The 70,454-nt window shown below is 35.8% G+C and overlaps 4 protein-coding genes across 4 annotated transcripts in view; 2 read left to right on the top strand and 2 right to left on the bottom strand.

Moving 5' to 3' along the window:
• The first annotated feature begins 14,419 nt into the window (after positions 1-14,419).
• On the top strand, positions 14,420-38,930 carry LOC124542189 (gelsolin-like). The gene is made up of 11 exons (XM_047120132.1): positions 14,420-14,476; positions 23,154-23,225; positions 26,317-26,391; positions 31,083-31,272; positions 32,374-32,489; positions 33,506-33,683; positions 34,899-34,999; positions 35,644-35,760; positions 37,003-37,068; positions 38,231-38,293; positions 38,752-38,930. The coding sequence occupies exons 1-11, from the start codon at positions 14,432-14,434 to the stop codon at positions 38,821-38,823; spliced, it is 1,095 nt and encodes a 364-aa protein (XP_046976088.1). The 5' UTR covers positions 14,420-14,431; the 3' UTR covers positions 38,824-38,930.
• A 2,124-nt stretch (positions 38,931-41,054) lies between these two features.
• LOC124542246 (villin-1-like) lies at positions 41,055-44,096 on the bottom strand. The gene is made up of 4 exons (XM_047120194.1): positions 43,984-44,096; positions 43,084-43,194; positions 42,173-42,289; positions 41,055-41,204 (listed from the first exon to the last, which is right to left on the bottom strand). Exons 1-4 carry the CDS (start codon positions 44,017-44,019, stop codon positions 41,136-41,138), a joined length of 333 nt encoding a protein of 110 aa, XP_046976150.1. The 5' UTR covers positions 44,020-44,096; the 3' UTR covers positions 41,055-41,135.
• Positions 44,097-44,632: 536 nt separating this feature from the next.
• Positions 44,633-63,199, bottom strand: LOC124542097 (gelsolin-like). The gene is made up of 13 exons (XM_047120030.1): positions 63,084-63,199; positions 56,571-56,682; positions 54,789-54,869; positions 53,797-53,871; positions 52,791-52,986; positions 51,565-51,680; positions 50,467-50,644; positions 48,964-49,064; positions 47,905-48,021; positions 47,325-47,393; positions 46,458-46,520; positions 44,847-44,955; positions 44,633-44,664 (listed from the first exon to the last, which is right to left on the bottom strand). Exons 2-13 carry the CDS (start codon positions 56,679-56,681, stop codon positions 44,633-44,635), a joined length of 1,248 nt encoding a protein of 415 aa, XP_046975986.1. The 5' UTR covers position 56,682; positions 63,084-63,199.
• A 5,135-nt stretch (positions 63,200-68,334) lies between these two features.
• Positions 68,335-70,454, top strand: part of LOC124542334 (L-dopachrome tautomerase yellow-f-like) — a 12,230-nt gene continuing 10,110 nt past the window's right edge. The window contains exons 1-2 of the mRNA XM_047120306.1: positions 68,335-68,598; positions 69,585-69,743. Coding sequence (XP_046976262.1) covers positions 68,472-68,598; positions 69,585-69,743 — 286 coding nt within the window. The 5' untranslated portion in view covers positions 68,335-68,471. The remainder of the gene's footprint in view (positions 68,599-69,584; positions 69,744-70,454) is intronic.

The following is a 70,454-nucleotide window of genomic DNA, read 5'->3' as shown; positions in this document are numbered from 1 at the left end:
AATAAATGTTTCATGTCGTTTGCTGTCACTACGTCAAACAAATCTCTTGTTTTATTTTATTACACTATTTCATTTCAATAAAATTATAAAGTACATTTCAAACAGAAAATATACGTAATTTTCAATAACCTAATTTTACCAAGGAGTATTTTATCGGATATGATTATTCCAGTAGTGTACACAGATATTTAACATCATATCAATGAATATTAGATTGATATTCTGTATAAATATATATTATCTGTGCAGTTACATCTGTCATGTCGAGATCACACATAGCAAAAGCGCGGGCAAATAAGATATATCAAAATGCTAAGCTGATATTTAAATATAATTTATATTTAATCTAATTAGTAAATAGACCTTACCATTACACTTCTTATTGATTTATACGCACGGTATTGTGTAAAAAACTAAATGTTAAGTCGACGAGCATAGGGGCCGCCTGATGGTAAGTGGTCACCACGTCAATGGCGTCGTAAGAAACACTAACCAACCATAACATGACATAATGCGCCAACCTTGGAATATAGATGTTATGTCCCTTGTGCCTGTAGTTACACTGACTCTTCAAACCGGAACACAAAAACACTGAGTACTGTTGTTTGGCGTCAGAATATCTGATGATTGGAATACCCAGACGAGCTCTACCACCGAGAGCCGTGCCCCAAATTGGATAACACGAAGAAAATCTGTTAAGCTGAATATATAACGAGTAGGTGGTACCCAAACGAGCTCATAAAAATTCTAGTAACAAGTAAACAAAGTAAAAGAATCTGTGTAGATCATGAGTCGACAATAAATGCTATTCCTAGATAAGAACAGTGCATAAAATGTAAGTGTTCTTTCATTGCTAGCAATATCAGCGTCAAAGATTTTATTACTGCAAAGTCGTTAATATATTTCGAGATTTTTCTTTGTGTTTCTCAATGGAATTTATGCGAAAATGTATTTAAGATCATGTCAGTTTTAATGTGTTATCTCTACAGAGTTGCGAACAGAGTCGCTTTCCGTTTTTTTCGTTTGGATCTTTTATACTAATCGACGCATTTTGATGCGGTTTTCTTCAATAGGCGCCCAGGTTTCTGATACTAGATAATCTAAAAAAAGTACAGTAAAGTAACAGCCTGTATTACCCACTGCTGGGCTAAGGCCTCCTGTGGCAGAATTTCTATGAAATTAGTCATATGCAGGTTTCCTCACGATATTTTCCTTCACCGCCGAGCACGAGATGAATTATAAACACAAATTAAGCACATACATATATACAGTGGTGCTTGCCTGGGTTTGAACCCGCAATCATCGGTTAAGATGCACGCGTTCCAACCACTGGGCCATCTCAGATCCGTATAATCTAAAAAATGTTTTTATATACAATATTCAAAAAGGAGGAGGTTGACAATTTTTTTTGTTAATGATTATATTATTTCTTAAAAATATTGTAATATTTTCTTTAAGTATTCTCGTGTTTTTGATCGATATATTGCAGTGTTTTGTTGGCTGACACCGGCTCCATAACAATAACTATAACTTCGTTATATAATCGTAAATTGTACGTATATTCATTTCATTTTACTTAGGAGGACTCAAAAAAATGTTTTGAATAAAATTATATTTATTACTTTTTAGCGCTCAGTAATTTGTTTTAAAATTGTGTTTTGTTTGAAGTCGGTTTTTCTTTTTGTTAAAATTTTTATTTATCGTCATTAAACAATATACAACTCTGCATTTAAAATCTGTGATATCTTCAAAAAATATTCATTAAAATTACATGCTGTGGAGAGTCATATTGATCTATATAAAATGCACAACAATGTATTTAAGATACTTAATTGGGTAAGATTTAATATTGTATTACTTAAAATCGCTTCGAAAATAAGCCATTATTTCTGGTAAAAAGTAAAGGCTGAAAAAATGGCTATCGTGTGTTATCCCTAAGAGATATACCATCGCAAACTTTTTGGTAGAACTTTTAAAGCTGTACAATACTGTAGTACATTATTTTGATATATCTCGTAGGGTTAAGCCAGCGTTTGCAAATGCAATGCAAGCGCAAAAAATGTGTTTATTTACGCAATAACTTTAGAACCTATAAAATAATCTGTGTTTCTCTACTGTATTGTCCATGTATTATATAAAAAAAAACTCTATCTATTAAAAAACCGCATCAAAATCCGTTGTAAAACTTTTAAGATCTAAGCATACATAGGGACAGACAGCGGTAAGCGACTTTGTTTTATACTGTGTTATGATTCAACACGTACGTCGTATACTGAGGATAGCCGCGCTCGTTACAGATATAGTACCAGGTAAATGACACAATGTTTGTTCTACTATCGGGAAAACAAGATCTATATGAGATCACAACATTATAAATTATTTGGCAAGATCACAAGCGCGTTGTACGGAAAAATCGTATTTATAAACATTTCTTAAAATTATTTGGCAACGCGTACCAATCCGTCTTATGTCAAATTTAATAGTGACTTTATTTTTATATTAAACTAGCTGACCCGGCAAACTTCGTACTGCCATAGTCGAAATGCTTAACTTAGTCCAAATGTGATGGGCATAGAAACCATCGCACGTAGCGAATATATAATTGATTTTTTTAAAGATTTGTTAAATAAATATTTCTGATACATATTCCATTACAAACTTTAATATAATAAAAAAAGTATTGCGTTATAATACATTCAAAGTGGGCATAAAATTGTCCTGAATCATATGTGTTGTGCCAAATGATGTCATGTGGAAACAACTGTTATATTTTTGAATGTTGGCTAAGAAATGCATAGAATCATTTCCCATCCCAGAAACTAAAGAGCGTAAGGGATCTGGTGGTGGGACACACACACACACACACTATAACTAAAGTTTAAAAAAATAGAGCAAGTAACTTGAAATATCACTGTTACGTAGCGGTAACCGTCAACTCACAAAGATATAATAATATGTAGGGGGATAATAGGATGCACTCTTTGTCATAAGAGGAATCGATAGACGATAAAGGATCGATCTGTTTATTGGTTGTCAAATGTCAAATATTATGGTTACGTTCATAAATGTAATATGTGACAAAACTTTAATCAATCAATCAGCCCATTTTCGTCCACTACTGGATATAGGCTTTTCCATTGCACGCCACTGTGATCGTTCTTAGGCTACTCGTATCCAGCTCCTGCCAGCCGTCTTGCGTAAGTCGTCGCTTCACCGTGCCCGAGGATGTCCTACACTACGTTTGCCGAGGCGCGGTCTTCACTCTAGAACAATTTTTCTCCAACGGTTATCGGTTTTGCGACAAATATGGCCAGCGCACTGCCACTTCAGCTTACTAATCTGGTGAGCTATGTCGATGACTTTGGTTTTCTGACAAAACTTAAGATTTATCAAACAATCTATGTACATAAAAATGATCTAATAAACAGTAAACAATTGAAGTTAGTTAAAATTAAGGTTATTTAGGTACCTCCTATGAATTAATATGTAGTTATAAAGATATAACTATTCTTTCAATTTGATTTCTGAATAACGGGGGCAACATCAAATGTTTGACAATGTAGGGATTACCCATGTTACAAAAACATGATTATGGAGCTGATAATGACATCAATACCGAACATGTTTAAGAGGCTCTAAACATCGATGTTAATTGATAACATCGGCGTTTTTTTCCAACTGAAAGAAATTCGAGAAATAGATGTAACGAACTCATATGTAGCTCACCGCATGGACCATGTATTATATTTTTAATGACAACATGAAATACCTCTGGATTAAGAATTTGATCGGGAATTTCAGCTATGATAACATTAAAGATTTGATCCGGAGTTATATTATGTATCAGCCAAATTAATACATATGCAATGTGCATGTGGAAATCTTCTTTTTTGCCATTCAATGGAGTACATATTGTAACGCACCTCTCCAAATACACATAATTCTACAATTAAATCCATAAGTGCTTTCAATTTTTGCCGAAAAACACGAGCTCTTATGTCATGTCGACTGTTCTTCAAATAAATTGTTTTTAATATCATCTTACTGAGGATTACATATAACAGATCCAGTCGACCATTTTTTGTACATAATAAATTGCGTCTTGTGCATATTCGTTCATATGCCACGGGCAACCAATAAACGAAGATGGCAATATAGTCAATCGCCCGATATCATTTACATTAGCATCATTCGCTATCGCATCTTGCAAATGAATATATTCTTCGGACCTTAATTTAAATTGGTTGAAACGATTAAAATTAAGACGTTCAGTTTCTATTTTGGCATACATACCAACGATGTACTGATGATATAGTTTACCACATCTCGAGATATAATTTTGTGCTTGTGGACGAACCATCAGTCGATATGAATAAAAATTAATGGCACAAACTTTTTTCTGTATATTTAAACATGAAAATAAACGATGTACTTTTAAATGTTTTTTTGGAATTAATAAATTAAAATAAGACATTTTATCAATTGAAACTGGTGGATGAGTGTACTCATTTTCAATTAATACTTACTTTTAATTTGACAGTACAATTTTCCGTCTAAAAAATCTCCATTAACAAAATGACCCGCCATTTATTGAATTCATTTATTACAAAAAATGTAATAAATGAAGAACCACTCGACCGATTTTGTGCAAACTTCACATAAACCATCTACTAAATAGTCCAAACAAACCCTGATAATTTGGTTTGGATAGGTGAGCCCGTTCTTGAGTTATAAAGTGACATAGAAAAATGCCACTTATTTTTATATATATAGATTCGAAAAATAGATGTAATGATGTTTTAAATAATGCAAAATCTATTTTAAAACGTCAATGTTTTATTGTCTAACATCGATAATCATAGAAAATCAATGATAATTCTCTATTAAATCTATTTCTAAGGAAAAACAAAGTCGTTGTTTTTATTATATTGCTAGCATTTTTATCATACTTACTTACCTTCTAAACCTTCCCTGGACTTCCACAAATAATTCAAGACCAAAATTAGCCAAATCGGTCCAGCCGTTCTCGAGTTTTAGCGTGACTAACGAACAGCAATTCATTTTTATATATATAGATTATAGTTTTTATAATTTATGTGAGCTGAGATGGCCCAGTGGTTAGAACGCGTGCATCTTAACCGATGATTGCTTCAAACCCAGGCAAGCACCGCTATATATATGTGCTTAATTTGTGTTTGTGATTCATCTCGTGTTCGTTGAAGGAAAACATCGTGAGAAAACCTGCATGTGTATAATTTCATCGAAATTCTGCCACATGTGCATTCCACCAACCCGCATTGGAACAGCGTGGTGGAATATGTTCCACACCTTATTCTCAATGGGAGAGGAGGCCTTAGCCTAGCAGTGGGGAATTTACAGGTTACTTTACTTTTGGTACATACCATAAAATTGGAATATCTGTTTGTATTAATAAAATAACCGCTTTAAGTAAAAGCATATGTATGTACAGTAATAAAATATTTTAGATGTTTTCAAAACAAAATACTCTTTATTGTACACCAGTAAATGATGATGTACAAGAGGCGGGCTCATCGCTTACACAGCGATCTCTTCCAGGCAACCTTAAGGTAGAGGACAACAGATATAGAAAGAGGTAGAGGTGTACAGAGCAGATATAGACATAATAAATAAATACAGTGTAATATTAATGTATTTAAAAAAATATATAATAATGTACAGTATCTTATATCTTACTTAATTTTTCAAAATAAAACCGTTAACGGATTTCACAATATTTTATTTTCACGGTACAAATCGATATTAACAAACGTATGCTTGACAGCTATCAAGAATGCAGTGTTGTCGTTTTGCAAAAGTGATTTCCATACCAGTATCAACTTCAAGAATTTATTAACTAGTAACACCGAGGCATAGTTCTTGATCGTATCGATGGCGTTGCTCATTGCTCGACATATATAATTATTAAGTACAGCAACTAAGTGCAAGATAGTATTGTCTCAAGGAATGTTTCTAATGTGATGTCGTAAATAAATATTTTTTGTGCGCTTACAATGCAAACACTATTTGATCTCTACGTGATACATCAAAATAATGTACTATACAGTTTTTCATTCAATAAAACGGACTTCAAATATGTCTAGTATGTTATATGTCTGTTTTTTGGGGATAACCCAAAATAAATTCTTGCCGGTTCTTCTCGGTAGAAACTACATTTCGAACCAAACTAAAGAATCAAAATAAAAGTCAAAATCAAGTGGGCTTTTACAAGCACTTTTGATTTTGAACAATTAAGTGAAGCTACCACCGGTTCGGAAAGTAGATTCTATCGAGAAGGTTTTTCTCGGCAAGAAACTCAGTAGTTACTCTTTTTCAACATTTGAAAAATACTTGTAACGGAAGTCAAAAGGTATTAACTCCACGCTTTTTTATCATCTATAAAATCTTGTATCGAATAATAAGCCTTTTTACCGATGTATTTTTATAAACGATTTGAATTTACGAAACGGCAACGTTAAAAAATGCCTGATGATCGATGGTAGCTTCATTTAATATAAATGTAATTGTAAAATGACGATTCGAAAGTGCTTTTAAAAAGCTTGGATAAAGTATATTTTGATTTTAATTGTTTGATTACCGACGAAAGCTCTCAAAACAGTGAGACAGAACTCAATCAATCAAAATATACTTTATTCAAGTAGGCTTTTACATATGTATGGGTCGTTAGGACTAATCTTCATGACCTATTTGCCGGAGTCCTCATACAATAACGTAAATATACGGGAACCTTCCAATTTAGACAGAATAACAGAAGCGATTTACAAATCTGCCACTAGTAGGCTAGTAGGCTATTCAATTTCTGCCGCCCTTACTTTTATTTGCAACATTTATGATATGTGTTCTATCGTCCTCATTACATCGGCTTTTCCCGTTATTAGTATGATTACAAACTAGGTGATATTTCTGTCAGTTACTAGATTATTCTTCCAACCCGCTATGTAGTGACGAGTATACGGATTACGGACGTATTGTGTATACATATAATTAAAAGCTTTTTTTAAATTTCTGTAAGACAAATTTGGGTTTATTTACCGCCTCTCTAAATCTGCCGCCCTAGGCTCCAGCCTACTTAGCCTATTGGTAAACCACTGCTGAATAAGGATCTTCCAGGCAAGTGTTCCTTTTATTCGCTATTTATCTAGGATTCGTCCGTATTCAGAACATCTGGTGCAACCCAGCCAGAATACCTACTAACGAAATAGTGGTAAGAATAGGCATCCAAGCGATTCCCGGAGTTCCCAGGGCAAAGAGAACCGCCCTTACACCTGGCAACGCTTACAGCATATGAAGAAGGTACGCAAAGCGCCAAGCGTACCATCTAAGGCTGTATCACTTTCCATAAGTTGTGACAACAAACTGGCTGAGTAAAAAAAAACCATCATTAGTGTTATCAGATATGTATTATGACAGATTAAGAGATGTTAACATAGTTTTTATCAGAAATGATTATCTCCTTATCTTGTAAACAAATATCTGATATCAGCGGTTTTTTCAGCGCTCGTAATATGATAAAAACTATGATATTGTCCAGTATACTACAGTTTCATTATGATAATAATGATACTCTTGTATAAATACGTAGAATAAAACTAAGTCGTTTAGCGCTGTGTATCTCTATTAATTATTAGATCTTTAAATTTACGCTACTGATTTTGATGCGTTTTTTTTTTAAATATATTATTAGTTATTACACCGCCAAATAACAGTACTCAGTATTGTTGTGTTCCGGTATGAAGGGTGAGCCAGTGTAACTACAGGCACAAGGGACATTGCATCCTAGCTGCCAAGGTTGGTGGCGCATTGACGATTTAAGGAATGGTTAATATTTCTTACAGCGTCATTCTCTATGGGTGATGGTGACCACTTACCGTTGTGGTGAAAAAAACTAATACCGCCTTATCTTATTTTACTGATCAGTAATATACATTCAAAAGATACCAATTCCCAACACTATTTTACGAAACCAGCTTTTGAGTTAAGAAAACAAAAAACAAGTGACGACCTCTTTGGTCAAAGTGTGTACACCGGTTTTCATGGGTACGCCACTCCGAGGTCCCGGGTTCGTCCGGCCGAGACGATGTAGATTACCATTAGTTGTCTACGTCGTCTCGGGTCTGGGTGTTTGTGTCGTCGTTACTTCTGATCTTCCACGACACAAGTGCTTTAGCTGATAGCATTGGGATCAGAGTAATGTATGTGATGTTGTCTCATATTTATATGTTCCAAAATAGCGACTCTACTTGGCTTCGCACGTTCACTTTATCTTGTTTCTTAACTATATTGTGCACGTATAAAACCTTCCTCTCAAAACACTCTTTCTATTAAAGAAAACTAATCAAAATCCGTTGCGTAGTTTCAAAGATCTAAGGGACAGAGAAAGAGTCTTCGTTTTATACTATGTAGGATTAACACGGAAATTTTAATTGAATTTTTATCAAACAGTTTTTGAATTCAGAAAATAAAAACACAAAACCCCCCAAGCCCTATAAAGAACATTCTTTTACAAAAATTAAAACTATAAATCTTACATATAATATTTATTATAATATCAAAAACAATAATATATTAATTAACGCCAAAATCTAAAATTATATATCAGCGAAAGCTTCGTTAAAAGTTAACACTAAGATAATTGACTAAATTCAAGGTTTCATCGTAACAAAATAAAAATACTCAAAGCGAGCGAACCGGCGCGACGCCATTTTGGCCTTGACATTGAAAATACGACGATCGCGTATCATTCGTACCACTAATTTATTCTAAGTTTATTTTCGGCGATTTGAACTAATTTTTTATTATTAAATTTTCAAATAATTAAAATCGTTATTACATAAATAAAAAATATTACATATTTATTATTTAATTTAAAAATATTATTAAAGTAAGTTGTTATTTCAGCCTTATTTTTTTTTTTTTTATATTTATTGGACCAAATGAAATCCCTATTACAGCGTTTCGTCTATATCGAGTCGCATCTTAACTAAGGAAAATATTATAAAATAATCCTATATCGTAATAGAGGAAGTCACTTCAAGCAAGAACTTAACTAATTAGGCTAAATTACAAAATGTCTTGCACATAACTTAGCTATTGAACTGTTTCTGCTTCTAAATATATATTGTGTGGAATTTTTTACCCAGAAGGGTTTGAAAAAGACCTTACAACCATCAAGTATCAATACATATAATAAAATTGGAGTGTCTGTTTGTAATATTAAAATAGCTCTTTTTCTCAATGTATGAACACAGTACACATACCAAAATAACTTTTTTTACAATTTTTGTCGGTCTGTCTGTTTGTTTCGGCTAATCTCTGCAACAGCTGGACCGATTTTGTCGGGACTTTCACAGGCAGATAACTGATATAAAAAGGAGTAACTTAGGCTACCATAATTTTTTTTTTATAATTCAAATGTGTAGAAGGTCGTGGGCACAGATTGTATTACCTATAATCAATAATATACAGGATGAATCGAAAGAACTGTGAGATAGTGTCGTTATAATGCATTCGAGATGGCCCAGTGGTTAGAACGCGCGCATCTTAACCGATGATTGCGGGTTCACACGCAGTTAAGGGTTAATTTGTCTTTATAATTCATCTCGTGCTCAGCGGCGAAGGAAAACATCGTGAGGAAACCTGCATGTGACAAATTTCATAGAAATTCTGCCACATGTGTATTCCACCAAACCGCATTGGAACAGCGTGGTGGAATATGTTCCAAACCTTCTCCTCTAAGGGAGAGGAGGCCTTTAGCCCAGCAGTGGGAATTACCAGGCTGTTGTTGTTGTTGCATTCGCGGTTCGGTAGACCTCTTCTCAGGGGACTGCTCATCTTGTTCCAATACAGATCAGTGGCGTAGCTATCGTAGGGCCAGGTGCAGTGTACCAGGGCCCCGGAGTTCAGGGGGCCCTTAAAATAAACCTTAAGCTTCTGAAGCTAGAAAATCACGACCCTGAGCACAAAATTTCTTCTTTGGTATCTATAACTTTAAAGGGTAATTATTAGTTAAATAGGGATGGGAAAGGTGAAGGCCCGATTCTTTTTCTATGCACCGGGGCCCTTCCTCACCTACCTACGCCACTGATAACTAGTAGTTAATATTCTATCAATCCACGATCACTGATGAGATTTATTGTGTTCCGTATATAGAATATAATACTCTTGGCCATTAGTAACACGCACTAGTGAATTGATCAAGCTATGTAAGGTGTCCTAAACAATTGAGCATGGCGGCTGACAATATGGTATACCTTTAGTAAATAGTAAGTCTAGAAATTTAAGTATCTTTTGGCACATTTGCAAAAGTAACTGTCATTATTATATATATTTTAATAACGTCGAATAACGTCAGAAATAAAAAAAACATATTACACTATATACAGGAGCCGAGATGGCCCAGTGGTTAGAACTTAACATTAACCGATGATTGCGGGCTCAAACCCAGGCTAGCACCACTATATATATTTGATTAATTTGTGTATATAAATCGTAAGAAAACCCGCATGTGTATAATTTCATCGAAATTCTGCCACATGTGCATTCTACCAATCCGCATTGGAACAGCGTGATGGAATATGTTCCAAACACTCTCCTTAATCGGGAGGTCTTATCTTAGCAGTGGGAAATTTACAGGCTGTTACTTTACTTTGTAAACAGTGCCTCTGGAGTATCAAACATTATGAGTCCATCAATGGATGGATATTTGTAACACTGTCTTATAATTTTGACATCCCTGTTTTAAAGCTTAAAATTGAAGAATTGATTTGAAATATAAATTACCAGTTATCACCCTTGGCATTTGCTCGACTTTTAGCGGTTTGTTTGTCCTGTGATAAACAAAAAAAGTAGCCTATATCCTTCCTCGGAATTTCATCGAATTCGGTTCAGTGGTTTGATAGTAAAAGTGCAATAGACAGATTTCACATGTATAATATTAGTATAAAAACATATATTACGGGCTAAAAGTTAAAATGACTTTTTAAAAATAGTAATAACAATAACATTACTCATTTTAAATGAGTAATAATTAATAACAAACCAACTAAAATGACAAATTTGCTATGACTCAGAAATAGTATGGCCGAAGCGTCCAAACTTCGCGCCAAAATGTAAACCCAAACTGTAATGACAGGTGATCGCGAGTTTTTTTTTTTAATGTATTTAATGACAAGGTATTAATGCATTCGGCGGTAAAAATAGGGCTGTCATGTCAGACAAAAAAAGTAGCCTATGTCCATTCTTGTAGTTCAAGTTTGTTTCATACCAAGTTTCATCAAATTCGGTTCTGCGGTTTGAACAGACAGACAGAGTCACTTATATATACAATATTAACATAGATTATAAATACTATATTAATCAGTTATAGTGCTAATGACTCAGAAATAGTATGGCCGAAGTACCCAAACTTCGCGCCAAAAATTTGATTTTTTTAAATGTATTACAGTACAAGATATTAATGCATTCGACGTTAAAACTAGATTATACAGTAATATATTGGCAGTTGTGTACTCTTACTATCGCTTGGCCCATTTGCAAAAGTAACTGTCATTATAATTATTTTTAATTCTTGTAAAACAAACAAATATCAAATAAAATAAAAAAAAATAAAAAAAAGCATATTACACTTTAACAGCTGAGATGGCCGCGTGGTAACAACGCGTGCATCTTAACCGATGATTGCGGGTTCAAGCCCAGGCAAGCACCACAGAAAAGTCATGTGCTTAGTTTGTGTTTATAATTCATCTCGAGCTCGGCGGTGAAGGAAAAAGCCGTGAGGAAACCTGCGTGTGTCTAATTTCATCGAAATACTGCCACATGTGCATTCCACCAACCCGCATTGGAACAGCGTTTAATATGTTCCAAATCCTCTCTTTAATGGAAGAGGAGGCTTTAACCCAGCAGTGGGAAATTTACAGGCTGTTACTTTACTTGTTTAAATATTAAGTTTTGTATACATATCCCCGTAGTAATTTTACAGTTAGTAATTAAATTTAAAACTAGGTACACTGTTTCGGAAGGATTTCGAAGAAAAAACATCATTAAAATCAACATGTACTCTTTGATGACGCCTAGTTACACAGATAATTAATAAACGATTATTTTAATAATCATTCCGTTAATTACACTAATCATTATGTGGTCAATATTATTATACATTTAAAGACTTAAGGCAATTAAAATAAAAAAAACACAAAGTGACGTTGTTTTAATAAAAATAATAATTAAATATCAATTATATTATCTGCTATGATGTTCTAGTAAACAGATATAGAAGACAGATATAAATAATAAAAGACAGAGAAGACTAGAAAACGTCCTGATTGGGACGTTTGCCTCTAGTCGTTTTACGTAGTAACACGTTATAATACATCATAATTACGTAGTAATACGTTTTGCGTAATTAAAACATCTAGTTATCCTTTTTTCTTATTGTTTTTATCAAGCTGTCCTTTTTACCTGTAACGAAATGTAAAATTAAACGGTCCCCGGCGCGGCACACTTTTTTCTGTTGTTTAGTATGAATATAACATATCTGTTTATTAGAATATCATTGATTAATTATCTGTCATCATTACATAGTATGAAACAAAGTCGCTTACTTTCTGTCCCTATGTATGCTTAGTTCGTTGAAATAACGTGACGGATTTTGATGCGGTTTTTTTTAATAGATAGAGTGATTCGAGAGGAAGGTTTTTGTATACAATACATTGACAATATAGTAAAGAAACACTGATGAATTTAGACATTCTCTGTAACGGACTGATTTTGACGATACTTTCACAGGCTGCTGTAAGGAGTAACTTATGTACTTGTTAACATAATGGTGACGTCATAAACGATAACATATCATCGTCATCATCAGCCCGTTTTTGTCCACTGCTGGACATAGGCCTCTCCAAGTGCACGCTGTGGTCTTTCTCCGGCTACTCGCATCCAGCTCCTGCCGCCTTGCGTATATCGTCACTCCACCGTGCCTGAGGACGTCCTACACTACGTTATAAAAACATGTACTGTAAATAAATGCAACATTGAAAACATGAAAAATAAAAAATCAAAATAAACTTTATTCAAGTGGGCTTTTACAAGCACTTTTGAATCGTCATTTAACAATTAAGTGAAGCTACCACCGGTTCGGAAAGTAGATTCTACCGAGAAGAACCGGCAAGAAAATCAGTAGTTACTCTTTTTCGACATTTAAAAAAATACAGTCATGTTAGTTAAATACAATTATTTAAATTAATATATCCTGCCTGGAAGTCAACAGGTATTAATTCAACGCCTTTTCATCATCTACAAAATCTTGTATCGAATAATACGCCTTTTTTACTAATGTATTTTTTATAAACGATTTGAATTTACGAGACGGCAAAATCAAAATAATACAAATACGTACTTTAAAATTACACAACGGATTTTCAGGCATTTCTATTCCAAAAGATAGATTGATTCAAGAGGGAGGTTTATATGTATAATACATGCATAATATTATAGAGAAATACTAATACTGATAATTTTAGAAGTTTCTAAAGTGATATCGTAAATAAATGTTATGCGCTTACATTGCAAACGCTGTCTGAACCCTACGAAATAGATCAACATAATGTACTACAGTATTGTACAGCTTAAATAGGTCTACAAAAAAGTTTGAGATTGTATATATGTATCACTTACGGATTACCCACAATAATCATTATTATCCTTTACGTTTTACTAGAAATAATGGCTTATTTTCGAAGCGATTTTAAGTAATACAGCATTAATAATTATCCAATAGAGTACCTTAAATACATTGTGCATTTAATATAGATCAATACGGTCCTTTACAGCGTGTAATTTAAATGTATATTTTCGAAGATATCACAGATTTAAAACGCAGATACGCAGCGGTTTGTATTGTCTAATGACAAAAAGCTGTGAACGTTGTAAGACATTATGTAGTATATTTAGTATCATTGCATTGCGAATTCGCAGCTAGTTTTTTTTATAATTGACAGAGTAAAAATTCATTGTTTAGCGGTAACATGATTTTTTTTTTAAATAGAATTTCAGAGCGAGTCTGAGTTAGCGACGCTACTGCCGTTCACCAATCGCCATTCGCGAGCTACAGTTAAATCATTCCCTTTCATTCGTTAGTTCGTTACTCATTCAGTGCCCGGCGTTCGCTCAGCAGTGTCAGACGTATTAACGTGAGTCATTTAAAATGTTTTTTAATAACAATCGTTTTTTCAAACTATTATTAATTCATTCTTTATAAACAAACAAATAATTAACAATATACAATTATGTAGTTATGTAAATATTTTTGTTTACTGTCAACTGTGTCCAATTGTTTTTATGTTAATATTTTTCGTATTTGAAAGTTGTGAGTGACTGTGTTCGGTGTTTAATTTAAATGATGAAACTGTGTTTTTTATCTGACATTCTAGTGCGAAAAATTGTAAGTGGAATTAATAACTAATCTTAAGACGAATAATTAAATTATTAACTGTAATATATATTCATACATATAGCATTTAAATGTTTATTTAGAGAAAATATTTTTTGAAGTTCACTGGCTTTTTCGTTAATGAATAAATGTGAGACAACATCACATACATTACTCTGATCCCAATGTAAGTAGCTAACGCACTTGTGTTGTGGAAGATCAGAAGTAACGACGGCACAAACACCCAGACCCGAGACGACATAGACAACTAAATGATAATCTACATAAATTCGGTCGGGAATCGAACCCGGGACCTCGGAGTGACGTACCCATGACCAGTGTACACACCACTCGACCACGGAGTATGCCATAATTTTCGTTAATTATAGTTTTAGGTCATTGAAAGTGTACTAAGATTTGTAATTATCTATTTAATTTTTAATTATGTAAATTACATTTACAGCCTGTGATAAGGCCTCTTCCTTTGACAAGGTTTGGATCACATTCCTGCTGGCCAAATCCAGCTTGGTGGATACATGTGGCAGAATTTAGTTGAAATTAGACACATGCAGGTTTCCTTACGATTTTTTTCCTTCACTATAAGATGAATTATAAACACAGATTAAACACGTATATATAGTGGTGCTTGCCTGGGTTTGAACCCGATATCATCGGTTAAGATGCACGCGTTCTAACCACTGGGCCATCGCGGCTTTTTGAAATATTGCAAAATATAAAATGTGTTCTCATTTAAACATACAAAATGTTTTGTTATATGTTGATATTCCCACGACTATACATTTTTTAAATAAGTTTTTAATTTAACTAAAGGCAAACGTTTTATGGAAATTTTATTATAAAATCGTATAACTAGAAACGATTATACTAACTGTGTTTAATAGAATAATAGGGAGTTCTTACTATGTTTGAAAAATCATTTCAAAATGTTAATTTTCCAAATACAAATCCTCGAAAAATATATTTCGTCGAAATAAACACGTTTTCTTGACATATTAAATTTATTAAATTAATTAAATTTTTGGTCACGTGATATGCTGACTATAATACAATATAATAAAACTAGCAACCCGCCCCGACTTCGCACGTGTTCAATGAAATAACATCACAGTGGACCACCAATTGTCGCTGAGTTGGTAGATATTTTCCATGTTGTTTAATCAAGACGATTCCACCATCTATCAAAAAAAGTCACACAAAGTTATCCGACTATATGTGTAAACAATAATTTATAAGCATATTTTATCTATTTCGATTCGATCGATTTGGTTGTTTTTTTTTTTGTTCACTCCATATAACGACAACTCTCTATAACGACGAAAAATGCTCAGTTTCGTTATAACGATTTTACACTGTATTCTAATTTTAAACAAATTTCATAATATATTTTTTACTAACGATAACCATTAATGATATATAAAAAGATTTATAATACAGTTTTAATGTGATTTCTAATTACATAAATAATTAAATGATATGTCGGTAAAAGTTTAAAAAATTTAAATCTATATTAATATTATATATGTGAAAGTAACTCTGTGTGTCGTTCTTTCACGATTAAACCGCTGAACCGAATACGCTATTTGACAATGTGAAACATAAATTGTGAATTATTGTTATCAGTGAAAATTGTTATTTACTAACGAAACTTGAAAATAATACTTAATTTATTCAAAAATCAATAAATAAAAATGCACTTTTTCAAACGTTTGTCACGTGACACAAAACGCTCCTGATTGGCCGGGCTTATGATGAAGTCACTTTATTGTAAACCTTGCTTTTTGATTATATGTACCACAGATTAAAATACAGCAAAGTGACGTCACCGACCCCATTGCAGCGCCATATTGTCCAAGTAGCGTTTTCACGCGCTATTTAAATACGGAAGTTTTTAATATGATATTTTTCGGCAAATATGTACTAGAAATAAAAAACACAACTTTTACTGGGTTCCTTAACTTCTACTAAATAATATAAAATGGATTTTAAAAACCAGTCAAATAGACTATTGGATAAAATTTGCTATGAAGCAAGTTTGAACTAATAGGAAGGACAAAGGCTACTTTTTGGCAGACACTTGACAACCAAAACGCTGAAACGAGCGAAGGGCTACTAGTCCATTCATATGTTAACTAAACATCCTCAGTTACCATTGAGTCTAAAAATACTTTAACGTCTGTAATTAAAGATCTACGATGACTTGATTGCGCCATAAACAACCATAGATACAACATAAGCTATTTTTTTACATCGTTATAGATTTCGAGCAATTCGAGCAATTCGATTCGACGACCTCCGTGGTCGAGTGGTGTGTACACAGGTTTTCGTGGGTACGCCACTCCGAGGTCCCGGGTTCGATTCCCGGGCGAGTTAATGTAGATTATCATTAGTTTTCCATGTTGTCTCGTGTTGTCGTGTGTTCGTGGTGCCGTCGTTACTTCTGATCTTCCACAACACAAGTGCGTTAGCTACTTACATTCGGATAAGAGTAATGTACGTGATGTTGTCTCATATTTATTTATTATTATTATATTAAAAAAATATATCAATAGACAAGAGCCTAGATGCGATGGCCCATTACATGCAAGCACCACTGAATATTCATGAGCTTAATTTGTGTTTATAATTCATCTTGTGCTCGTTAAAGGAAAACAACAGGAAACATGCATGTATCTAATTTCATAGAAATTCTGTCACATGTGTATTCCACCAACTCGTATTGGAACAGCGTGGTGAATTATGTTCCGAACCTTCTCAAAGGGCCTTAGCCCAGCTGTGGGGTACAGGCTGTTGTTGTTGTTATTGTTGTATAGTATCAACAGTTAATCCAGATCCAGATTTAAAATGAACACTCGAGTAATTACAGATGTTTCCATTTATCTCAATGAGATCGTAACGTAACGTGAAACAGATGTTTCAGCTGATAGTACTTTTATTGACTACTTGATTTCTTCCGATGATATCATTCAACTCGAGATATTGTGTCTGTATTATATATTTATAGTACACAGAAACATATTTTTTAACAATAAGTAAATAAATAATAAATATGAGACAACATCACATACATTACTGTGATCCCAATGTAAGTTAAAGCACTTGTGTTGTGGAAGATCAGAAGTAACGACGGCACAAACACCCAGACCCGAGACGACGTAGACAACTAATGGCAATCTACATCGACTCGGCCGGACGAACCCGGGACTTTGGAGTGCCGTAACCATGGAAACCGGTGTACACACCACTCGACCACGTAGGTCGTCAAGATATGATATTAATGAAAATTCAGTGATTCTTGCTCGGAACCCGTAATCATCGGTTAAGATGCACGCGTTCTAACCATTGGGCCATCTCGGCTCATATGTAGTAGGTACATATATATATTATGGACTGCAGACATAATTCTTCGCCCGATAACCTTCCAGACAGCACTCACATTAATGATAGGGGAGGTTTTAGGGTTGCCAATTACATAAAAGTTTTATTTTAAATGACTAGTATTTCTGAGATATCAATATAACTGTAAATATTATTAAACGTTTTGACGAAGCTTACATATGGTATGCTATGTCTGATATGGTAGATCAGGCTATCTTTACCTTTCTATCTGTCTCTTTCTATTATACTAACGACCCGCTCGGCTTCGCACTGTGTAATACTAATACTAAATATACTACAGAATTTGTTTATTTACAAACTTCTAGAATTATCAGTGTTTCTTTACTATATTGTCCATGTATTATATACAAGAACATTCCTCTCGAATCACTCTATATATTAAAAAAAACCGCATCAAAATCCGTTGCGTAGTTTTAAAGATTTAAGCATACAAAGTGATAAATCAAATCAAATCAAAATTAACTTTATTCAAGTAGGCTTTTACAATCACTTTTGAATCGTCATTTTACAACCAAGTGAAGCTACCACCGGTTCGAAAAGTCGATTGTACCGAGAAGAACCGGCAAGAAACTCAGTAGTTACTCTTTTTTAACATTTATAAATACAAAGCCATTTTAGTTAAATACAATTGTTTAAATTAATATAGGGACAGAGAAAGCGAGAAGCTTTTCGCTGTCTGTCCCTATGTATGCTTAGATCTTTGAAATTACGCAACAGATTTTGATGCAGTTTTTTTTAATAGATAGAGTGATTCAAGAGGAAGGTTCTTGTATATAACACATGGACAATGTATCAAAGAAACACTGATAATTTTAGAAGTTTCTAATGTGATGTAAATAAACAAATTCTGTAGTAGCCGGAGGGGAGAGTAGGTACAATATAAATTAAAATAAGTAATCAAAATTATGTGCCAACCCTATCTGAACAAAGTGTAACCCCCATAGGAATACACGCCCTGCTCGGCCTTGAATTTCTCATTGTGATCGATATAGTCCAATGACCTTGTGGATATACCACACATTGTATACATACACTCATAGTAAAGTACTCTAGTAACGCCCCAAAACTAACGACCTATGCAGGTTTCCTCACGAAGTTTTCCGTCACCACCGAGCACAAGGCTATTAAATATTACTATATAAAAAAGGACCACTAACATCAATCGGCCGAATTGCCAGACAGCCTATTTATAACGCAGTAAAAAAAATGGTGTACCAATGGTTGTTTATGGCGCAATCAATTCATCGTAGATCTTTAATTACAGACGTTAAAGTATTTTTAGACGCAATGGTAACTGAGGATGTTTAGTTAACATATGAATGGAATAGTCGCCCGAGCTTTGATCGTTTCAGCGTGTTGTTTGTCATGTGTCAGGCAATGTCCTTCCTTGAGTCGAGATGGCTCAGTGGTTAGAACGCGTGCATTTTAACCGATGATTGCGGGTTCAAACTCAGGCAAGCACCGCTGTTTCATGTGCTTAATTTGTCTTTATAATTCATCTCGTGCTCAGCGGTGAAGGAAAACATCGTGAGGAAACCTGCATGTCACAAATTTCATAGAAATTCTGCCACATGTGTATTCCACCAACCCGCACTGGAAAAGGGAGAGGAGGCCTTTAGCCCAGCAGTGGCAATTTACAGGCTGTTGTTGTTGTTTGTTGTTGTTCTTTCTTGGAATTCAAGTTTGCTTCATAGCAAATTTCGTCAAATGCGGTTCAGATTTGGTTGTGAAACAGCGACAGTCAGACAGAGTTACTTTCACATATATAATATTAATATAGGTTACCCCTTTACTGAAAAACTTAATAGGTATAAGATATATGGGCTCAGACTTCTAACCGTTGAACTCAAATAGTTAGCGTTCTAAATTTTAGTCATGCATGTGAATATTCAGTGAAGATGGCTGTTTTCGGAAAAAAATAATTACTACGCAATTCTTCAAAGATAAGGGCTAAAATACTTGGTGGGGGCTTTGTGGAAGCCTGTCTGGATAGGTACTATCCCCTCATCAGATATTCTACCGCCAAACAGTACTCAGTATTGTTCCGATTTGAAGTCATTGTAACTACAGGCACAAGGGACATAACTTAGTTCTCAAGGTGGTGCATTTGCAATGTAAGGAATGGTGACCACTTACCATCAGGTGGTCTCCCAATAACGGCATTAAAACCATAATGTCACAATCAAAGTCAAAAATCTTTATTCAAAATAGAAGTTATTACACTTTCTTATTGTATATGCACAAGAAGTAAGGATAAGCTTATAACGCCAATTATATTAACTTTGCCGTTTCTAAATTCAAATCGTTTGTAAAAAAGGCATATTATTCGATACAAGATTTTATAGATGATAAAAAAGCGTGGAATTAATACCTGTTGACTTCAAGGCAGGATACATTACATACATATAATTAAACACCTCAGACCTGAGAAGAACCGGCGTAAGAAACTCATCATTTTTTATATCATGTTACATATACAACATATATTTTTAATAATAATACAATCATATTGTTGTTATTTGAAACAGCTTGAACGATCATCTCATTCCCAAGGTGTGAAGTCAACTAGAAAGTCATTAGTGCTGTAATATCCTTTAGCACACAAACGCTCCTTAACGATTCTTTTAAATAGGTTATTGGGTAATGCGAAAAATAAATTGTGAATTATTGTAATCAGTGTATATTATGAGTTTAAAACGCTCCTGATTGGCCGGGCTTATGATGAAGTCACTCTCTTGTTGACCTTGCTTTTCTACTATATGTACCACAGATTAAAATACAGGAAAGTGACGTCACCGACCCCATTTCAGCGCCAGATTGTCCAAATAGCGTTTTTGCTCGCTATTTAAATATGGAATTTTTAATATGATATTTATCGGCAAATATGTGCTAGAAATAAAAAAAAAATACTTTTACTGGGTTCCTTAACTTCTGCTAAATAATATAGGTAAAATGGATATTAAAAACCAGTCAAACAGCCTATTAAATTTTAAAATTAAATAAATCACCGACCAAAGAAGACAAATCCACGGTCCACGGTTACGTCTCCTTTCTCCGAGCCCTAACAGCAGACCAGCTCAGTGGTTCCAGAAGACATTAGTGTTTCAAATGTCAAATCCCACATATGCAAGCAAACTTTGCTCGTGACATTCCTATCACACCTAACAAATGACCTGATGACCTTGAAGACCTGAACCGATTTCCAACAAACATAGCTAAGAATACTCTCGACTGATATGCCTTTCCAACAAAAGAAACCGCATTAAAATCGGATCATTCGTTTGCGCTACGATGCCAAACCATCTTTTTTTATGGTATAGGTTGGCGGACGAGTATATGGGCCACCGGATGGTAAGTGGTCACCATCACCCATAGACAATAACGCTGTAACAAATATTAACTATTTCTTACATCGTCAATGTTCCACCAACCTTGGGAACTAAGATGTTATGTCCCTTGTGCCTTTAGTTACACTGACTCAGCCTTCAAACCGGAACACAACAATACTGAGTACTGTTATTTGGCGGAAGAATAACTGATGAGTGGGTACCTACCCAGACGGTCTAGCACAAAGCCCTACCACCAAGTGAATATTGCGTCGGGGGTTAAAAAGTCGTCATGACAAAGCCATGCCAATATTTATTTAAATGATTCAAAAACCCGTATATCGTAACGTTACTTCACGCGTTAGCCCTTATCACTTGTTTGTATATCCTTATCAGTTAGAAGTACTTCAGACAATCGAGTCTTTATTTCTTAACTGAGTCTGAAATCAAGGATTATTACAATCGAACGAGTTAATTATTTTGTTTAGAAAAATATAAATTATAGTTAAATTTTTGACCATTTTGAAGTCTCAGGATACGAAACAGCCTACAATCTTTTTATTTTATAATATTTTATATGGGAGATGGCCCAGTGGTTAGAACGCGTGCATCTTAACCGATGATTGCTTCAAACCCAGACAAGCACCACTATATATATGTGCTTAAATTGTGTTTATAATTCATCTCGTGCTCGGCGGAAACCTGCATGTGTCTTATTTCATCGAAATTGTGCCATATTCGCATTCCACGAACCCGCATTGGAAAAGCGTTGTGGAATATTTTCCAAACCCTCTGAATAGGAGAGGAGACCTTAGCCCAGCAGTGGGAAATTTACAGGCTGTTGCTTTACTTTACTTTTAATTCTACTTAAAAATAATAACAGTACTTTTTATACTCTAAGTATTACATTAACAGTTGGGATTACTAATTAATGAGCATTTTTATAATAATCAAATCTAAGATTTAGTGAGTCTATGATGAAGATCAGTCCACGATTTTAGTCCCAGAACATGTCATCCACTGACACAGACACGATCATAATCCAAACGTCACAAAAACCAATATGGCGGCGTGATGTCGCGACAAACGCATTTATAGTGTCGTGCTCTCTTTAGTTCAAGCAGAACAGCTCGTCTGCTTGGCCAAAAGCTGTCAAGCAGGGTACGGCTGTAGAGATTACGCGAGTTTCTTGCTTGGTTCTTGGGTGGTAGTAATTAATTATTGACGATTCAACAACGCTTCATTGTGAAGTTATTTGAATAAAATTGATTTGAGGTTGCCCTCCTGACCCAAACTGATCCTCCTGTTACACAGTAGTAAAGTAAAGTAACAGCCTGTAAATTTACCACTGCTGGGTTAAGGCCTCCTCTCCCATTAAGGAGAGGGTTTGGAACATATTCCAAGTTACACAGTAGACCAAGTAGTTATTCATTTAACTAACATATGTCTCATATACATTATAATTTCAACAATCTTGTCTCGTCTCCAGTCTTGACTTCGAGACACGAGTAACATAAACTATCTTACCTAACCCAAACCCTTATTATAGTCCACAGCTGATCTCTGACTTAGTACGCAACCCCTGAAACAATTACTTGCTCGTTGTCTTTCAACGAATAAATTAGACTTACATTGCGCGTCCATAACGTAGGACTTATAAAAATACATTTAAAAACCAGTAATGTATTATCTATAACATTATCACTCGCGAACTGAGAGCTCTTCGAAATACAAGTGGACCAAGAATTTCAAAACACTCCTTGCACCAGGTTGCTTGTAATTAGGCTGCTTCCAAAGCTATCACTTACATATATTTGTGCTTTTCTGACATCATTGATATGACATACTAAAGAAAGAGACAGATATATTTACTTAACTACATCCTTGTCATTCTAAGCTAAACTTATAGTATTTAATTATTCTTTTAACGATTGATTCATTTGCAGATAATGCCTGAAGTACATCCCGCTTTCGTGAACTCAGGAAAGAAGGCTGGTATCGAAATATGGAGAGTCGAGGTAGGTTCATACTGGGTTGAGGCAGAGCCGGATTTAAAGGTCTGGAGGCCCCCGGGCCACAAAGCAGTGGGGGCCCTAGACAAACAGAAGCGTGAACAACCTAATAATTATATTATCATGAATTAATTACTTTTTTATTTCAATCAGTAAGCTATGATTTATTTACTTGTATCGGTAACTTTTAAAATATTAAATAATAACATTATTATAATTTGACTATATCTCGGTATTTGTTTACTTGCTGAAAACTGTGGCCCCCACAATGTGGAGGCCCCAGGGCAGTTGCCCCGGTTGCCCCTCCCCTAAATACGGCCCTGGCTTGAGGATGCATTTTGGGGGTAACCTGTTTCAGATGACAATAGACTCGGAATCTCGGTCCAAACACCAGATCAGGCCTATTGGGATATTGGGATTTTCTATCAAAACATTCTCAGTAAAATTTAGAGTTAAATAGAAGCAGAGATGATGATTGCGGGTTCAAACCCATGCAAGCATCACTATATACTCATGTGCTTAATTTGTGTTTATAATTCATCTCCAACTCGGTGACGGAAGACATCGTGATTAAACCTGCATGTGTCTAATTTCATAGATATTTTGCCACATGTGTATTCCACCAACCCGAATTGAAACAGCGTGGCGAAATATATTCCAACCCTCCTCAAAGGGAGAGGAGGCCTTAGCCCAGCAGTGGGAAATTTACAGGCTTTTCGTTTTATATTTATTCCTCTTTATTACACGTCGATATTTAATTATATAACAGATTACAAATAATATTACCATGAAAGCTTATGTAGTCGTTTTTATGAAACTGATAAGCGATAAATATAACATAATTAACACGCAGTTAATTCAAACAAAACCCTTATCTATATAATTAAAATAAAATCGTTTGTAAAAAATACATTATTAAAAAAAGCATATTATCCAATACGAGATTATATAAATAATAAAAAAGCGTGGAGTTACTGCCTGTTGACTTCCAGGCAGGATATATTACATACATATATAATTGTATTTAACTAACATGACTGTATTTTTAAATGTTGGAAACAGAGTGACTACTGAGTTTCTTGCCGGTTCTTCTCGGTGGAATCTACTTTCCGAACCGGTGCTTCACTTCATTGTTAAATGACGATTCAAAAGTGTTTGTAAAAGCCTCCCTGAATAGAGTATATTTGATTTTGTTAAGATGACCTATGATTGCGGGTTCAAATCCATGCAAGCACCACAAAATGTTCATGTTTTACCCAATAATAATGACAAGGATGTCAATTGTATGAAAATGATGGACACAAAATTTTAACAACATTAACAGCCTGTAAATTTCCCACAGCTGGGCTAAGGACTCTTATTTATTTATTTATTATTTTATACTTAATTGTACAACACATGTTACACGTTATAATATGTTACAATTATTACATATAATATTGTAGAGTACAACGGGCGGTCTTATGGCTAAGTAGCCATTTCTTCCAGACAACCCAAGAAGGAGAGAGGTTGTATGGAAGTTGACTTGGACTCTTCTACCTTTGAGGAGAACGTTGGGAGTATTTTCCACCACACTGCTCCAATACCGGTTCTGGGATACACATGTGGTCATATTGAAAATACACATGAAAGTTTTGTTTTGAAATTTCCTTAAAAGAGCACGACATGAATTACAAACACAAATGCACATGAATATTCAGCGGTGATAGCCTGGGTTCATGTGTCTAACCACTGGGCAATCTTTTCTTCCGTTCACTTGAAACTCAGAGTTTACCTCAAAACTATGCCAGATTCTGATTATACAGTTACATAGTAATGACTTCATGTCCCAGATAATATACTATATCGAAATCTATTTTCTTGTGATTCAAATACGAGATCACTGTTACGAAATAGTAAAACTATTTTCGTATCTAGTTTAAATTTATGTTTCCTCTATTCTATGAGCTTCAATAACGCCTACTGAGATGCGAATCTTGTTATATTATTCAGCTGAAGATTTGTCTGTTTGTAAGCGATATTCGATACATAAACACGACATCAGAGTCGCCGAGGCTGTGTTCTCTCTGATCGAGATAAATGGATAAAAAAAAATACTATGTAGAGTATTTTTTTTATGGTATAGGTTGGCGGACGAGCGTAAGGGCCACCTGATGGAAAGTGGTCACCATCACCCATAGACAATGACGCTGTGAGAAATATTAACTATTCTTTACATCGTCAATGTACCACCAACCTTGGGAACTAAACGTCCCTTGTGCCTGTAGTTACACTGGCTCAGCCTTCAAACCGGAACACAACAATACTGAGTACTGTTATTTGGCGGTAGAATTACTGGTTAGTGGGTGGTACCTACCCAGACGGACTAGCACAAAGCCCTACCGCCAAGTATTATATATTATCATATATTATTTATTACGGATTATGTATATATTGTTAAAAAAAACAAGCAACATATGCGTCAAGTCACACAACTTCCCTTAAAAAAATGGCGGCAGATTTGCAGCTGACACATTGAAATCGCCTTTATGATTATTACGATGTAATGTGATTATTGATGAGGTTAGCCTACTTCCTACTTCTGGTTCTGAAAATATTATTATAAAATAAAAATGTCAGTGTGGGTCACGTCTTCCAAGAAAACGACAAGCTCGTAAGTCCAGGGAAGATCTGCTGATGTTCAGTAATAATATAAAGTAACGCCAAAATTTATAAAAGTAAAATGTAACAAAAGGCTCGGGCAACTGTGAGCTCGTGGATGTTTTTATTATTTATTTAATTAAATATAAAAAGCTCGATAATCTTACAAACTTCTGAGCCAGTGTAACTACAGGCACAAGGAACATACAATCTTAGTTCCCGTGGTTGGTGGCGCATTGACGACGTAAGCAATAGTTAATATTTCTTACAGCGTCATTGTCTATGGGTGATGGTGACCACTTATCGTCAGGTGGCCCATATGCTCGTCCGCTAACCTATATCATAAAAAAACAATAATTAAATAAATAAATAAACATCTCAGTTCCCAAGGTTGCCAGTGGTGACCACATACCATCTAGGTGATTTACCTATGCCATAAATATGTATATTTTTCCAGGATTTCGAGCCCGTTCCGGTACCACCTCATCAGTACGGAAACTTCTACAGTGGCGACTCGTACATCGTGCTAAAGGTAACCTATCTATAAAATATGGAACGATTGACGACTTCCGTGGTCGAGTGTGTACACCGGTTCATGGTTACGCCACTCCGAGGTCCCGGGTTCGTCCGGCCGAGTCGATGTAGATTATCATTAGTTGTCTACGTCGTCTCGGGTCTGGGTGTTTGTACCGTCGTTACTTCTGATCTCCCACAACACAAGTGCGTTAGCTACTCACATTGGGATCAGAGTAATGTATGTGATGTTGCCCAATATTATTTATATATAAGCTGTTACCTGTGGCTTCGCTCGCGTAGAAAATATGAATATATTTATACCTTTTTTTTTTTTCAATTAAAAAGTAAGTAAATTTCATTTAATTCGGTCCAGTAGTTTTTGCTCGAAAGCGAGACAAACATGTATGTGATGTCTCATATTTATTTATTTATTATTACACGTGTTCCCCTGTTATAACCTGGGTGCCTTCAAGCGAGGCGTGGAACATCTTAGCATGGCGAGGGCGACTAGTGCAGCTCATTCTTGCTGGTACTAAATGTCTTCGCGTTTGGACTCCATTTCCACTTACCATCAGGTGGGGTAGTCATATGCCTACTCGAATTCTTTTTTTTTATGGTATAGGTTGGCGGACGAGCATATGGGCCACCTGATGGTAAGTGGTCACCATCGCCCATAGACAATGACGCTGTGAGAAATATTAACTATTCCTTACATCGTCAATATGCCACAAACCTAGGGAACTAAGATGTTATGTTCCTTGTGCCTGTAGTTACACTGGCTCTTCAGACCGGAACACAACAATACTGAGTACTGTTATTTGGCGGTAGAATAACTGATGAGTGGGTGGTACCTACCCAGACGGGGTTGCACAAAGCCCTACCACCAAGTTATATAAAAAATCTATTTTTTTTTTATTTTATTATATACCATCTATACTAATATTATAAATCTGCCTGTCGCTCTTTCACGACCAAACCGCTGAACCGATTTTGATGAAATTTGCTGTGAAGCATAATTGAAGTCCAAGGAAAGATATACATCATAGGCTACATTTCTGCCAGTACATGATAACTAACCATAAACGCGAACGAAGCGTGCGACTACTAGTATGTTAAATATTGCCCACTACACCCACTGCTGGGATACTTATCCTTATCAATTATTCGATCGAATAACAGATAAAAAATATAACCTAAAAAAAATACTTTGAATATTTAAATGCCCACTATTCCCACAGCTGGGATTGGATTAAAGAAACAATATTTATTTAAGTATTTTATCATCCGTCCTAATTCAGTTAAAATTGAGGAAAATTTTATAAAAAACAAATTCAACCTTGAATTAAAATAACTAATTAAGGAAATCTTAATTAGTTATACATATAATAAAATTGGAGTGTCTGTTTGTAATATTAAAATAGCCCTTTTTTACTTAATGCATATGTATGTACACGGTACATATACCAAAATAACATTTTTGTACAATTTTTGTTTGTCTGTTTGTTCCGGTTTATCTTTGGAACGGCTGGACCGATTTTGATGGGACTTTCATTGGCAGATAACTGATATAATAAGGAGTAACTTAGGTTACAATAATTTTTTTTTTGTTAAATGCAAACGCGTACAAGGTCACGTGCTAGTCGTGAATAAAATAAAAAAAAGTGTTTCCTACCTTATTCGTCTATCTGTCTGTGTTAAAGATTAACTACCGACCTAATTATCATACTGTACTATTGCGAGTGACTCAGGAAGGTTTCATGACATGGCGTTCTCCAAGGTTAGTGACGCATTGATATAGGAAAATCTCATTATTATATCTTTGTTACACTTTCAATGTTCACTGACGATGGTGATTCATTCGTCAGTCTACATGCCTAGTTTGAAATAAACTAGCGACCCGGCCCGGTTTCACAAGAGGCAATACTGATACTAAATATACTACAGAATTTGTTTATTTACATAACATTAGAAACTTCTAAAATTGTCAGTGTTTCTTTGATATATTGTCCATGTGTTATATACAAAAACCTTCCTCTTGAATCACTCTATCTATTAAAAAAAACCGCATCAAAATCCGTCGCGTAATTTCAAAGATCTAAGCTTACATAGGGACAGACAGTAAGCGACTTTGTTTTATACTATGTAATAAAATTATATTTAAGGACATAATTCTTCACTACATAGTATAAAACAAAGTCGCATTCTCTGGCCCTATATCCCTATGTATGCTTAATTATTTAAAATTACACAGCGGTTTTGATGCGGTTTTTTTTATAGATAGAGTGATTCGAGGTTTATATGTAAAATACATGGAAAATTTAGTAAGGAAACACTGATAATTTTAGAAGTTTCCCGTGCGAAGCCGGCGCGGTTAATAATATAATAAATATCCCTAGTAAAATGATATCATCGAAAGAAATCAAGCAGTCAATAAAAGTACTATCAGCTAAAACATCTGTTTCACGTTACGTTACGATCTCAATGAGATAAATGGAAACATCTGTAATTACTCGAGTGTTTATTTTAAAACTGGATCGAGATCATTTAACTGTTGATCCTTGAATCCGGCTGTCGTGGTTACACCACGTCCCAAGTTCGATTCTCGGCTGAGTCGATGTAGGAAAATTACCTTAGTTTTCTTTGTCGTCTTGGGTCTTTTTTTATGAGATAGGGGGCAAACGAGCAGGAGGCTCACCTGATGGAAAGTGACTACCACCGCCCATGGACATCTGCAACATCAGGGGGCTTGCAGGTGCGTTGCCGGTCTGGGTAAAGAACAACAAAACTGGTTGAATAACAAAAGGGAATATCAAAGGAATTGAAATAATTAACATATAAGTTCCTACGAACCATTCCACTTTGATTAGTCATAATCTCCGAGGCATTTTAACTAATTATGGATTTATAATAGCTGTGCCCGTGATATCGTGTATTTAATTTAAAAAACAAAGGTTAATTTCGATGTCCTTTTTTTTTTAAATATTGGACAACATCACATACATTACTCTGATCCTGAATTTAAGTAGTTAAAGCACTCGTGTTGTGGAAGATCAGAAGTAACGACGGCACAAACACCCGAATACCCACGGCACAGACCCGAGACGACGTAGACAACTAATGGTAATCTACATCGACTCGGCGGACGAACCCGGGACCTCGGAGTGGCGTACCCATGAAACCGGTGTACACACTCGACCACGGTCGTCAAAAGAAAAGAAAGATTTTACTATACCTTATTAATTCTGTATTATGCAGGTTTTGTGATATTAAGTCGTTGGTAGGAAGTAGTATTGATGGTAGAGTGGTGGCAAGCGCGCGGGCTGCACGGTACTGGACACTATTTGGATAACCCGTTACTCCTTGTTAGATCCGCTATCTGGAAATAAAAGTCGTGTCAAAATCGGTCCAGCCGTACCAGAGATCAACCGGAACAAACAGACAGATAGACAAAAATAGTAAAACAAATATTATGGTATATTTACATTTTAGTAAAAAGCGGTCATTTTAATATACAAACAAACACTCCAATTTTATTATATGTATAGATAAAGACGTAAGTAAAGTTTCTGTGATTATCTGCTTTATTGCATTGTAAATAAGATTGTATTTAAAAAAAGTTATCGTACATTTCTTTGTCTTTCTGTCATTCTTAGTCTAAGGAAGTAAGTGAATCGCAATGAAAATAAATCACTACATAGTATAAAACAAAGTCGCTTACTGTCTGTCTCAATGTATGCTTAGATCTTTGTAAAGGGCTATTTGACTGGTTTTTATAATCCATTTTATATTATGTAGTAGAGGTTAAGGAACCCAGTAAAAGTTGATTTTTTTATTTATAGTACATATTTTCCGAAAAATATTATATAAAAAATTCCATATTTAAATAACGCGCGAAAACGCTACTTGGACAATATGGCGCTGCAATGGGGTCGGTGACGTCACTTTGCTGTATTTTAATCTGTGGTACAAATAGTAGAAAAGCAAGGTTTACAAGAAAGTGACTTCATCATAAGCCCGGCCAATCAGGAGCGTTTTGTGTCACGTGACAAACGTTTGAAAAAAATGCATTTTTATTTATTGATTTTTGAATAAATTAACTAATATTTTCAACTTTCGTTAGTAAATAACCATTTTTAAACTCATAATATACACTGATTACAATAATTCACAATTTAGTTTTCGCATTGTCATATAGCCTATTACGCCACGGATTTTCCTCTTAAGAAATCTTGACCTCTAAAGAAGGACATAAGTTACTTATCTTGCCTAACATATGACTACAACTCTCAAACGCGAGCAAAACTGCGGACGGCAACTAGTACATAATATTAACGAAAGCAATTTCGATCGTTCGGTAATTAATTCTATGTAACAATTTAGTATATTGCAATTAAAAATCCTCTTTATTATTCTGATAGCTGCGTGGTTAGAACGCGTGCATCTTAACCGATGATTGCGGGTTCTGTACCGAATATTCATGTGCTTAATTTGTGTTTATAATTCATCTCGTGTTCGGTGAAGGAAAACAACAGGAAACCTGCACGTGTTTTCAACGAAATTCTGCCACATGTGTATTCCAACAACATTGGAACAGCGTGGTGGAATATGTTCCAAACTTCCTCAAAATGAGAGTAGGCCTTAGCCCAGCAGTGGGAAATTTACAGGCCTGTTGTTGTTGTTAAAAAAATATTCTATTAAATATTTCAGACAACCGGTACGTCTAACCTATCCTGGGACATTCACTTCTGGCTGGGTTCAAAGACAAGCCAGGACGAGGCTGGTGCTGCAGCGATACTCTCCGTAAACCTCGACGATGAACAGTTTCACGGGGATGCCGTGCAGCATAGAGAAACCCAAGGTTACGAGTCGAGGCAGTTCCTTGGGTACTTTGAACCAGGTAGGGATTTTATTGAAATTTGACGACCACCATTTTTTTTATTTTTTTTTATGGTATAGGTTGGCGGATTAGCATATGGGCCACCCGATGGTAAGTGGTCACCATCACCCATAGACAATGACGCTGTAAGAAATATTAACTATTCTTTACATCGTCAATGTGCCACCAACCTTGGGAACTAAGATGCTATGTCCCTTGTGCCTGTAGTTACACTGGCTCGCTCACCCTTCAAACCGGAACACAACAATACTGACTACTGTTATTTGGCGGTAGAATAACTGATGAGTGGGTGGTACCTACCCAGACGGGCTTACCTCCGTGGTCGAGTTGTGTACACCGGTTTTCATGGGTACGACATTCCGAGTCGATGTAGATTATTTATCATTAGTTGTCTACGTCGTCTCGGGTCTGGGTGTTTGTGCCGTCGTTACTTCTGATCAAATCAAAATAAATTTTATTCAAGTACAAGCAAGCACTTTTGAATCGTCGAAATCGGTTCGGAAAGTAGATTCTACCGAGAAGAACCGGCAAGAAACTCAGTGACTCTTTTTCAACAACATTGTATGTGCACTAGGAGTAAGGATAAACTTATAACGCCAAGTTTCCGACTCCGCAAAGTCAATAAATCTTTCTTGGGGCAAGGTATCTGTTTCTATAATAAAATTCAGCAGACATTTTTAACTTTACCGTCTCGTAAATTCAAATCGTTTATTGGTTTATTACATTACATTGGTAAAAAAGGCGTATTATTCGATACAAGATTTTGTAGATGATAAAAAGGCGTGGAATTAATACCTGTTGACTTCCAAGCAGGATATATTAATTTAAATAATTGTATTTAACTAACATGACTTTGTATATAAATGTTAAAAAAGAGTAACTACTGAGTTTCTTACCGGTTCTTCTCTGTAGAATCTACTATACGAACCGGTGGCTTCACTTAATTGTAAAATGACGATTCAAAAGCGCTTGTAAAAGCCTACTTGAATAAAGTTTATTTTGATAGCTCAGCAGTGGGAAATCTATTGTATATACTAAGCTTTAACACCAAGTAAGATAAACTCACCCCTAAAGCCTAAACAATAAGGTTCGTTTTTCCAGCGATTCGTTACCTGAATGGCGGTCATGCCTCCGGATTCAACCACGTGACTGTAAACGCGGGCGCTGAGAAGAGACTCTTCCAAATTAAGGGCAAACGCAACGTCAGAGTGAGACAGGTAACACACGTCCAATGAAAGAGGGAGATAGATATAGTTCTCACGTTTTCGTCTTAATAAGTATCATAGTTAGTACTTCAGTGATGATATGTTTTGGAGAACTTTTATTGACAATCACAGTTTTCCAATGGAGTATACAATTGTTGGAATAATACAAAAACTCTCCTTACAATCAATACTTTATCTCTCCTGAACTGGTTCACGATCCTTCCAATTCGACGATCAAAGTAAGAATGACCATTTCTAGGCTTACTCCTAGTATTTAATGTTTACACGCCCCTCCTCCGACTGTAGCAACATCCGGTTTCGATCTTTTTAAAAACAATTTAGTCAAAACCGGATGTTGACAATCAACGCAATTTGTAACAACTATTTAAATCGAATTATTTATGCTGATAATACTTTAATACATTAAAACAATAAAATATGATCATATTAAAATAAATATGCTAACACAATCTATATTAATATTGTATATGTAAAATTAAGAGCTGAGATGGCCCAGTGGTTAGAACGCGTGCATCTTAACCGATGATTGCTTCAAACCCAGGCAAGCACCAATATATACATATATGTGCTTAACTTGTGTGTGCACGAGATGAATCATAAGATTCATCTCGTGCTCGGTGAAGGAAAACATCGTGAGGAAAGCATGTGTCTAATTTCATCGAAATTCTGCCACATGTGCATTCCATCAACCCGCATTGGAACAGCGTGGTGGAATATGTTCCAAACCTTCTTCTCAAAGGGAGAGAAGGCATAAGCCCAGCAGTGGGAAATTTACAGGCTGTTGTTGATCTCAGAAAGCGTCCATTTTGTTTCAGACTACAAAACCTTTAACATTTGTGTGTGTAAATTTTGTGAATCACATATAGTGGTGCTTGCCTGGGTTTGAACCCGCAATCATCGGTTAAGATGCACGCGGAGATGATGACATTGAAACATATCTTATTTTAGTATCTCTATATAATATATCTCAGGTAACTTTGGCTCAAAAATGTTATACGTTTTTCCAGGTGGAGACGTCAGTTTCATCCATGAACAAAGGCGACTGCTTCATCCTGGACGTAGAACACGATATCATGGTCTACGTTGGTGAGAAGGCGAAGAGCGTCGAGCGCCTCAAGGCCATATCCGTGGCCAATCAAATAAGAGATCAGGATCACAGCGGACGAGGGAATATTGAAATTATTGGTGAGTTATAGATCTGGAATGAAATCAAAAAAATCCGGGTTCGTCCGGCCGAGTCGATGTAGATTACCATTATTTGTCTACGTCGTCTCGGGTCTGCGTGTTTGTACCGTCGTTACTTCTGACTTTCCACAACACATGTGCTTCATCTACTTACATTGGGATCAGAGTAATGTATGTGATGTTGTCTCATATTTTTATTTGAAGACCCCGTAACGTTTAAGGAATTAAAAGTCGGTGTTATTTTGATGTGATGACGTGATCGAATTTTATTTCTTCTACGGTACGAGGTCAAAGAGACCCCGTAATAAAGTAGGTATACCATAGCTTTCTGTTTCCAATAGGCATCATATATATATATCGCTTTCCTACAATATATGAAATACACGTTACGGCCACGACAGAGATATCTGTGTTTTTCTTAGCACCGCAACGACTCATACGAGGCGTATCAGACCTCGCACCGAATTGAACGTGTTAATCTAAGTTAGGTACACTTCAACTGTGTTAGTTTCATTAAAATCGGTCTAGTAGAGGTATAGATGAATTACTCGTTATGAAATAAAGGTAGATTGTTGTATTATTATTTGTCATTGTTTCAATTCCCACGCGATTTTGACAACAATTTTTTGTCATTGTCGTTTAATTTACCAAATATTGTTGATTTATTTGACTGTATCTGTTATTTAATACATAATTCGTTTACTGTAAAGGTTATGCAATGTCCTTTCAGTAAACATAAAAAAGGCTCCATCAATTTCAGCTTTTAATAGAGCCGTTAAAAACTATTACCTAAACAATAACTAGACGACTTTCATTAATTACCTTTATATAACATTTATTATTTAATTATATATATAATTTTATTATCTTGAGTATGTTTTAGTGAATGATTGAGATATATATTATTTATACATAATATTTATATATGTAGTAAGTATAAGTATTAGTGTGTAAATATTCGTATGTAAATGTATGACTGCACCGCCTACGCCGATGGTTTTGAAATCTCCCTTTGATTGGGTTGTCTGGAAGAGATGGCTTACAAGACATAAGTCCGCCCGTTGTACAACACTTTTAATGAACTTCTTTTGTATTTTTTAATATTCTTTTTTTGGATGATGATTTTATTAATTTTGTTGTTACTTTCTTTTTTTTTTATTTTTGGTTGTGATGTGCAATAAAGTATAATTCATTCATTCATTAATTCATTTGCAGATCCTTTCTCAAACGAGGGTGACGTGAACAAATTCTTCAGGGCGCTCGGATCAGGAGACCAGGATTCGGTTTCAGATGCGGAAGAAGGGGGTGATGATGAGGTGAGGGGGAAGGAAGATTACATTAAACCATCATTAAAATTTATGATGACGTATTTTTTTTATGGAATAGGTTCGCGGACGAGCATTTGGGCCACCTGAGTAAGTGGTCATCACCCATAGACAATGACGTTGTAAAAAAAATAACTTTTCTATACATCGTCAATGCGCCACCAACCTTGGGATCTAAGATGTTATGTCCCTTGTGCCTGTAGTTACACTGACTCACCCTTCAAACTGGAACACAACAATACTGAGTACTGTTATTTGGCGGTAGAATATCTGATGAGTGTGTGGTACCTATTCAGGCGGGCTTGCAAGCCCTACCACCAAGTAATTAAACTCAAACTCAAACTCAAATTCCTTTATTCAATATAGAAGCATTACACTTACTTATTGATTGTCAAATAAACACAACCACCGATATATTATTTGATGAGTACCCTTAAAACCTTTGAAATTTCAAATAAACCCAACGTAGTACACGTTGGGTATATTCTTATGTAATGTATATTAAACAAGGGGAGGGGGTGGTCCTGTTCTTATTTCTTATTAGATAAAGGGGGGGGGATCTAGTGAAAATAATCTCACACAATAAATAAAATGACCTTGGCGAAAGATAATGCAAGAAATGTTATTTTTAACAGGACTTTGAACGGGGCGCCTCCAAAGAGGTCACGCTGTGCGAAGTATCCGACAGTTCAGGATCGTTGGAGATCAAGAAACTATCCGGACCTTACACGAAGGAACAATTGGATACGAAGGTAAAGTGATACATGTTCATGAACCACAAAAGATGAATGAAAGATACATATAGATTAGATGAGGATGCTGAGAGGATGTTCTGTTATGTATGTATGAATGGAGTAAGGAATGAGTACATAAGAGGAAGTTTGAAAGTGACACCGATAGCCGAGAAGTTATGTGGAAGGCGGCTATCATGGTATGGGAATGAGGAACATATTGTGAGGAAGCCTTTGAGTCGGCTGTCGTAGTATCAATATATCTATCTTACTACCTATCTATCTGTCTATCTAAAATACCGTTGACTGTGATCTCATTCGATTACCATTTTTGATATCTTGATTGGTTTTGGAAATAATATGATGGTCTTATCATTCATAAATTATATTAGTTTAAATTTTTACCGCGTGTTTTGTTCATAGCTCATAATTGAGTTTAGATAGATAACAGTATTAAAGATATACCACAGCAGCATGGAGGATGAATATATGGGTAGGATATGGCCAATAAAACGATGGATGGATTGTGTGAAAGACGGTTGGAAAGAATGTTACTTGTGAGATGACGTCAGATGGGGAAGTATGAAAGATAAGATAATGATAGAATGATAGAATGATTTTGATGATGAGTTTTAAAATTTTCTTCCGTAGTAAAAAATCAGAGTTATACCGGTTTTCTGATATTTTCTATAACAGCGTTTAATTTTTCAAACATAGTAGAGTATGTTGGAGAAATACTTCAAAATTTTGAAATTCCTAATAAAAAGCCGCAAAAATTTACATCCTATATTCATTGTCACAAAATTAAATCATAAACAATTTTAATTCTGCATTCTGAGTCGAGATGGCCCAGTGGTTAGAACGCGTGCATCTTAACCGATGATTGCGGGTGCAAACCCAGGCAAGCACCGCTGATTCATGTGCTTAATTTGTCTTTATAATTCATCTCGTGCTCAGCGGTGAAGAAAAACATCGTGAGGAAACCTGCATGTGACAAATTTCATAGAAATTTTGCCACATGTGTATTCCACCAACCCGCATTGGAACAGCGTGGTGGAATATGTTCCAAACCTTCTCCTTAAAGGGAGAGGAGGCTTTTAGCCCAGCAGTGGGAACTTACAGGCTGTTATTGTTGTATTGTTTGTTGTTAATTCTGCAAATACAGTCAGCCATTTTAAACAGTTCAACTTAGATTCGTTTGAGTAATCACTTATGTCAGCGTCATACATGTATTTTTTTAACGGAATTTGACGTTTTTTCAAGGAGTGCTATATCTTGGATACTGGCAGCAGCATTTACGTCTGGATTGGCAGGGAAGCCAATGGACGGGTAAATATTACATTATATATATTTGCATTTACGAACTATTATGATGACCTCCGTGGTTTGTACACTGGTTTTCATAGTTCCGCCATTTCGAGGTCTCGGGTTCGATACCCGGCCGAGTCGATGTAGAATATCATTAGTTTTCTATGTTGTCTTGGGTCTGGGTGTTTGTACCGTCGTTACTTCTGATTTTCCATAATACAAGTGCTTTAGCTACTTACATTAGGATCAGAGTAATGTATGTGATTTTGTCTCATCCTTATATTTATTTATTTTTTATAATTAAAGTAGTTATTTTCGCATATACATATATTGTTGGTCAATTGACGTATACCCAAAAAAAAGCTTTCCCCTGTCAAAATTTTAATCTGGATCGATAAATATTGTTTTATTATTGATAAATATTAACTGTTTAATTGTTTTTATAAAACAGAAAAAAAAAATTGTTATCTTTTTTTTCAAATAAATTTTTGACTTATTTTTTAAAAAGCTGCGCTATGACTCAATAATACTTTTGAATTCTACCATTTGTGACCACCAACCTCAAATTTAGAGCCTTAGCTCAGCTGTGGGAAATTTAAACTTTTACTATTATTATCAGCATCAATTTATTCAGGATGCTTCATTGGAGACGCTTTTCTCTTTCTAATAAATAAATAAATACACACATCACATACATTATTCTGATCCCAATGTAAGCAGCTAACGCACTTGTGTTGTGGAAGATCAGAAGTAACGACGGCACAAACACCCAGACCCGAGACGACATACACAACTAATGAACTTAAAACTTTACTTGTTGGTAGGGCTTTGTGCAAGCCCGCCTGGGTAGGTACCACCCGCTCATCAGTTATTCTACCGCCAAACAACAGTACGCACAGTATTGTTGTGTTCGGGTCTGAAGGGTGAGTGAGCAGTAACTACAGGCACAAGGGACATAACATCTTAGTTCCCAAGGTTGGTGGCACATTGACGATGTAAGGAATAGTTAATATTTCATACAGCGTCATTGTCTATGGGTGATGGTGACCACTTACTATCAGGTGGCCCATATGCTCGTCCGCCAACCTATACCATGAACGTGACATACCCATGGAAACCGGTGTACACATTACTCGACCTCGTCGTGTATGTATGTTTATAATGTATTGTTATTAACATTTAGGAGAAAGCAGAGGCTATGAAGAAGGCGCAGCATTACCTCGAAGTAAATAACTATCCTGCGTGGGTGAGTACATAACAAAATATACTTGATTCAACTCTTTTGCAAGCACTTTTGAATCGTCATTTACCAATTAAGTGAAACCACTGATTCGGAAAGTAGATTCCACCGAGAAGAACTGTCAAGAAACTCAGTAGTTACTCTTTTCCAACATTTAAAAATACAGTCATGTTAGTTAATTACAATTATATATGTATGTAAAGTAATGCCTGGAAGTCAACAGGTATTAATTCCACGCTTTTTGTATCGTCTTTATAATCCTTGTATTGAATGTCGTTCTCGGCGGTGAAACATCGTGAGGAAACCTGCATGTGTCTAATTTCATTAAAATTCTGCCACATGTGTATTCCACCAACCCGCATTGGAACATGAATATGTTCCAAACCTTTTCCTCAGAGGCCTTAACCCAGCAGTGGGAAATTTACAGACTGTTGTTGTATCTGATGTGATTGGTGTGTTTCCAGGTACATATATCGAAGGTCGTAGCGGGCATCGAACCGACTGCCTTCAAGCAACACTTTCAAGACTGGAATTAAATATTGACAATTTAATTTTACGACTTCAGCGATTATTATTTTAAGATGTTTTTAATGAAAATACGTGATTTATATTTAAAGTGCACAAAATAAATATTTTTATGTTTCATTTTGTTTTATTTAATTGTTTGTAGACCTTAGACCTTAAGGTGACCTTTCCTGGCTTCCAATTATACAGGGTTATTGGTAATTCGACGTATAGCCATTAGGAGGTGATAGAGGTGACTATTTACAATAATTTTAACCCCCATAAGCATCCAAAAGTGAACCAATTTAGAGTTATCACGTTTTTTAGCTTTTTTGTGTAATCTGTACTTCTGCGGGTTATATTGGCGAAGGGATAGGGATTTGATTTAATCCATGACGTAGAAATCAACCGGTGTTTAGTCTGGACTCCTTTTAGGCCACGAAATGGGTCCTACCCTACTATAACTAGAATAATATCTGTAGGATATACGTCGAATTACCAATAACCCTGTATAATACTAGCAGTCGCCCTTGGTTTTGCTAGCGTTTTAAAGGATGGTTGTCATTTGTCGGGCAAAAAAGTAGCCTATGTTCTTGGAGTTCAAGTTTAAAGTAAAGTAAGAGCCTGTCAATTTTCCAACAAAATTCAAAAAAATTGGAGTGTCTGTTTGTAATATTAATGTAACCGCTTTTTATTAAATGCATATATATACATACATATGCATTTACTAAAAAAGCGGTTCACGGTACATTTACCAATGTAACATATTTTTAAATTTGTCTGTCTGTCTGTTTGTTCCGGCTAATCTCTGGAACGGCTGCACCGATTTCGACGGGACTTTCTCTTGCAGATAGCGGACGTAATAAGGAGTAACATAAGCTATATTTTTAGTATTGGGGTAATAGTAGTGGCCGTATATAAGTGCAGACCGAAAATTGAAGACTACTACAGTTAACTAATTTTTCATCGAATCCCAGCGACATAGCGGTTTGAATTTTTTATTTTTATTTGGGAAACATACAGTGTGTTATTACATAGAATTAAGGAATTATTACTAAATCATAAACCAATAAAGTTTCCACTTAAAAATAGTACAAATGTTAGAGTATGCGTGTAAAAAAGACAACAGAAAGAGACAAAAATACAATCTACGAGTAAAATCAAATCGACTAATTACAAAGGTAAGTATTGTCTTTTTTTTTCTCGCTGAAAAAACGCTTTGCGCGCTTCCCCCACGTGATGGAAAGTGGGGGGTGTGTGGGACTCCCCGGTTCCCTGGACGCCGAGTGCGCCCAAGTACGCCGGGTTTACCCACTAAAAAACCAGCGGTACCCTCTCCGTCTTTCGGCGGACGCCACGGGATCGCTTACGCATGCTATCGTGACGCCCTGACGGTCGGCCCGCCTATGCGGGCCTCCAACACCTAGTCGCTGCGGCACCTATTAAGGCAGGGGGAGAAGAGGCGCGTAGCGCCTATGTTTCCTATTGTCTAATGACGAAAAAGCTGTGACATTCTGTAGTATATTTATAAGGGAAGGGGGTAAAATATTGAAGGCTACCACACAACAACCAATGGCCAACGAAAACACAACAGCAAACAACAACAACAACAGCCTGTAAATTTCAGGCAGGTTTCTTTTAGATAGGCGTGTACCACCATCGTCTTTATCAACACTTTCCATCAGTTGAGATGGAAGAGAAACGCCTATTCCATCTAAATATGTATAAAAAAAATTGTTACTGCTGGGCTAAGACCTCATCTCTCTTTGAGAAGGTTCGGAAGATATTCCACCACGCTCTTCCAATGCGGGTTGGAATACACATGTGGCAGAATTTCAATGAAATTAGACACACGCAGGTTTCCTCGCGATGTTTTCCTTTACCGAGTAGATGAATTATAAACACAAATTAAGCACATGAATATTCAGCGACGCATGTGGAGTTATATATTCTATACAAGCGATTCCTAACAAGATTGGTATTCTGATAATATAAATAAATATAAATATTGGACAACGTCACATACATTGCTCTGATCCCAATGTGAGTAGCTAAAGCACTTGTGTTGTGGAGATCAGAAGTAACGACGGCACAAACACCCAGACCCGAGACGACATAGAAAACTAATAAACCTTCTACATCGACTCGGCTGGGAATCGAACCCGGAACCTCAGAGTGGCGTACCCATGAAAACCGGCGTACACACCACTCGACCACAGAGGTCGTCAAATACGTATATAATATATAATAAAAAGGAACAATGTATGAAAATGAGTATTTATTAATATAACAATGTTAGCAGATTACAAAAAGAAATATACAATTATTACACAACTTCTAGAGTTTATTTTGCATCTTCGATTTCATTGAACCTCAGAACCTCTTCCCTGTTAATTTCGTACGAATTTTGTTTCTGAAATAAAAAATACAGATAACATTTAAATGTTTATTAAACATTTTAATGTTTTCTACAACGATTTTGTATATGGCAACATTTACCATGAGGCATCATTACTGTTAAACAATAATAATGATGAATTTTGTTTTATTTTTTTTTCTGTGTTAAATCCTAAGCTGTAATTTTGTTTGTAGTGAATAAACTCAAACTCAAATTACTTTATTCAATATAGAAGCATTACACTTTCTTATTGATGGTCAATTGAAACACTACCACCGGTTCGGAAAAGAAAATACCCTGACCTGAGAAGAACCGGCGAAAGAAACTCAGCGGGTCTATTTTTATGTTACATTAGTAAAAAGTAAAGTAATAGCCTGTAAATTTCCCACTGCTGTGATAAGGCCTCCTCTCCCATTAAGGAGAGGGTTTGGAACATATTCCACCAGGCTGTTCCAATGCGGGTTGGTGGAATGCACATATGGCAGAATTTCAATGAAATTATACACATGCAGGTTTCCTCACGATGTTTTCCTTTACCGAGCACGTGATGAATTATAAACACAAATTAATCACATATATATAGTGGTGCTTGCCTGGGTTTGAACCCGCAATAATCGGTTAAGATGCACGCGTTCTAACAACTGGGCCATCTCAGCTCCATATTACATTAATTCATTCATTAATATTTATTTAAACCAGGAATTTGAAATAACACATACATAACATAATACCTGTTGACTTCCAGGCAGGATACATTACATACATATATATATATATATATATATATGTATTTAACTAAGATGACTGTATTTTTTTAATGTTGAAAAAGAGTAACTAGTGAGTTTCTTGTCGGTTCTTCGGTAGAATCTGCTTTCCGAACCGGTGGCTTTACTTAATTGTAAAATGACGATTCAAAAGTGCTTGTAAAAGTCTACTTGAATAAAATTTATTTTGATTTTTATTTTTGAACGTAACTCACTTACTTGCCACATATAGGGATCCCATTTCTGGAAAGCTTGGATAAAGGTATCGGGTTCGAGGCCCTGTTTGGCAACTTTGAAGGTCTGCGTGTTCTCTTGTGGGAAGTCGCGGAGGAATTGCTGAAATAAAACAATATTTCGTCTGACAATTGAAGTGAATAAAAAGTGATACGTATTAAAGAAAATTAGATATTATTTTTTATAATATAATGCGTCTTGGTGGTGATGATGATGGTGGCGGTGATCACCGACATTAGTCGGTGATGGTGATCGTTGGTGGTGATGATTATCGCTATGATGGTGATTGTTGGTGGTGGTGATGATGTCGGTGATGGTGATTGTTGGTGGTCATGATTATGGCGGTTATGGTGATGGTTATGGCGGTGGTGAAGATGGTGGCGGTGGTGATGAGGATGATTTTGTTGGAGGTGATTGTGGTGGTGGTGACAGTGGTGATAGTGGTAAACATGATGGTGATGATTATGACCGTACCGATAATGACTATGTCGATGATGATCATGATGACGGTAATATTCCCATTCACCCCTCCCTTTAACCTTATCACTTGGGAGTGGGAACCATTGTTTTACACAGAGACTAAACATACTGTGAGGACCACATCTGTTTATTAACATATAATAATTACAATCGAAACGGCCCAGTGATTGGAACGCGTGCATCTTAACCGATGACTGCGGGTTCAAACCCAGGCAAGCACCGCTGATTCATGTGCTTAATTTGTCTTTATAATACAGCAGTGAAGGAAAACATCGTGAGGAAACCTGTATGTGACAAATTTCATAGGAATTCTGCCACATGTGCATTCCACCAATACCAAAACCTTCTCCTCAATAGGAGAGGAGGCCTTTAGCCCAGCAGTGGGAATTTACAGGCTGTTGATGTTGTGTACTTACAATTATAATGTTCTCCCACAGCTTCACGGATGTGATCGGAGTCTCCTTTCCGAACCAAATGAAGGTGTTATCTCCATTCTGTAAGATGTAAGTTCCATCTTCCTCCAGATTCTGTAACAAAGTACCGGTATAATAAAGTAAAGTAACAGCCTGTAAATTTCCCACTGCTGGGATAAGGCCCCCTCTTCCATTTAGGAGAGGGTTTGAAACATATTCCAACACGCTGTTCCAATGCGGTTTGGAATACACATGTGGCAGAATTTCGATGAAATTATACACATGCAGGATTCCTCACGATGTTTTCTTTCATTGAGCACGAGATGAATTATAAAAACAAATTAAGCACATATATATAGTGGTGCTTGCCTGGTTTTGAACCCGCGATCATGGGTTAAGATGCACGCGTTCTAACAACTGGGCCATCTCAGCATTTAATAATGCACTTATTAAATCATTTCACATATACATATATCTATGTATATTTCCTATATCTTAGATGATTATTATTATTAATTATACTAATAAGCGATATAATATATAGTTCGCTTATATATCCGAATTAAGTACGCCATCCCAAATTATCAATATTAATTTCTTATGTGAATATGATCTTCACACAAACGTAATAACTTGTAACATCATACGACCTAATATATTCGTCAATTCGCCGCGTCGCTTTACACGCACTCGCTGTCTCGGGTTGAACTGACAGAATCTATAGCGACGAATAGCGTCGAGTGGCGCGATAGGGAGCTGTTTTTATTGGTTGTGAATCAGCAGTAATCGGTTTTATTGAATTTGCCGATGTTACATCTAAGTGTCGTACTATACTATCAAAAGTATGCATAAGTATAAATTTTCATTTTTAACATAGAACATATTTTTAAATTTCTTACTTACCACCTGTTTGACGTCGTCCATTTCTTTTATGTACATGTTGTTTGAAGCTATTTTCACTTCGTATAGATGTTTCACAGCACTCGGTTCCAGTTTCTGAAGGTATGAGGTGTCTAAAAAGATATTTAATGATTAATAATTGATTAATAGTCTGTACAGGTTAAAACGTGTACCTATAGAAATAATATCGTAAATTACAGAATGGCGTTACTGTCACTTTAATATATTGGAGAACAATTAATTTACTACGTAACACTTTAGGCTATTTGACTAGTTTTTAAAATCCGTTTTATATATAGTAGAACTTAAGGAACCCAGTGAAAGTTATTTCTAGTACATATTTGCCGAATAATATCATATTAAAAATTACAAATTTAAATAGCGCGCAAAAACGCTACTTGGACAATATGGCGCTGCAATCAGGAGCGTTTTGTGTCACGAGACAAACGTTTGAAAAAATGCATTTTTGTTTATGGATTTTTGAATAAATTAAATATTATTTTCAACTTTTGTTAGTAAATAACCATTTTTAAACTCACAATATACACTGATTACAGTAATTCACAATTTATTTTTCTCATTGTCAAATAGCTTATTACTTGGTCGGTAGTTACGCATTTATTGTGGTCTACCGTCGAACAGGGTAAGAGTTTTAAGGGTGAGTATAGATTACAATTTGACGCACTAAAACACGCACTACGTTTATATGATATTTTTCGGCAAATATGTACTAGAAATAAAAAAATCAACTTTTACTGGGTCCCTTAACCTTTACTAAATAATATAAAATGGATTTTAAAAACCAGTCAAATAGCCTATTATGATAGGTTTTTTATTCAACATATACATATATATATGACACTCACCTACAGACCTGACGAGTCGGTTGTGCGACATGCCGACATCGCGCCACGTCGCAAAGTACTGCTTGAAAATAGCCGGTTCAGTTCCCTGGGGTATCCTGGCTACGTGTACCTGAGAAACATTGGGTTCGAGGTTTGAAATTCATTTTGTTTTCAACAATAACAACGGCCTATAAATTCCGTTAGTCCAATTAAATAAATGAAATTTGTCACATGCAGGTTTCCTCACGATGTTTTCCTTCACCGCTGAGCACGAGATGAATTATAAAGACAAATTAAGCACACGAATCAGCGGTGCTTGCCTGGGTTTGAACCCGAAATCATCGGTTAAGATGCACGCGTTCTTACCACTGGGCCATCTCGACTCATTTTGTTTTTCAAATGAAATGTTAATTACGATACAACAAGATCCCAGAAAGCGTACAAAATGTTTCTGTTGCCAAATTAAAAAAAAAATGTTTAGGAACGCTTGTGTGCGAAAAGTCGCTGTAAAATTAGTGAGTTTATGTTTGATAGCACACCTTGGGAATGAAACGATCGCCTCCTGGCTTTTTCTATGCATATACAATATTTATCTAATTAATTTGATAAAAAAAGACCCGTCGATTTTGATTCGTCAATAACTAAATACTACCACCGTTTTGATACAGTTTTAAGCGAGAGGAAACGGCAAGGAACTCGCATAGTTGCTATTTTCAAATGAACAGATTTACAATGCTGTTATTTACAGTAATCAGTGTCCTTTAAACCCGAGCCTAACTCCAGGCGTTTTCTTCTAAAAAGTGCTCTTTTTAGGTAAGAGAACGAGCTCATGTACCTCCTGTTGGTAAGTGGTCACCACCGTCCAAAAATGCAGACTAATAGTATAAATGCGAATGTAACTCTGTCTGCCTGTTTGTCTCGCTTTCACGCAAAAACTACTGGACTGATTAAAATGAAATTTTAGTACACAAATAGTCTAAAGACTGATAGAGCGGGAGATGATGATAATGACAAAAAAATTTGGTCATTTGTACCAGTATGGCGGTTCTTCAGGGGTCTAATCACGTAAAGGCAAAAAGAAAAATGATGGTCGTAGCGCTCGCTCGATAATATTTCATTTTACTTACTTTTTAATTGGAAAAAAAGGTATAAATATATTCATATTTTCTACGCGAGCAAAGCCACAGGTAACAGCTTATATATAAATAATATTGGACAACATTACATACATTGCTCTGATCCCAATGTGATTAGCTAAAGCACTTGTGTTGTGGAAGATCAGAAGTAACGACGGCACAAACACCTAGACCCGAGACGACGTAGACAACTAATTAACTTTTTCTACATCGACTCGGAATGGCGTACCCATGGAAACCGGTGTACACACCACTCGACCATAGAAGCCAGCAACAAATTTGGGAACTAAGATGTTGTGTCCCTTGTGCTTGTAGTGACAATGACCCTTCAAACCGGAACACAACAATACTGAGTACTGTTGTTTGGTGGTAGATTATCTAAGTGGATGGTACCTACCTAGACTTGCACAGAGTCCTACCAAGTATAACACATATATTACTGTAAATGCACTTTGCTTGTTATGAGTGACTTAGAAAAAAATAAAAAAAAACTCACCCATGATGGATAATTCTTCGATGACAGATATTGTTCAGCCTTCGCCATCGCTTCTGTCTTTTCCTGAAAAAAAAAAACAATTTTTTTTAACATCCAACGGTTTATAATACACTAACGACCTATCCAGGCTTCTACTATGTTTCCATAAATCTATCGATCTAGTTTACTCTACCTTAAAGGCTATTTTGAAATTTTTGTTTTTATCTTATTTTACCTAAGATTATTTACACTAAACCAGCTTACAATAACAGTGATAGCATTGTTTAAATCGTCATTTTGTATCTGTATTCTATTACCTTTAAAAACTAAGGAGGTATCATCAGATAACGATCCTATATCATGTTCGTACCCAACAAGTAAGTCATTTATGTATATGAGGAATAAAAGAGGTCCATGAATTGATCCTTGAGGGACCCCCATATCAACTGACGCCTCTGAATTCTGTGGTTAAGATAAGAAGTCAGAAATTATCTAATTATATTTGAGTATTCATCTATACTAAACAGCTGAAACGTTTTAGATGAATTTCAACACAGGCTATGTGATGATTTATAGGGTTGACAGTTTATATGTCGTAGGTAGTAAATAAATAATTACAAGATTTTATAGCTGATAAAAAAAGCGTGGAGTTAATACCTGTTGACTTCCAAGCAGGATGTATTAATTTAAATAATTGTATTTAACTAACTTGACATTGCATTTTTTGAATGTTGAAAAAGAGTAACTACTGAGTTTCTTGCCGGTTCTTCTCGGTAGAATCTACATTCCGAACCGGTGGTAGCTTCACTTAATTGTTAAATGACGATTCAAAAGTGCCTGTAAAAGCCTACTCGAGTAAAGTTTATTTTGATTTAAATATACACCTACCTTTTGTGTAGCTTGCTTTCCGACCCACACGTAAATACTGCCGCTTACTGTATCCAATATATATGTTTCCTGAAATTAAGACATATTAAATTGTATGTGACTTATATCCAACATGGCAGACATTCAAAATGGCGGACTGGCTATTTGAAATGTTATGAGTATAAAATGAAAGAGTTTGCTGTCAGGAATATAAAAAAAAATAATTACGTTACTTTTTTGTTTAAAAAGCAAAAAGCGTGTATTTTTAGTTTTTTTTATATTATATATTTATTAATACATATTTCGAGAGCCGAGATGACCCAGTGGTTAGAACGCGTGCATCTTAACTGATGATTGCGGATTCAAATCCAAGCACCACTGAACATTCAAGTGCTTAATTTGTGTTTGTGATTCATCTCGTGTAAAGGAAAACATCGTGAGGAAACCTGCATGTGACTAATTACATAGAAATTTTGTCACATGTGTATTCCACCAACCCGCATTGGGACAGCGTGGTGGAATATGTTCCAAACTTTCTCTTTATAGGGAGCCTTAGTCCAGCAGTGGGAAATTTACAGGCTATTGTTGTTGCATATTTCACCTGTGATTTGAGCATTTCCTGTCTGAAGGGCGCTGTCAATGGAGTTATCTTCAACTTTCCGGAACTGTCAGATACTTCTGATAAAATGACGGATTTTTCTTCATTTTTCTCGAACGTCTGAAAGTTTTAATAAACCGATTTATAAAAAAAAAAAGGTTGTCAGTTCGACATGTATTTATGTAACATGGTTGGGATTGAATTATATTTGAGTGTTATGATCAATTTAGGCTTCCAGGTGTGCTATATTCGTAAGTGTATGTTTGTATGTTTGTTACGAATTTCTCGAAAAATACTTTGTAAGTTAGGTAAAATTCAAACTTAGAGAGCATTTTAAGTTTCATTAAAATCTGTCTAGGAGTTTCATATATATACAATATATATAAATATTCTTATCTTAAGTTCACTAGCTTATCAGGATATTCTACCATACGACGTTGTATTGTTGTGTTCCAGTTTGAAGGGTGAGTGAGCCAGTGTACCTACAGACACAAGGGGCATAACATCTTAGTTCCCAAGGTTGATGGCAAATTGACGATGTAAGGAATAGTTAATATTTCTTACAGCTTCATTGTCTATGGGTGATGGTGACTTACCATCAGGTGGCCCATATGCTCGTCCGCCAACCGATACCATAAAAAAACACCGGTTTTCATAGATACACCACGAGCGATTCCCGGCCGAATCGATCATATAATTGTATTTAACTAACATGACTGTATTTTGATGTCTTGAAAAAGGAATAACTACTGTAATTCTTGTCGGTTCTTCGATAGAATCTACATTCCGAACCGGTGGTATTATGGCATAGGTGGCAAACGAGCAGGAGGCTCACCTGATGGAAAGTGACTACCACCGCCCATGGACTGTAACACCAGGGGGCTTGCAGGTGCGATACCAGCCTTTAAGAAAGGAGTAGGCTCTTTTCTTGAAGATTCCCATGTCGTATCGGTTAGGAAAAACCGCCGGCGAAAGCTGGTTCCACAAAGTGGTTGTGCGACGCTTCAAAAGTGCTTGTAAAAGTCTACAGTATGTTTTGATTTGTTGGTATCCTCAAGTTACCTGGTCATCACCACCAGCGCTTTCTTCGGGAACCAAGTCCTTGCTACCGGATCCCAGTAACGTGAAGAACTTCTGGATATCAGCTTCGCTTGAGTATTGATCTGTAATTAATTAACGGCTTATAAATATAATCAGAGGCCCTCTTTAACCTATAGGAGGCCCTAGGGTTAGGATAATGGGGCCGCGATGACTAGATAAACAAGGTTAGAGATTTATTTTTATTAACAATCACATATTTATATTACTAGCTGTGCTACCTTGTACGCGTTTGAATTTAAGAAAAAAGGAATCATCTGCCAGTAAAAGTACCATCAAAATCAGTAAAGCCGTTCCAGAGATTAGTCGGAACAAACAGACAGACAAAAATTGTAAAAAATGTTATTTTCAATGTTTATTTGACGACCGTGGTCGAGTGGTGTGTACACCGGTTTTCATGGGTACGCCACTCCGAGGTCCCGGGTTCGTCCGGCCGAGTCGATGTAGATTACCATTAGTTGTCTACGTCGTCTCGGGTCTGGGTGTTTGTGCCGTCGTTACTTCTGATCTTCCACAACGCAAGTGCTTTAGCTACTCACAATGGGATCAGAGTAATGTATGTGATGTTGACTCATATTTATATATACATATATGTTTATGTTTATCAAATGATTGTATATCAATTGATGAATTAACAAAATAATTTTCACTGGCAATATAGATTTTTTTCTTTTTCTTTTGACAGTTTACGAAGTTTCGAATAAGTTAGTACAATAATAAAATACTTTGACATAGTTACGTTGCTTTTTCAAAACCTATAGGCACCGTGCGTAGCCATGACTCTGCCATCTCGTGACTCATATTCAAAACTTTTACCCTCAATATCAGAAATTCTACTGTCAAACAACGGAAAATATTTCTGAATTATCGTGTTAATTTTTGATAATTTGAGCTGTCGAAATGTATTTTTGTATTTCTGAATGCCGTAATACATCCAAACAACTTTAAGGGTGTAAAATTTTACTATTTCCCTACTAATAGTACTCACATACCATGGCTTAGGGATAAAAGAGTGAAATGGATAAATGCAGTTATAAAACACACGTAAGTATACCTTCAAGTATTTAAAAAGTACTATTTGATTTTATTTATATAAAAATCACCAATTTTGTGGGTAACTGTTATGGAAGACAGTTTAATTTTCGTCGATCGTTGAATCTAACCTATAACCGTTGTTTCTTTTAGTAGACATCCAAATAACTGGTTCCCATCTAAAAATTATCAACACCATCTGCAGCGCTCATTACTTTCATTGTTAATTGGAAAAAAAACCATGTTTTATAATTTTGATCATTGTAAAATCATATTTACAGACTTGACAGCTGCCAGCCTGCCACCAATGTGTCTGGGAAGTTTCTTTTTTTACTCGCACGGTGTCACTACTGTCGGGATTATAACGCCCTCTATTGTTTCTGCACGGTGCCTATCACGCGATTGGTCACTTAATCTTCTAAATTTAAAACTCACCAATCGTCTCCACCTTTCCTCTGCCGTTGTGGTCCTGGTCTCTGATCTGATTGGCCATCGAGGTAGCCTTCAGCTTTTCCACATTCTTCGCCTTCTCCCCGACGTAGACCAGGATATCGTTATTAATATCCAGGATGAAACAATCGCCCTTATTCATGGAGGAGATGAGAGGGTCCACCTGGGAACAAAATATTTTGATTTAGAGTCATAATAGGTCTGGAGGCCTTAATAATAAACCAGCTGTGCCCGTGACCTTGTACGCGTTTGAATTTAACAAAAAAATTTTGTAGTCTAAGTTACTCCTTATTATATCAGTTATCTGCTAGTGAAAGTTCCGCCAAAATCGGACCATCAGTTCCAAAGAATTGTAGAATCGTATTCGTCTGTGGCACTATATTGTAATAATTATAATTTTGAAGTACTTTTTTAAACATGGTAGAATACATTAGTGCAGTTTGTAGTTTTTGCGAAAAAAAAAATTAAAATAATTTCGTTTTCCATCTCGCATTTTTAAATTTCAATTGATAATTATTGTTTTAATATTGACAAATAAACAATGATGAATCGTCACTGCTGGGTTAAGGCCTCATCTCCCATTAAGGAGAGGGTTTTGGAACATATTCCACCACGCTGTTCCAATGCGGGTTGGGGGAATACACACGTGGCAGAATTTCGATGAAATTAGACACATGCAGGTTTCCTCACGATGTTTTCCTTCACTACCGAGCTCGAGATGAATTATAAACACAAACTAAGCACATATATATAGTGGTGCTTGCGTGTGAACACGCAATCATAGGTTAAGATGCACGTGTTCTAACCACTGGGCCATCTCAGCTCTTTTAGACATAATAAATAAAGACAAATTAATTAAAAACATTATTTTTATGGTAAAGGTTGGCGGACGAGCATATGGGCCACCTGCAAGTAGTCACCATCGCCCATAGACAATGACGCTGTAAGAAACATTAACTATTTCTTACATCGTCAATGCGCCACCAACCTTGGGAACTGAGATGTTATGTCCCTTGTGCCTGTAGTTACACTGGCTCACTCACCCTACCACCAAATAATTAATTAATAATAGTTTATTATTACCTGTCTCACTCTGATGTTCTTCTTCCCTTTCACTTGGAAGAGTCGCTTTTCGGCGCCAGGGTTGGTGACGACGTGGTTGAAACCGGACTGGTGACCACCATCGACGTAGCGGACAGCTAAAGAAAATACATATATTTATTCAGCTTATTTCGTCTAAACAGGAAAGGTTGGAGCCTTCCTTTAAGTGCAGCAGGGCACCCGTGCATGTGTGTAAGCATATGTTATAAAAGTGGGTGTGTGTGTGTGATCATATACAGTTGAAATAGATTTTAAAATAATAATAACTGGTAGTCGCCTGTGGCTTTGCTCTGCTTTGCTATATATATATATATATATATATATATATATATATATATATATATATATATATAATTTTATTTAACTAATATGACTCTATTTTTTAAATGTTGTAAAAGAGTAACTACTGAGTTTCTTGCCGGTTCTTCTCGGTAGAATCTACTTTCCAAACCGGTGGTAGCTTCACTTAATTGTAAAATGACGATTCAAAAGTGCTTGTAAAAGCCTACTTGAATAAAGTTTATTTCGATTTTGATTATAATCTCTTGGATACAGAAGGCGATCTAGCATTTCGTAATGTATCGTTACTGTATTTACAGAAATATTATTTCTGAGGAAAATTCTAAGTACGAAGAGAGCCGATATGACAGTGGTAAGAACGCGTGCATCTTAACCGATGATTGCGGGTTCAAACACAGAAAAACTGAACTGTGTGACTGAATACTCATGTGCTTAATTTGTGTTTATAATTCATCTCGTGCTTGGTGAAAGAAAACATCGTGAGGAAACCTGCATCTGTCTAACTTCAACGAGATTCTGCCCCGTGTATCCACCAACCCGCATTGGAGCATTTAGCCCGGCAGTGGGAAATTTAGAGACTGTTGACGATGATAAGTACCGTCCACATCAAAATTTGATATTATGACTAAGTATATATTTAAAAATTTTATTTGATGTAATTTTAACTATTTCAGTACATATTATTTTTGTTATGTTTTAATTCCTATAATTTAATAAAATTTAATTTTATATAGGTTACTTTGATTTACAATTTCGAAGCTCAATTTTTACATCCTTTAAGAAATCACTTTGACGTTGACTGTACCAGTTGTTAATTATGTGTTTAAATTAAATTGAATATTCCAACAAGTAAATAACTTCTGAACTTGACTCAATATAATAGGATCTATGTATGGTCCACGACTTACCACCACCAGGGAAGTATCCCAGGAACTGGGCACTTTCGTAGCCCATGCTCTCTCTATGCTGTATAGCTTTCCCGTCAAACTTGTCATCCAAACCCACGGTAAGGATGGCGGCAGCGCCAGCCTCATCCTGACTCGTTTCACTACCAATCCAGTAGTGTATATCCCAGGCGAGATTATTTCGTTTATCAGCTGTAGTCTGAAAGGATTTACCAAGATTAGGGGTAGTAAGTAGTAGGGCTTTGTGCAAGCCCGTCTGGGTAGGTACCACCCACTCATCAGTTATTCTGTCGCCAAATAACAGTAGTCAGTATTGTTGTGTTCCGGTTTGAAGAGTCAGTGTAACTACAGGCACAAGGGATATAGCATCTTAGTTCCCAAGGTTGGTGGCGCATTGACGATGTAAGGAATAGTTAATATTTCTTACAGCGTCATTGTCTATGGATAATGGTCAATTACCGGTATGCCTCGTCATATGTTATTCTGATCTATCTCGGAGGGTTCAGCCAGTGCTTGCAATAAATGATTTATTTACATTAGAAATCTCTATAATTATCTTACTTTCTCTACTATAGTAGCTGAGACGGCGTGCATCTTAACTGATGATTGCGGGTTCAATCCCCAGCAAACACCACTATAAATATGTGCTTAATTTGTGTTTATAATTCATTTCGAGCTCGGCGATTAAGGAAAACATTGTGAGGAAACCTAAATGTTTCTAATTTCATCGAAATTCTGCCAAATGTGCATTCCACCAACCCACACTGTTAAACCCTCCTTCATGGAAGAGGAGGCCTTATCACAGCAGTGGGAAATTTACAGACTGTTACTTTACTATATTACGAAAGTATTATAAATATAAAACTTCATCTAAAAACAAAATCATCATCAAAATCCGTTGCGTAATTACAAAGATCTAAGCATACAGGGACAGACAGCGGTAAGGGACATTGTTTTATATATATAACCAAGGTAATAATTATTTAAGTTACCTGATGGTAACATTTACCTTTAAAACGATGTAAGAATCTCCTTTATAGAACTTTCCTACATCCTTCTGGGGCACAGCAACTGGATCGAAGTTCTGGAAAACGCAAGGCACATTAGAATTACGACAAGGACAGACGTATACGCACGAGAGAGACGGAAACATTATTTTTTTAGTAGACTATCTGTTACCCGCGAATTTGCTCACGTAGAAAAAAAAGTAAAATCAAACAGTACTTGGTATCGTTAAGTTATAGTTTGATAAAACCACAGGAACAAGAGACATAACATCTTAGTTCCTAAAGATCGTGGAATTTATTGACGGTGCAAGGAAATTTTATATCTCATCACCATTTTCTCAGACCGCCTATATCTTTCCTATTTTTTCGACGACCTCCGTGGTCGAGTGGTGTGCACACCGGTTTTCAAGGGTACGTTCGATACCCGGCCGAGACGATATACATTATCATTACTTTTCTTTGTTGTCTTGGGTCTGGGTGTTTGTGGTATCGTCGTTACTTCTGATCTTCCATAACACAAGTGCTTTAACTTACATTGGGATCAGAGTAATGTATGTGATGTTGTCTCATATTTATTATATTATTATTATTACTATATTTTATGTAGTATTTTAAATTAATAAATTATATTTACTGTTACAGTTCTTTAATAATGTTTGTCTGGGTAGGTACCACCCACTCATCAGATATCCTACCGCCAAACAAAAGTACTCAGTATTGTTGTGTTCCGGTTTGAAGGGTGAGCCAGTGTAACTACAGGCGCAAGGAACATAACATCTTAGTTCCCAAGGTTGGTGGCACATTGACGATGCAAGGAATAGTTCATATTTCTGGCAACTTACCATTTAACATGTTTTTATTTCTTGATATTTAGACATTATCTACTCAACTGGTTCACGATACTTATTTTTCTTTTTTATTGTATTTTGTATACTCTGTGCAATTACAACAAAAAAAAAACAAAAAGACCTTCAACAAATAAGATCATATGTACCTCTATCCTCCATAGCTCTAGTCCAGCTCGCTGACCCGCGCTGGCGAACGCTGGATGTGTCCTTGCCTTCTGCCTCGCATCCTGAAATGAAAGAATATTGAAAGCTGTTCCTTTCAATGTCCTCATACATCATCATCATCATCATCAGCCCGTTTTTGTCCACTGCTGGACATATGCCTCTCCAAGTGCACGCCACTCTGGCCTTTCTCCAGCTACTCGCATCCAACTCCATACATAAGTCACCCAAACGTAGGAACATAATTTTAAAATTACTGCACGTCACTGGACATTGTTTGAACAGCTATCTGCCAGTGAAAGTCTTGTCAAAATCGGTCAAGCCATTCCAGAGTATAGTCGAAACAAACAGACACACAAAAATTGTCAAAAATGTTATTTTGGTATATGTACCGTGCATGAGTAAAAAGCGGTTATTTTAATATTACAAACAGACAATCCAATTTTATTATATGTATAGATTTTTAAACGCCAACTTTCCGACTCCGCACTTTCTTGGGGCAAGGTATCCGTTTCTATAATAAAATTCCAGAGCCATTTTTAACTTTACCGTTTCATAAATTCAAATCGTTTGTAAAAAATACACTGGTAAAGAAGGCATATTATTCGATACAAGATTTTATAGATGATTAAAAAGCGTGGAGTTAATACCTGTTGACTTCAAGGCATTACATTACATACATATATAGTTGTATTTTACTAACATGACTGTATTTTTAAATGTTGAAATAGAGTACCGAGTTTCTTGGCGGTTCTTCTCGGTAGAGTACCACCCGAACCGGTGGTAGCTTCACTTAATTGTAAAATGACGATTCAAAAGTGCTCGTAAAAGCCTACTTGAATCAAGTTTATTTTGATTTGATTTGATTAGATAAACAGCTTTTCAAACACTATGCTATATATGACGCTAGAATGCTATGGTAAACAAACCATTCTTTATAGGATAATGATACACCCATTTATGTAATTATTAGCGTTCAATGCTGAACCAATCACGTTCCTACGTATCGTATAACATAACTCGACATATATACTCGAGTGATAACATATATATCACATATATATTTAACTAGTTCTCGTATGTGGCTTCGTTCGTGCTTTATGGTGTTTGTTGTCATACAACAACAACAACAACAACAGCCTGTAAATTCCCACTGCTGGGCTAAAGGCCTCCTCTCCCTTCGAGGAGAAGGTTTGGAACATATTCCACCACGCTGTTCCAATGCGGGTTGGTGGAATACACATGTGGCAGAATTTGTATGAAATTTGTCACATGCAACCTGCATGTGACAAATTTCACAGATGTTGAAAAATAGTACCGAGTTTTTTGCCGGTTCTTTTCGGTAGATTACCTTCCGAACCCGTGGTAGCTTCACTTAGTTGTTAAATGACGATTCAAAAGTAGAGTCGAGATGGCCCAGTGGTTCAAGCGCGTGCATCTTAACCGATGATTGCGGGTTCAAACCCAGGCAAGCACCGCTGATTCATGTGCTTAATTTGTCTTTATAATTCATCTCTTGCTCAGCGGTGAAGGAAAACATCGTGAGGAAACCTGCATGTGTTTAATTTCATCGGAATTCTGCCACATGTGCATTCCACCAACCCGCACTGGAACAGCGTGGTGGAATATGTTCCAAACCCTCTCCTTAATGGAAGAGGAGACCTTTCTCAGAAGTGGGAAATGTACAGGCTGTTACTTTACTTTACTATAGATGGATACTGTGACTTTACTTTAGGTTACATTATATAACCCTTATCAGTTCTTACCTTATCAGATAGAGATGTGATGTGAGGCGTGATCTGTTGCTGCTTCGTCGTGGTCCGGGCATATGCGGATGCTGTGAGGGCAATGACCGCCCAGAGAATTAGTAACTTCATTCTGTAACAATTAATTAATGATCTTGATTAGTACTAGTGCTTATTGTTCTACGCTCTACCCTCAAGGCTTCGCAAGGCTGCAATGCTGATACTAAATATACTACAGAACAGACAACGTTCAGTTTTTTGCCATTAGACAACACAAACAGCTATGTGCCTGCATTTTGAATCTGTAACATACATACATAAATATTGGACAACATCACATACATTACTCTGATCCCAATGTAAGTAGCTAAAGCACTTGTGTTGTGGAAGATCAGAAGTAACGACGGCACAAACACCCAGACCCGAGACGACATAGACAACTAATGATAATCTACATCGACTCGGCCGGACGAACCCGGGACCTCGGAGTGCCGTTCCCATGAAAACTGGTGTACACACCCCCCTAACTACAGATGTCGTTACAATATATACTGTCGTAAATTATTTTAATCTACCAAGTAGCCTCCGTTCGAAATTTAAGCCCAAAAATGTGTTTATTTACGACATCACTTTATAAACCTATAAAATTATTAATGTTTCTCTACTACATTGTTCATGTATTATACAAAAAAACCTTCCTCTCGAATCACTCTATCTATTTAAAAATACCGCATCAAAATCCGTTATGTAATTTTAAAGATCTATACAGATACAGGGTATATTAGTAACTAATTAATTTGGAGTATTCCACAGTGGCGTAGCTAGGTGAGGTCCCCGGTAAAGAGTCCTGGTATATAAAAAAAGAATTGGGCCCTTACCCCCTCTTTCCCATCCCTCTTTAACTACTAATTACCCTTTATAATAGATACCAAATGGGCAATCTTGTGCGCAGGGTCGTGTTTTTCTAGCTTCAGAAGCTTAAGTTTTAGTTTAGAGGGCCCCCTTAACTTCCCCCTGTTAAGGGTTATACGTCAACTGTTTGAACCCAGGACCTGGTATATGATATAAGAGCTGAGATGGCCCAGTGGTTACACGTGCATCTTAACCGATGATTTCGGGTTCAAACGCAGGCGAGCACCACTATATATATTAGCTTAATTTGTGTTTATAATTCATCTCGTGCTCGCTGAAAGAAAATATCATGATCAAACCTACATGTGTCTAATTTCATCGGAATTCTGTCACATGTGTATTCCACTAAACCGCATTGGAATAGCGTGGAATATGTTCCAAACCCTCTCCTTAGTAGGAGAGGCCTTAGTTCAGCAGTGGGAAATTTACAGGCTGTTACTTTAGTTTTTTACCAGGTATATGTGGTCTTATTATCGCCATAAGACAATAGACAATGCCAAACACCAAGATTAGGTCATCAGAGGAAAACGATCCACTTAGACACGAACAATTATCATTGTTACAACGTTTTTTCCTTCCTAAGCATATGAATCACTCATTATCAAGGTTCTTTTATAACTAGACATACTTCCTCACTTTGTATTATATGTTAAAAACATATAAAGGCATAGGAATGTGTACACACATGCAATAAAGTGCCAATTATTGTAATCAGTGTATATTATGAGTTTGAAAACGGTTATTTATTGACGAAAGTTGAAAGTAATACTTAATTAATTCAAGAATCCATAAATAAAAATGCGTTTTTTTTAAAACTTTTGTCACGTGACACGAAACTCTCCTGATTGGCCGGGCTTATGATGAAGTCTACTATATGTACCACAGATTAAAATACAGGCAAGTGACGTCACCGACCCGACTGCAGCGCCATATTGTCCAAGCGTTTTCGCGCGCTATTTAAATATGGAATTTTTAATATGATATTTTTCGGCAAATATGTACTAGAAATAAAAATAATCAACTTTTACCGGGTTCCTTAACCTCTACTAAAGAATATAAAGTGGATTTTAAAAACCAGTCAAATAGCCCATTGTTAAAATAATGACTTGAAATTTCTTGAATAAAATAATATCAAAATATACTTTATTCAAGTAGGCTTTTACAAGCATGTTGAATCGTCATGTAACAACTATATTAAGTGGAGCCACAGGTTCGGAATGTCTGTAGATACTACCGAGAAGAACCGGCAAGAAACTCGACACATTTCAACATTTAAAAATACAGTCATGTTAGTTTAATACAGAGCAGTTAAATATAGAGCAGAGATGGCCCAGTGGTTAGAACGCGTGCATCTTAACCGATGATTGCGGGTTCAAACCCAGGCAAGCACCGCTGATTCATGTGCTTAATTTGTCTTTATAATTCATCTCGTGCTCAGCGGTGAAGGAAAACATCGTGAGGAAACCTGCATGTGACTAATTTCATAGAAATTCTGCCACATGTGTATTCCACCAACCCGCATTGGAACAGCGTGGTGGAATATGTTCCAAACCTTCTCCTTAAAGGGAGAGGAGGCCTTTAGCCCAGCAGTAGGAAATTTACAGGCTGTTAATTTACTTTTTTATACTTTAAGCATTTAATGTTATTAATTCATATAAATATGTGAGTATTAATAAAAGTAATCGTACATCTTATAGTATAATTATATTTGTATTATTATACACACATTTAGTATTATATAATTATTGGTACAAATTTTTTTTTCTCGTATCTCTTAAGAGGTCATGCTTATCTCAGTTCAAGCGATTTGAAGTTAATGTAATAAAACATTAACGCAATTATCGTAGTTAATTTTACACACTTTGGTTGTAGCGAGACAAACTAGTCTATATAATGATTATAGAGGAAAGTTTACATGTACAATAAATACATGTATAATATAGTAGAAAGAGAGATAGAAATAGAGAAACACTGATACATTTATAGAACTGTATTTTTATTACATTGGTAGAAAAAGCATATTATTCGATACAAGATTTTATAGATGATAAAAAAGCGTGGAGTTAATACCTGTTGACTTCCAAGCAGGATATATTAATTTAAATAATTTTATTTAACTAACATGACTTTGTATTTTTTAAATGTTTAAAAAGAGTAACTACTGTAATTCTTGCCGGTTCTTCTCGGTAGAATCTACTTTCCGAACCGGTGGCTTCACTTAATTGTAAAATGACGATTCAAATTGCTTGTAAAAGCCCACTTGAATAAATGTTATTTTGATTTGATTTGCTGTAAACGTTGTAAGACATTCTGTAGTATATTTAGTATCAGCATTACAAATGAGCGAAGGATCGGGGCGGATCGTGTAGTATCGATACTATGAATGTGAAAATAGCTCTGTCTGCCTGTTGCTGTTTCACGACCAAACCGCTGAACTGAATTCGATGAAATTTGGCAAACTTGAGCTTGGAGCCTACTCCAAGAAAGGACATCTTGTACTATCTTTGTGGTAGGGCTTTGTGCAAGCCCGTCTGGGTAGGTACCACCCACTTATCAGTTATTGTACCGCCAAATAACAGTACTTAGTATTGTTGTGTTCCGGTTTGAGGGCTGAGCCAGTGTAACTACAGGCAAAAGGGACATAACATCTTAGTTCCCAAGATTGGTGGCGCATTGACGATGTAAGGAATAGTTAATATTTCTTACAGCGTCATTGTCTATCGGCGATAGTGACCACTTCACATGAGGTGGCCTATGTGCTCGTCGGCCAACCTAGACCATAAAAAAAGACTATTTTGCCTAACACATAACAACGCGAGCAAAGTCGCAAGCATCTACTAGTATTATATAAATAACAATAATTATAATTTGTGTGTTGTACGAGGTTACCTTATCTCGTCGCATAGTTGAAGGGTGAAATAGTTCTCAGAATACATACATAACGCAATCAATATAATTATATCTATACTATTATAAAAATACGAAAGCACATCTGTATGTCTGTGGCTCTTCTACTTAACCGATTTTGATGAAATTTGCTATCATAATGAGCCGAGATGGCCTAGTGGTTAGAACGCGTGCATCTTAACCGATGATTGCGGGTTCAAGCCCAGCCAAGCACCGCTGATTCATGTGCTTAATTTGTGTTTATAATTCATCTCGTGCCCAGCGGTGAAGGAAAACATCGTGAGGAAACCTACATGTGACAAATTTCATAGAAATTCTGCCACATGTGTATTCCACCAACCCGCATTGGAAAAGCGTGGTGGAATATGTTCCAAACCTTCTCCTTAAAGGGAGAGGAAGCCTTTAGCCCAGCAGTGGGAATTTACAGGCTGTTGTTGTTGTTGTTGTTGCTATCATAAAGCTTTGAGGAGACCTCGCCTCATTGCCTCCACTGGTGACAGGAAGGTTCGTATGCCCAGATCAGAATTGCGATTCAACGGGGAATACTGCTAGCATTCTTACCAAAACACGCGGTCAAGATTTATACAGTAACTAGTTTTAGTTCATAATTGAATGAATGAATTATTCTTTATTGATCCATACTAAACAACAGAAAAAAGTGTGCCGCGCCGGGGACCGTTTATTTTAGTTTATTTTTACATTTCGTTACAAGTAAAAACGATAGCTTGATAAAAACAATAAGTAAAAGGGATAACTAGATGTTTTAATTACGCAAAACGTATTACTACGTAATTATGATGTATTATATCGTATTACTACGTAAAACAACTAAAGGCAAACGTCCTAATTAGGACGGTTTCTAGTCTTCACTTTTTGCGCGTTAATAACATATCTGTTTACTACAACATCATTGTAAATAATCATTAAATGTTATATAACTTCTAGCTGTTGAGCTATATTCAGTCACAGAATTATATGTATTTTAATATGAATGTAATGAATACTTTTTGGTTTGACATTTTTTATAAATAAAAGTAGAATTAGAATATTATTAAAATTTGACATGGGAATTGTTAATCTGTCTTTAAATACGGAAGATAATGGATGATTGTAAATAAAACTGTAAAAATAAATATTGTAAACCATATTAAATATTGTTAATTATTTGATGTTCCTGTTTGTCTGAAGCTGGGTCTACATTAATTTGTGTTTATAATTCATCTCAATCACAGTGAAGGAAAGCATCGTAAGGAAACTTACATGTGCCTAATTTCAACGAAATTCTACCAGACTTGTCTGGGTGAATTCAGTTGGGCTTGCATAACCCCCCAACCAAATTATGGTGTTGGTTTAAAAAGACACATTTTAGTTTGAAGTCTCATTTTAAATAATAGGCTATTTGACTGGTTTTTAAAATCCATTTTATATTTATTCAGTAGAGGTTAAAGAACCCAATAAAAGTTTAAAGTTTAAAGTTTTTTTTATTTCTAGTACATATTAGCCGAAAAATATCACATTAAAAATTGCATATTTAAATAGCGCGCAAAAACGCTGCTTGGAAAATATGGCGCTGCTATGGGTTCGGTGACGTCAATTGCCTGTATTTTAATCTGTGGTACATATAGTAGGAAAGCAAGGTTAACAAGAAAGTGACTTCATCATAAGCCCGGCCAACCAACGTTTGAAAAAATGCATTTTTATTTATAGATTTTTTTGTAAATTACGTATTATTTTCAACTTTCGTTAGTGAATAACCATTTTTAAACTCATAATATACACTGATTAGAATAATTCACAATTTTTTTTTCGCATTGTCAAATAGCCTATTCTTGTTTTCGAAAGTTTATCTATAGACTTTCTTTCCGGTTCTTCTCGATATAATTAAGAACATTTGATCTTATTAACAAACGAGTTATCGTATCTCCGAATTTGGAGTTTAATTTAGGACATCGAAATAAAAACATTCTTAATTTATTAATACTATAATACCTTTATAATTCGACAGGATTGTTATTATCATTATAATAACATAGTATGTCATAGTATGTACTGTCTGTGCTTAGATCTTTAAAATTAAGCAACGGATTTTGATGAAGTTTTTTTAATTGATAGAGTGATTCAAGGATTGCCCACTGCTGGGCTAAAGCCTCCTCTCCCATTAAGGAGAGGGCTTGGAACATATTCCACCACGCTGTTCCAATGCGTTTTCCTTCACCGCTGAGCACGAGATGAATTATAAAGACAAATTAAGCACATTAATCAGCGGTGCTTTCCTGGGTTTTAACCCGTAATCATCGGCTAAGATGCACGCGTTCTAACCACTTGTCCATCTCGACTCTGATAATGATGATAATAATAAAATTGTTTATTATTATAAAAAATATACGTTGGTAATAAATATTCAATTTATTATTTTTTTTATTAAATTTGGGGGTAGCTAACTTGTAAATTATTTAAACAGTAATATAAAGTATTAATAAAAGAAATACTAATATTTGTACAAATTATTTTAATATACCTTAATTAGGTATACGATAATTAAAATTTAATTAAGAAATCAAGTCTAAAATTATACGTCAATTAAAAGTTCTAAGAAAAAAAAACTAACGAAACAGGATTTACACAAAATTACTTTTTTAATTCCTAATTGGACACATATAATGGTAATATCATTCCAATAGATTATATAATTAGAAATAAAATCGTATTACTTACGTGTAAAACAAATAAACACTATTTATAACAATTTTTTTAACAAACACAAGAAACAAACAGCTCCCTCCAACGTATAATGCAGACTGGATCAAGCTTGTCAGAATCGTAACAGCGTCGTAAATATCAAAATGGCGTCGGTCAAATCTGAAATGTCAAATAGACAAATGTGATACCGTATTAGATTAGAAATTTGACGCGACTTTGCTTTTATATTAAAATATATAAAAAATAATTCTTGTTACATATATACTAAAATGTAATATAATAATATTATATTATTTTTATTTTTTTGACTCATATATATCATATGATATCATATAAAATGTAATATCATTTTTAAATATAAAATACAAACATCTAAAATATATTTAAAAATTTAAAATACAGAGGCCAACCAGTGGCGGGAACAGGGTCCAAGCCACCGGTGGTCAGGGCTCAAGCGAGAGGAACTTCCTCAGAATACGCGCCGTGCCGAGGAGTACAGCCTTCTGCATCAGGCCCTTGACCCAGCTACCTAACGAGAGCCTCTTAAGGTGTTGGTTGAGGCTCTTGGCCATTAGAACATTCGCTGAAATGACTATCGGCACAATAACTGCTGTATCCACTTCCCACATGTCGACAACCTCATGAGCTAAGTCAACATTTATTATTAGTGTAACGCCAGTGTAACTACTGGCACAGTATAGCATCTTAATTCCCAAGGTTGGTAGCACATTGACGATGTAAGGAATAGTTAATATTTCTTACAGCGTTTGTCTATGGGTGATGGTGACCTTACCATCATGTGGCCCATATACTCGCCAACCTATACCATTTAAAAAATATAAATAAAATCTACGAATTATGTTGAATTTTTTTGTATAAAATTTATTGAAGTAGTTGTATTTAGTTATTTTTGTAATGTAAAAAAGAGGTTTTGGGAAACCAGATTGTAATTTGCTTTCGCTGTATATTATGTATTAAATAACAGACGCAATCAACTAAATTAGAAAAGTTTGATAATAAAATAAAATATACTGTATTCAAATAGACTTTTACAAGCATTTTTTAATTATAGTTGTAGTAACTAGCTGACCAGGTCTTTTCAAAGCTTAGGTTATAAGGCCCCATGAACTCCAGGGCCTTGGTGCACAAACTAGCTACGGTAACTACACGTTACTTCATCTGTCAATCACTAATAATTAATACTAATCCCTCGCCCAATAAATGTTGAATGTTTGTTGACGTTTGTGTTTAGACCATTTTGTTCAAACTTATGTAAATACATCAAATTTAATAAAAATAAGTTATGAGTAGTCCAATATAGTTTCATATTTAATTACATATATCGTTTTGAATACTAATAACTATTTTTATTACCCTATTACTAACTCTCAATGTTTGTGTTGTTCTAGGTTAAGGATTAATAAGGAAATTAATACTACTATTCATGGCTTTAAAATTCAATTGAGTTTAGTGTCTCAACCGTACCGATCAATCTCATTCGTGTCTTCTCCATCCTACGCGACATTGGCGAAATAATCTGTGCCCTGCCGGCACAACTATAAGCCATTAAACTAAGAATTGAATTGAATTGAATATTAAGTACTCATAGTCACCCGCGTCTACGCTTGTGTTTCAGAGTATTGGTTGTCATGGCGTCTACTAGTCTGTAAATAAATGAATATGAGACAACATCACATACATTACTCTGATCCCAATGTAAGCAGCTAAAGCACTTGTGTTGTGGAAAATCAGAAGTAACGACGGCACAAACACCCAGACCCGAGACGACATAGACAACTAATGATAATCTACATCGACTCGGCCGGACTAACCCGGGACCTCGGAGTGGTGTACCCATGAAAACCGGTGTACACGCCACTCGACCACGGAGGTCGTCATAAATATATTCAACCCAGAGCAAATTCGCAGTTAACTGCTAGTCAAAAATTTTTTATTCTGGGTAAAACTTTTACGTTGATTTTCCTTGAAAAAGATTTTACGAACCCGATCGTTTATTTACATTTATTTACAATAAATAATTATTAGTAAGTCCGATAGCGTTCCTCGTAATGAGATAAAATATCTCGTGAAATAAACAATAATAAAGCTTTATTCTAAGAAATCCTATCAACTCTGCTATTTTCATTTCTTTATTTTCTCGATGACAGTTCTAATTTGATTTCGTAGTGTTCAGTACGACACAAGTTAGATGTAACATCGGCAATTCGTAAAACCGATCACACCCGAATTGAATACGCTATCCCAAATTATCAATATTTATTTCTTACGTGAATATGATCTTTACACAACCGTAATAACTTGTAATATCATACGACCTAATATATTCAAAAAAGCCTACTTGAATAAAGTTTATTTTGATTTTGATTTTGATTTTGATTCGTCAATTCGACGCGTCGATTTACACGCACTCGCTGTCTCGGGTCGAACTGACGCGGGAATCTATAGCGACGAATAGCGTCGATTGGTGCGATAGGGAGCTGTTTCTATCGGTGGATGCTACATCTAAGTCGTGTCGTACTATAATATCGATCGTATATAGTCCAGTGAACAAAGACCGATCTTCGGAAAAATTAGGATAGAATTGGTCAATTTCATAGAAATTCTGCACATGTGTATTCCACCAACCCGCATTGGAACAGCGTGGTGGAATATGTTCCAAACCTTCTCCTCAAAAGGAGAGGAGGCCTTTAGCCCAGCAGTGGGAATTTACAGGCTGTTGTTTGTTGTTGTACACATGTTTCAAAATTTTGTTGAAATGAGACACATGCAGATTGCCTCACGATGTTTCCCTTCATCAAGCACGAGATGAGTTATAAACACAAGTTAATAACTTATATGTAGTGGTGCTTGCCTGAGTTTGAACTCGAAATCATCGGTTAAGATGCACGCGTTATAACCACTGGGCCATCTCAGCTTTCTTGGTATACTCGTATGTGATAATATTAATGTATGATAATAATAATTATCAAAGATCACCTAATTTAGTTATCAAAAGACGTTTCAAAAGTGCTTGTAAAACTACTTGAATAAAGTTTATTTGATTTTTATTCATTCTAAATCAAAAAAAAAAATTTACTGGTTGGTTTAATAGGATATATAAATATTAGGCGGAATAGGACGCTATAAACTCAGACACGTTTGCCTAAAGCCGGTCCTGATATCAGCACATCAATTAAAAGAAAAAAATAGTGTTACAAGAGTAACCCTAGCCTTCAATACGGTGTTATGACATTTGATTCTATACCATAATTTATATCACATTACTATTGCATATTATGAATACAGCAGGGGCCATTGAATTTACTTTACTATATACAATTATAATTGTAGTTAATTAATCAATAATTTGTAAAACTGTAATTAATGTTATTTTATATGGCATAGCATTTAATACTGTCATGTAACCAATGATATTCTAATAAACAGATATGTTATATCCATACTAAACAACAGAAAAAAGTGTGCCGCGCCGGGGACCGTTTATATTAGTTTATTTTTACATTTCGTTAAAAGTAAAAAGGATAGCTTGATAAAAACAATAAGTAAAAGGAATAACTAGATGTTTTAATTACGCAAAACGTATTACTACGTAATTATAATGTATTATGACGTATTACTACGTAAAACAACTGAAGCCAAACGTCCCAATTGGGACGTTTTCTAGTCTTCACTTTTGCGCGTTAATAACATATCTGTTTACTACAACATCATTGCATGTAACACTATTTCTTATTTTAAATATGATTGAGCTGTCGTTATAAAACAATTGGACGATAACGGGGCATTGTAACGAATGATAGATAGATTGGAGCATCATTGTAAAACGATAATATTAATTTGGCCATCCCGAACTACTGTTAATTACCCTAGACATAATAGCTAAGAACCTCTTTTGTTTCGAAGTCGGATAAAACGAGATAGCTTGGGCGCGATTATATTGGCGTAACTAATGTTTGACATGCGACTTTAGTGTTGCCAGTTTATGAATTCTCACCTAATTTTAGGGGTAAAAGATTTCATTTTTTTTATTGTTGTTACTGTTGGAGCAATGTCAGCGTCAAGTCACACAACTTCCCTTTAAAAAAAAGGCGGGAGATTCGTGGCTGACACATTGAAATCGCGAATATAATTATTACGGTGTAATGTGATTATTGATGGCTATTTGTGTTGTAGACTAAATGTTTTTCTTTTGTGGTAGATTGATTGTTATTTTAAATTAAAAATAATTGTTTTAGAGGTTAACCTAATTCCTACTTCTGGTTCTAAAATTACTATTAAATCATTATTAAAATGGATGGTGATTGGTCAATTTATGATAAGCGATCAACACAACCTATAGATCTTGCCATAACAAATAAAAAGTGATTACCATAAACACAGTGCTCCATTTAAATGCCATTAACAAGACACTTTTTAAATAGTAATGAATTTCTTGCCGGTTTCCTGGGTAGACTATGTTCCGAACCGGTGGTAGCTTCTAATATATTTGTTAAATATATTAATCACTAGCCTACAATATTAATATATCATACAGACGTTACGGCCTCCGCAGGACAGACAAATTTATGTTCTTCTTAGCACCACAAGGGAGACATATGTACGAGACATACGAGAACGTATTAAAGTATAGTTACTATAAATTTCAAATTAATTTAAAAATAATCAAATAAAACTTTAACATCTATCTCCCAGGTATTAATTAAGTCGGGGTGCTTGTCAGTTACCTCCTCGTGGTGCATCCTGGGCCAGCTTGAGCTTGCTCGGCCACGGCTAAGACTGGCGGCAGGGATGCCACGGAGCTGCTCCTGGTACGTTCCTGATTGGCCTCGTTGGTTAAAAGGGAGTGGGAGTGGTCGGTACTCGAGCCTCCCAGGTAGCAGCTTATCCACCGCTGGGCGTCAGCTTCGTTGTCGCCCAACCTCCAGTGGCGGATTCGGGGGAGTTCTTCACATAAGCACATTGAAGATAAGAAAGGAAGGCGTGCTTAGTGCGCATATTAATTTATTTAGTCATGTTATAGCCACTGCCTTTGGTGGGGTCGGGGTTGCATGTCCTGGGCGATCCCGTTGCCTCACCACTCGGCGGCATGGTGGAAACTCGAGTATGGTTTGAGTAGGGTAGGGTAGGACATGGAATAGGGCCCTGACACGGGACAATCATGGCCCCGGTTGAATCCTACATACCCGTCAAAAAAAAGGTAAACAAAAAAAAGGGAACAATTAAATATACAATGGCAACACTACACAGCTCCCTCCATCGCGTCACTTAAACATATCGTAAGCAATCAAATTACGCTGAGCCCGAGGTCACAATCAGCTGTGCTACATAGCCTTATGATAATTTTTAAACCGGTCAGTTGTTATAAACACCGCGTCGGGCGCAATGATGAACAGAATCATTTTATGCTTGTTAATTATATTTAATAACGAATGTCAAAGTTTTACGAACGATAATATCCGTGAAGTTCTCGCTTGGAAGCAAATCAGCTATGATTTCAATGGAGTCATATGTGAGTAAATATTATACCCGTAGTTCCCAAACTTATTTTTCTCGTGGACCAATTTCAAAATTTTATTATTTTCGGTGGACCCCGTGCTGCTACATTTCTACCACATTCTTAGAGTTAAAATCCAAAAAAATTAAATTGTGTCGATTCTGAGTATGTCCCTGTGTTTCGATCGGTAAAATAAAAATAGTACATTTTCAAACATTTTCCTTATTAAAGAATTATGGTACGGGCATGTAATGCGGAGGAATGAGGAACATATTGTGAGGAAGGCCTTGAGCATGGATGTGGATGGATATAGAGGTAGAGGACGACCAAGGAAACGATGGATGGATTGTGTGAAAGACGATATGGATAGAAAGAGTGTTACTTGTGAGATGACGTCGGACAGAGAAGTATGGAAGGAGAAGACCAATTTTATCCCAATTTTATTTGGGATATTTTTATTTTATTTACCCCAAATAAAATTGAGATAAGGGCAAGAGCATGGATGGAGGATGGATTACTTATTAAAAGAATATAATTACAAGAAAAAAATAATTAGGTAATATAACTATGCTTACAATTTTGTTCTTTACTATCAAAAGCAGATACATTTTCGTGGACCATTAACATCTTATGGACCCCCATTTTTTATTCACGCCTATGAAGACCCCTATCATGTCACCCGTGAATCCCTGGGGGTACACCTGGACCATTTTGGGAATAACTGTATTATACAATCAAATTAGTAAATCATTGGAATAAATCACAACAAACAAAGTGATCACTCATTCGAAATAAGCCGAGATGGCCCAGTGGTTGGGACGCGTGCATGATTGCGGGTTCAAAGCAGCACTGAATATTCATGTGCTTAATTTGTGTTTATAATTCATCTCGTGCTCGGTGAAGGAAAACCTTGTGAGGAAACCTATGTACATGTGTCACACTACCCGCATTGGAGCAGCGTTGTGTAATAAAGTAATAAATATATTTATTATTATATTTAGATAATGAAGACTCAAATTTCGAGAAAAGACCGAATGGCTTGCATTTCCAACAAGACGCGTTGGATTTCGAGAAGTTTTTCATTCAGTATAACAACGTGCCAGTAGGCTTCGAAGTATATGGGAACAAAGTTATCATCACAGTGCCGAGAAGGCGGTATGGTAAGCAAATCGAATCAAATCAAAATAAACTTTATTCAAGTAGGCTTACAAGCACTTTTGAATCGTCATTTTACAATTAAGTGAAGCCACCGTTTCGGAAAGTAGATTCTACCGAGAAGAACCGGCAAGAAACTCAGTAGTCACTCTTTTTCAACATTTAAAAAATATAAAGTCATATTAGTTAATACAATTATTGAAATTAATATATCCTGCCTGGAAGTCAACAGGTATTAACTCCACGCTTTTTTATCATGTATAAAATCTTGTATCGAATAATATACTTTTTTTACCAATGTATCTTTTACAAACGATTTGAATTTACGAAACGGAAAAGTTAAAAATGTCAGCGGAATTTTATTATAGAAACGGATACCTTGCCCCAAGAAGGATTTATTGACTTAGCGGAGTCGGAAACTTGGCGTTATAAGCTTATCCTTACTCCTAGTGACAGTGACTTACACTCCACAGACAACCTACAGAACTTAATCACGTTGTGTGTTACTTACTTATAAATACTTATAAGTATGTAATGAGTCGAGATGGCCCAGTGGTAAGATCGCGTGCATCTTAACCGATGATTGCGGGTTCAAACCCAGGCAAGCACCGCTGATTCATGTGCTTAATTTGTCTTTATAATTCATCTCGTGCTCAGCGGTGAAGGAAAACATCGTGAGGAAACCTGTATGTGACAAATTTCATAGAAATTCTGCC

This window comes from Vanessa cardui, chromosome 30 (assembly GCF_905220365.1).
Source record: "Vanessa cardui chromosome 30, ilVanCard2.1, whole genome shotgun sequence".
In the NCBI taxonomy this organism is placed as follows: domain Eukaryota; kingdom Metazoa; phylum Arthropoda; class Insecta; order Lepidoptera; family Nymphalidae; genus Vanessa; species Vanessa cardui.
Note: the sequence above shows the minus strand (reverse complement) of the source record. Positions and strands in the feature narration are given on the sequence as shown.

Excerpts from the sequence above, each read along its gene's own strand:
- LOC124542097 (XM_047120030.1), bottom strand. The coding sequence starts at position 56,681 with ATGAAGTTACTAATTCTCTGGGCGGTCATTGCCCTCACAGCATCCGCA. Across the intron at positions 49,065-50,466 it reads AGGAAAGGTGGAGACGATTG|ATCAATACTCAAGCGAAGCT; the intron begins GTGAGTTTTAAA and ends AATTAATTACAG. Across the intron at positions 48,022-48,963 it reads GCGCTGGTGGTGATGACCAG|ACGTTCGAGAAAAATGAAGA; the intron begins GTAACTTGAGGA and ends TAAAACTTTCAG.
- LOC124542189 (XM_047120132.1), top strand. The coding sequence starts at position 14,432 with ATGATGAAACTGTGTTTTTTATCTGACATTCTAGTGCGAAAAATT. Across the intron at positions 26,392-31,082 it reads ACTCGTACATCGTGCTAAAG|ACAACCGGTACGTCTAACCT; the intron begins GTAACCTATCTA and ends TAAATATTTCAG. Across the intron at positions 33,684-34,898 it reads AGGGAATATTGAAATTATTG|ATCCTTTCTCAAACGAGGGT; the intron begins GTGAGTTATAGA and ends ATTCATTTGCAG.
- LOC124542246 (XM_047120194.1), bottom strand. The coding sequence starts at position 44,019 with ATGTACATAAAAGAAATGGACGACGTCAAACAGGTG. Across the intron at positions 42,290-43,083 it reads TGTGGGAGAACATTATAATT|CAATTCCTCCGCGACTTCCC; the intron begins GTAAGTACACAA and ends GTTTTATTTCAG. Across the intron at positions 41,205-42,172 it reads GGGATCCCTATATGTGGCAA|AAACAAAATTCGTACGAAAT; the intron begins GTAAGTGAGTTA and ends TTTTTATTTCAG.